General features: G+C 45.0%; 2 protein-coding genes across 4 annotated transcripts in view; one reads left to right on the forward strand and one right to left on the reverse strand.

Moving 5' to 3' along the window:
• Nucleotides 1-10,240: 10,240 nt before the first annotated feature.
• KIFBP (kinesin family binding protein) lies at nucleotides 10,241-45,406 on the reverse strand. Of its 3 annotated transcripts, none has more exons than XM_085877243.1 (7): nucleotides 44,827-45,406; nucleotides 40,446-40,544; nucleotides 40,124-40,203; nucleotides 39,809-39,995; nucleotides 26,633-26,705; nucleotides 20,657-20,763; nucleotides 10,241-16,313 (listed from the first exon to the last, which is right to left on the reverse strand). In XM_085877243.1, the coding sequence occupies exons 1-7, from the start codon at nucleotides 45,181-45,183 to the stop codon at nucleotides 15,441-15,443; spliced, it is 1,776 nt and encodes a 591-aa protein (XP_085733369.1). In that variant the 5' UTR covers nucleotides 45,184-45,406; the 3' UTR covers nucleotides 10,241-15,440. The 3 variants fall into 3 exon arrangements, with proteins under 3 accessions (XP_085733369.1, XP_085733378.1, XP_085733383.1); XM_085877252.1 differs by having other exon boundaries at nucleotides 26,633-26,702; nucleotides 44,827-45,396; XM_085877257.1 differs by having other exon boundaries at nucleotides 44,839-45,382.
• Nucleotides 45,407-55,486: 10,080 nt separating this feature from the next.
• Nucleotides 55,487-72,089, forward strand: part of SUPV3L1 (Suv3 like RNA helicase) — a 19,958-nt gene continuing 3,355 nt past the window's right edge. The window contains exons 1-10 of the mRNA XM_085877240.1: nucleotides 55,487-55,913; nucleotides 57,192-57,269; nucleotides 63,822-63,929; nucleotides 64,205-64,319; nucleotides 64,443-64,611; nucleotides 67,755-67,866; nucleotides 69,638-69,715; nucleotides 69,895-69,986; nucleotides 70,179-70,359; nucleotides 71,838-71,931. Of these exons, the coding sequence (XP_085733366.1) occupies nucleotides 55,697-55,913; nucleotides 57,192-57,269; nucleotides 63,822-63,929; nucleotides 64,205-64,319; nucleotides 64,443-64,611; nucleotides 67,755-67,866; nucleotides 69,638-69,715; nucleotides 69,895-69,986; nucleotides 70,179-70,359; nucleotides 71,838-71,931 (1,244 nt within the window). The 5' untranslated portion in view covers nucleotides 55,487-55,696. The remainder of the gene's footprint in view (nucleotides 55,914-57,191; nucleotides 57,270-63,821; nucleotides 63,930-64,204; nucleotides 64,320-64,442; nucleotides 64,612-67,754; nucleotides 67,867-69,637; nucleotides 69,716-69,894; nucleotides 69,987-70,178; nucleotides 70,360-71,837; nucleotides 71,932-72,089) is intronic.

Here is a 72,089-nt window from a genome sequence, read left to right on the forward strand (position 1 = left end):
CGCCCTAAGGTCACCGTGCGACATCAAATCAAAGACCTTACGGCACCCCCACGTTTTCGGTCTCCACAATTTATAAATACCCCGTGCGTCTCCCCGAAAAATAAAAGCATATGTGACTGCTACATTGTGTGACCGTGGAAATTCTGCGGCCGCTTTATAATTGCTCGTGCCCGTACATTTTGTAGACCCTGTGGCCGCCGAGCCAAATGTGACTTAGGCCTTACCTCGTGTTTTCACCTTCATTTGTGATGTTTGTTTTTTTAATCATCTTGTGTTTTAATTAATAACAAAAAAGCAATCCGATCATGTGGTGTGACGGACTGTCTGGCAAGGATGGAATTTCACAGCAAAACCAGTTGTAATTTGGAATATTCATGATTACGTCAGCCCGATGCGTTTGATGAAAGTGATTGTGGTTCTGCGGGCATCATGTTTGATGAGCTGCCCTGGGGGCAGCGCCCTCGCAGAGTGCGCGAGCGATCGGAACCCAGAACGGAGCACGAGCCTGTGTGGACCGGACCTTTAGATGTGGTGATTGTACCAGTTTACATACAATACACTGCCACCGAAGGTCATTTACTCATCTTATTTTACCCTAAACATGGGTAATTTCAGTTTAAAGTGTCTTGAAAGTGGGTTTTCTTTGGGTCCACGAACGGATCAATTCACTCCATTATTTCTTATTGGGAAAATATTTTTGGAATCCGAACTTTTTGCAATCCGAACAGCCTCCTGGAACGAATTAAATTGGGATTCTGGGGGCACCACTGTATAGGCAAACACCTATACTCCGATCTCTAGCGGTAGCGCACGGTGGACGCACGGTCGACGCAGACTGCCACGGAGGCCGTACGTAGGTGCACGGCGGGAGTAGGGGAACCGTGCGTCGACCCTGCGTTGCCGCAGGTAGTCACACAGACCGCAAGGCCACCGTACGGCGACCGTGGAAATAGTGCGGCCGCCGTAATTTTTTGGGGGTTGGGAAAATTCATTTTTCATTGAGAAGAGCTTACAGCAGCCGCATGAATAACGCAAGCCCACCGTATGCCCTACGTACGGTCGACGTGGAACACATCTACGTCATAGCCTGGCTTGTCGAATTGCTACGGCAAACGTAAAAATGAAAAAAAGTTATAACTCCGCCCTATAATTCCACGGCGACCCCTACGGCCTGTAAAATATAGCCAAACGGCGTAGGGCCTCCCTGAGGCCACCTCAGTTTCTCTGCGGCCGCCGCACGTTTCTGTCAATTCAGAGGGCGTACGGCTGCCGTATCCTCGCCGTAGAGCAAATGTGACCTCGGCCTTAATAGTACAGTGTATAAAAAAAGATTTTGCATGTCTTGTTCTGTGTTATTGCATCTTTTTCACAACTTTGCGGACAACCCCTCATTTGCCACCGCAGTTGGTAAAGTCAAGGAGTTTCCAGCATTGTATAATCACCAGAATTCACAATTAGATTGAAAAGTTGAGGATCGAGACAGAGTTAAAGGATGTTTGACTTTCCAGTTTGGATGTTTGTTTGTTTTTTTGGAGGTGGTTAACCAATAACTTATCCTTTACAAATTGGCAACCATATATTGCATATCACTATGCCTGGTGTTGGCGCAGTGGTTAGGGCAGCAGCTTGGGATCCAAGAGGTCCTGAGTTCAAGCCCCGTTGGGCCACTGAATTAATACACCAGGGGGTTGACTCAGCCTGTCATCCTTCCGAGGTCGGCGAAATGAGTACCAGTGTACTGGGCCGGTGTATACCCCGGTTAAAATAGGTGTACCATATCCCTGTGTCGTAAGAGGCGACCAGGGTTGCGTCAGGAAGGGCATCCGGCGTAAAACATGTGCCAAATCACGATGTGGATCATACGGATGATCCGCTGTGGCGACCCCTAACGGGAGCAGCCGAAAGAAGAAGAAGAGAAGAAGATATTGCATATCACTGGGGTGAAAGACTGTCTGCACACACTGCCCTGAGGAACACCAGCATCGAGAGGAGGGACAGGATAATGCACTGTTTGTGTGCACGGAGGAAATTTCCCAGCTAGTCCAAAGGACCCTGGATACTACTGGAAGAAAAACTTATAACATGAGGAGGGTTGGATGCCAGACAGTCAAACTTCTCTTTGACTCCTTTTGTCTCAGAGAGGCAAGTCAGGCACAGCAATTTATCCTATGTGACTCCAAATTATGTACACATGGAGAGAGACTATATCTTGATTTGGAAAAATAAAATCTGAGCAAGGGAAGGGAAAACCTTTTTCAAAGGTCATACTTGCTCTCTCTCATGCACAGATTTATCCCCTCTCGTCTTCAGTTGTCCTACCCTTCCTCCTGCCCGTGGTTCACTGAAGCTTGTGGCGAGGCAATTGTCCTGAAACAACTTGCATTTGCCTCATGGAAAGCAAACCCAACTGATGATAATCTCAGTATCTTCCCTCAGGAGAGCCAGAAAACAACATCTTTCTCATCTCAAGTTTGAACTCTCAAACCTCTTTCCCTCCTCCAAATCCTGGTGGCATCTAATCAAGTCCGTTTCTGGTGTATGTCCCCCCTCCATCCCCTCCCTTACCTTAAATGGCCGCACTGCTGATACCGCACGTGAAAAGGCTGAATGCCTAAACTCGGTATTTGCATCAAAGTCTTGAGTCCGAAACTCATCGCTTTCTGTACCCACCTTACCCAGTCGCACCCAACTGTCCCTGGACTCTGTGTCCTTTTCTTCTGCCAAAGTGGAGAGTTTGCTGTCAAACCTCGACTCAGATTTTGCAACCGGTCCAGACGGCATCAGCCCACGTGTCCTAAAAACCTGCTCCTCTGCTCTTGCTCACCCTCTCTCTGTTCTATTCACCCTCTCATTTGCTCAAGGTCATCTGCCATCTGCTTGGAAATCAGCAAACATTACTGCCCAGCACAAAAAGGTGCAAAAATTGATCCCTGCAACTGCAGACCAATCAGCCTTCTCCCAATCATCAGCAAGGTTATGGAATCCATCATTGCTTCAGACATTAAATCCTTCCTCTTCTCCAATGGCTTGATTTCCGATCATCAATTTGGTTTCAGACCAGGTCACTCTACCCTGGATATGCTGCTTCTGCTCTCCCAACAATGGATGGAGGTACTTAATGCCCGACATGAAATCGGAGCCATATCCCGAGACATATCGCATGCTTTTGACACTGTCTGGCACCCTGTCCTGCTCATCGACCCCATCCAAATATTCAATCTTTTCTACCCCCATTAATCCACCCCAAACCCACCTCCTTCAAATTCCCTGCTTTCCTTCTTGAAGGTCCCTGTAGTGTCCATCTTGTATACCCCATGTTCTCCACCCCATCCCTCTCCCTTCCACAAATCTCCTAATGTCTCTGTTCCTCACTGTTTTGTCCTTCCCACACCCCTCTTGCATCATGCCCCCCATGCTGTGCGTTGTGTGTTAGCTCACATGCGAACATTGACAAGGTATACAAAAACAAACAAACAAAAAAAAACGGCATGTGGAGAAAATTGAGAGGTCGGAGTATGGAGAAAAAGGAAAGCAAGTTTGGGAGTAGAGAAGAATAAGGGGACAAAGTGGTTAGGGAAAGGATTAAAAATAAATAAAAAACAACAGTAGTTGATCACTGCTTGGGTGATGCACAGTTCAAGCCAAATTATATGGCCTTGCAATTATAATATTGTTGAAGCCATTCGACTTGGGCCCGAACCAAGGTTCCAATTGTACTGAAACGGCGATTTTTAACACTACGTGACCTCGTCTTTCATGACCGAATTCAATGGAGCACTAAACCACGGCTAGAAATCCCAAGAAGGGCCCCGTCCAAAAATTCCACATGACATTCTCATGTGGTTTTTACGCCGCCTGGACGTCGTATATTATGGCTCAGGCCATATCTGATTTGAACCAAGCAGGACGTGCTTCTGGCTATGCATGCTCTCATTGCAGTTAGGCCTAAGTCACATTTGCTACGGCGACCGTGGGGTCTCCAAAATCTGCGGTCACTAGCAATTATACGGCGGCCACAGTATTTCCATGGTCACACAATGTAGCAGTCACATATGTTTTTATTTTTCTGGGAGCCGCACGGCGTATTTAGAAATTGTGGCGACTGAAAATGTGGGGTTGCCGTACGGTCTCTGATTTGATGTCGCACGGTGTCCTAAAGGGGGCCCTGCGGCAGCCATATAATTTTCAAGGCAGACGCAAGGGAGCCTCAAGGTGCCCACAGGGCGACCACAGGGGGGCCCTAAGGCGAATGTACGGCCAGACGGACGGTAACGAATGGGTTAATTTTTTTTTATTTTTTTTTTTAACCAGTTTTTTTGTTTCGGCTTGTTTAATTGCTATGGCGAACGTAGAAATCAAAAAAGTTAAAACTCCGCGTTATAATTCCACGGCGACCCCTACGGCCTGTAAAAGATAGCCAAATGGTGTAGGGCCACCCTGAGGCCACTGCAGAAATTCAGCGGCCGCCGCACGTTTCTGTCAATTCAGTGGGCGTACGGCCGCCGTATCCTCGCCGGAGAGCAAATGTGACTTAGGCCTTAGCAACGTCATGAGCAGAGTTCAGCTCATGTGTAACGGCTAGGGCTCAAGATGTCCAGGTATTCCGGGCGCCTTTTTATAGTGCGAGTTGGTTTTTCCCACCATCCTCATGTATGTGATGTCTGGTGCCTGCTTTAAAAGAACAGAGGACAGATACAGAGGAAAGGATAAAAAAACAAACTCACAGGGGTTGATAAGTTGTATCTATACTATAATTGGAGCCACCCATTGGTTGGACAGTTCGTCTGACTCCACCCACAATTTCCATACTACATCCACCAATTTAGGAACCCTTTGAGAACTTCTCTACAGCAGCATTTTTACTGCAGAGTGAGGAAGTTACACGGGTCCTTGCTATTATTTGACTTTTCTCTTATAATTGTGAGCTGAACAGGCGAAGGGTTTCTGTGAAGTGGTGACAGCATAATAGGGGAACAGAAAACGTTAAATATTCCGGTGTTTCAACATGAGAACACCTGTTTGCTTTTCAAAGTGGGAGGAGGGTGAGAGTAAGAATGGGACAGCTTTAGAAAGGAAAGGTTGAAGCCTTTGAGGGTGGGGTTGAAGGCCTGAGTATGGGGATGGGATTGATGCCCAAGGGTTGTGAGGGGAAGTGTGAGGACTCAAGGTTTGAAGGGGGGAGGCAAGATGGGACAGAGTTGGGAGGGAAAGGCTGAGACTTTTTTTTTTTGTTGAAGCGTTATCAGAATTGCAAGTATATTTTATATATATATATATATATATATATATATATATATATATATATATATATATATATATATATATATATATATATATATATATATATATATATATATATATATATATATATATATATATATATATATATATATATATATATATATATATATAGCCTAGGGTTGGTGCAGTGGTTCGGGCAGCGGCTTGGGATCCAAAAGGTCCTGAGTTCAAGCCCCGTTGGGCCACTGAATTAATACACCAGGGGGTTGACTCAGCCTGTCATCCCTCAGAGGTTGGCAAAATGAGTAACAGTGTACTGGGCCGGTGTATAACCCGGTTAAAATAGGTGTACCAGATCCCTGTGTCGTAAGAGGCGACCAGGGTTGCGTCAGGAAGGGCATCCGGCGTAAAACATGTGCCAAATCACTATGCGGATCATATGGATGATCCGCTGTGGCGACCCCGAACGGGAGCAGCCGAAAGAAGAAGATATATATATATATATATATATATATATATATATATATATATATATATATATATATATATATATATATATATATATATATATATATGGGGTTGACTCAGCCTGTCATCCTTCCGAGGTCGGCGAAATGAGTACCAGTATACTGGGCCGGTGTATACCCCGGTTAAAATAGGTGTACCATATCCCTGTGTCGTAAGAGGCGACCAGGGTTGCGTCAGGAAGGGCATCCGGCGTAAAACATGTGCCAAATCACTATGCGGATCACGCAGGTGATCCGCTGTGGCGACCCCTAACGGGAGCAGCCGAAAGAAGAAGAAGAAGATATATATATATATATATATATATATATATATATATATATATATATATATATATATATATATATATATATATATATATATATATATATATGTGTGTGTGCCACTGTAAAAGAGGGGGGTGATGATACAATCCACTCTACGAGTAATATGTTGTACAGACAATAGGATGGAGGACGAACCGTCTTTATTACATATGCAACACATCCAGTCATGGCCAAAAATATTGGCATCCTTGCACTTTTTTTCAAATAACACAATTTTCTCCAAAAATAGTTTGAAATTTATGAAAGTATTTTGTCTCCACAATTCTTTATTTAACTGTTAATAATATATCCTTTTAAATGAGAAAATAGAAAGAAATGGCATTGACAAAATTATTGATGCCCGAGACTGAATATTTGGTAGCACAGCCTTTGGACAAAATAATTGCAGCCAAGCACTTCCGATAGCCATGAATTAACTTCCTACACCTCTCCACTGGCAGTATGGCCAACTCTTCTTGTGCAAACTGCTCAGATTTGAAGGATACCCCTTCTCCAAACTGCTATTTTCAGATCTCCTCACAGGGGTTCAATGGGATTTAGATCTGAACTCATTGATGGCCACTTCAGAACAGCCCCGCGTTTTGTCATGAACCATTCCTGGGTGCTTTTTGAAGTATGTTTGGGGTCATTGTCCTGCTAAAAGCCCTATGACCTTCGACGGAGACCCAGCTTTCTGACACTGGGTTGAACATTGCGCTCCAAAATGCCTTGCTAATCTCCTAATTTCATGATGCCCATGCACACATTCATGGCACCCAGAACCAGAAGCAGCACAGCAACTCCAAAACATCACTGAACCTCCTCCATGTTTGACTGTAGGGAAGGTGTTCTTTTCTTTGAAGGCTGCATTTTGTTTTCTGTAAACAGAGATGATGTGCTTTACCAAAAAGCTATAATTTGGTCTCATCTGTCCACAAGACAGACTACCAGAAGGATTTTGGCTTGTTCAGGTGTGTTTTGGAAAACTCCATTCGGGCTTTCTTGTATGTCTCTCTTAGCAGTGGGGTCGTCCTGGGTCTCCCACCACAGAACCCCCTTTCATCAAGTTGGCGATGGATGGTGCGAGTTGAAACTGCCGTACCTTGTGTCTGAAGATCAGCTTGAATCTGTTTGGCAGTTGATCGAGGTGCTTTCGCCACCATTCGAACAATCCTTTGATCAAGTGTTCTCTTGCAGCCACGTCCACGGAGGTTGGCTACAGTGCCATGAGCCTTAAACTTCATGATAACATTGTGTACGGTGGACAAAGGAACATCAAGGTCTCTAGAGATGGACTTGTAGTCTTGAGATTGTCCATGCTTGGCTACAATCTTGTGTCTGACCTCCTCAGACAATTCTCTGGTTTTCTTTCTTTTCTCCATGCTCATTGTGGTCCACACAGTGACGCAAAACATCAGAATGACTCCTTTTCTCTATTCATCCTGGTTCAACGAGTGAATTTTATATTGCAGGCACCTGTAGCTCACCACAAGTGAGTTCAATTCCAAAGTAAAGGAGAATCACCTGCTTGAAATCTAAATATTTCAAGCAACTTCTAAAAGATGCCAATACTATTGCCCAGCCATTATAGAATTTGTGTGTGGAATAAGCAGTCATTTTTTTCAGGTTATTTTTGTTTCCTTCTACTGCAAACCAACGAAAAACATGTGGATATGAAGCATTTTTAATTTCAACAATTTTCTGGAGTAAATGGTGCATTATTTGAAAAAAAGAGCAAGGGTGCCAATATATTTTGACCACGACTGTATCGATTGCACAAATAAATAAACAATTTTTTTTAAAGTACATCACACTTACACAACAAATACCAAGAAGTAACTAACTTAATACTAAAAACAGTATAATCCCACAACACCTTATAGATGGGCACTATTTTGACAACATTTGGTTGAAGCCAATTTTGCATATTTTCTCGTGTCCAACAGGATGGTGCAGAAGTAGTGAGTGCACTCACCTTTGAGCCGTCTTGTCGAGGTTTGATTCTTGGCCCAGGTATAAATGGTCAGATTGATGCTTCGCAGGCAGGCTGTTGCATCACCAAATGCACCATCCTTACAATGGTTGCTAAACTGGGATGCTCCATCTACTGGCATTAACTGGTGGTCGTTAAACATCCCACGCTGTCTTTCATAAAGAGAAGGCTCATTGTGAAAGAAATGCTAAACCCTGATCTAACCAATAGGGGGCACTGCATTAGGGGCACAGTCATATGCTGCACACAAAAGAATGAATGGCATTTCTCCCAATGGCACCCAGGGAACCCGAACAAGGTAAATGTGTATTCATCTACCATCACTCACTACATTATTACCCCTACCAGAGGAGGAGGGGTTATTGCATTTGGGTCCATTTGTCTGTACAGAATGTGCTAACATCAGCCACAAAGTGCCACCTGGTGGTAGGCAGCAGTACATGTTATCTCTTTTCAACTGACTACCTCTATATTATAAAGTCTGTACAATTAGAACGCGAGTACGTGTGTTACAAACTATAAAAGCAACCAAAACAACTCTTGGCAAGGGTCTGCAATCGTCGATTGCTCTTTCTCGTTATGGTTCCCAGATGGAGGCATTAAGTGTTTTCAGTCATGGTGTCCCACTTTTTGGAAAAAAAAGAAGTTTTTTTCATTATGAGGCAAGATTTAAATGCCACCAATTGGGTAATATTACGAGTCGACTCTACCGGGAACCCTCAGCGATCTCCTATCACAGCCCTCGAGTTGAAGAATTATTTTTCAATTGTTGAATTTTCTTCCAATCCAATTTTCAAGAATTTTATTTAACAGTACAGTACTTCAATTTTTTTCAACTACTGCATTTTTTAAATTAAAATTTGTTTCCTGATGAGGCAGAATTTCAAGTGCTAACAGTTGACTAATATTATGAGTTGGCTTCACTGAGAACCATCAGCAATCTAAGATCACAGCCCTCGAGTTCCATAGTAGTTGGTGTTGTGAGGGGGGAGGGGGGGGGGGTGGCGCAAGGTTGGTGAGGAGACAGCAGAAGACAAAGACCACCGACCTGGCTCTGGTGAGAAACCCAAAGGACTCAGCTTTATCATGGGATTCCATTGATCCTAAAAGCCTTGGTTTCCACAGCGTGAAGTCGAGCTAGGTGTGAGGCAGGAGCACCACCCCCAGCAGGGTGGGGAGCAGTACTCCATCAAACTGCGGATTCAAGCTTTGTAAATGGAATTCAAAGGCACTGTTCAAACTTGATGTGAATTTTTTTTTTGTGGAACAAGTAAAAATGATGGTTCAAAGCTGAATTGTTGTACAAGGACATTGTCTACCTTTAACACAAGTGATACAAGATAGTAATATGAACTGGGCAATGCATCCTGGGTAAAACAGAGATGGTGGACAACAATAACATGAGCTGTGGAACACAAGGGTATCAATTGACAGATTGGTTGAACAATTTGTTGATGCACGTATTTCACATTAGTTGTTTTATGGCCCACAATTACCTCTGCCACCGAAGGTGAAGGAGGTTGTTTTCACCCATTTTTATCTGATTGTTTGTGTGCAGGATATCTCAAAGTTGTGGACGGATACGGATTAAATTTTGTGGACAGGTTGGGTATGTGACAAGGACGAACTGATGAGATTTTGGTGAAGATACGGATCTGTAAACGAGAATTATTTAATTTTTAAAGTGATTCTTCATCATTGAGAGATAGGGCCAAAAATGATACAGTAATGTATAGCATGATATTTCAAAAATGTATTGGGCCCAATATGTTCTTGTGAATCAGGTATGCACTCTCCCGAATGCCCTTCTAGTATCAGTGTGTGGAGATATTCTCCGTCTCAACCACAAACATTTTCAAGGTTTAGCTATCAGCCGAAATATTGATGGCAGGCCTGTTGATACCGAAATGATTGAATCGGTATGGAATTTCTTAAATGTGGGAAAACTACTAATTCCCAGCAGTAGGGGCTGATTACGCAATGAAGTGAGACACTCGAGATGTACAGGACAGCCAGGTATGCTGTCTCAGATCGTGACATTACTGCTCGTGTATAGATGGCGAAAATTTCCAAGTCATCCTCTGGACTGAATAGCATTACGTCTGGACCATTCAAAGAACATCTGGATAGCATTACGTTAACAAATGAAGACATCAAAGCATGTGTCCTGAAATAGTTGTGTACCCATCCCAAAGGTTTATACACAGATGGAATCAAGGCACTATCTCATCAATAGAATGAATATTGAGAAACGAGTGACATTTCAATTTCTCACTACTTTTGATTTTCTAAAATAAAAAGAAATTCCATGTCAATCTTGAACCATCCTCATACAATATGAAACAAGTTTACAGAAAGTAAATGAGGTAACAAAAGAAAGAAGAAGAAGAAAAAAAAAGGACCACCTTCCATAAACACAACTGCTGTTCGTCTCTGGCTGTATGCCACAAAGATCGAAGAAAATTATATTTACATGCAATAACTGTACAACGTCAAAACATATACTGAAGGAGTTAAAAATAAAAAATAAAAGAATAAAAAGTATAACATTAAAATTAAAAGTTAAAAAGTTAAGTGGGATTATAAAAATCGGAAGAACAAAATGATTCACAACATGCCTACCTGCTCGGGACGCTTCATGCTTCCATTTATTTACGAGCACCACTCAATAGTTTCGCCAACTGATACAATATCAAAGAGAAACAAAGTATCAAGATTGATCCCTCTAAACAAACATTTAACAGTCCAAATGATTGCTTATAGAACCGAGCACATTTTTTACAAGCCCCAAAGAAAACTCACGGTTCATGCTATTTTACGATGCACATGGTTCGGAGCATGCTCGGACTGACCTTTACAGATTATTTCAACCAGATATGTTAACAAAGTTATTGAGACATCAAGTAGGTATGTTCGTTTTTGAATTGCAGTGACAACAGAGCTTAACCCTTTGAACACAGCGGCCGTTTTACCAGCTGTTATTCAAACCTCCATTTACCAGAGCAACCGGTTTACTGGCCGCTATTCAAACCTTTTCCTTGTTTAACCATCCCTTGTTGTGCTGTTTTGGCCAATTTAAGTCCCTGTGAATGTCTGGCCTAGTTACAAATACCTCAGCTCATGGGCGTGCCAATTCTGCTTCTGCTCTGCCTTTGAACCCGAGCGGCTGTTTTACTAGCCGCTATTCAAACCTCCATATACTAAAGCGGCCAGTTTACCGGCTGCTATTCAAACCTTCATACACCCGAGTGGCCGGATTTTTCACCGGTGATCCCTGGCTGGGGGAGTCGAAAGTCCAAGGAGCTCAGGGTTCAAAAGGTTAATAATTGAAATAAAGCATCCTTAATCATTTGGTTCTGTATCCATATTATGCACCCCTGCATTCTCCCCTATTAGTGCTGTGGCATGGCTGGAAAAAAAAAAGGGTAACCCCTCCCCAGGGTAGAACAAAGCACAACCATATTTTTTTGGTTTATTAGGATGTATGAAGTTGGAAATGGATGGTTGTGAAAACATATATATTGGGGATAGCATGTATTTTTGGTGGAATTTGTAATTATAGTGCCTGAAAATTTTTTGCGTTTCGGCAAATCATAAAAATGACTGTTAAATCTTCAATTATCAACCAATTTTCGTAATTAAAATGTCATTTTGTACAGAATCAAGAGTATGTTGCTCTCAGATCATCTCAGTAGCTAAATCTGAATCATTAAGTTTTCAAAACTGAAAAAAATGTGATTTTACGAACTAATTTTATTCCAAAATGCTATCTTACATTTTGCTGTATACTAATATTTTTGCTTTAACACTGAAACTAGCAAATAACAAAACATTCTGAATGAAATGGTCCTCAATATGAAATTCACAAAGAGATTTAATAAAAATCATCACTGTCCAAGTCACTCCCATCTGCAGCAACAGGGGCTTCCCGTTTGTTGTCACATTCCATACCGAGACATGAACAGAAGTCAGTGCAAGGCAATCCTAATGCCAAACTGTGGCACTTCTGTGACGTCTTTCATTCAGCATATGTGAATTAGGTCTCGGACTTCAATGGGTGCAGCCTCTTTCACATAGTAAACAGGTTGCATGGAAGATGTGTCCTCATCCCATCTCCAGCCATTACCAATTGGGCTCAACTGTTGTGGTTTCGAAACTTCACATTGCATCCATATAGTTAACTGGTACTTGGCACGCAACACATGTTGAAGGAAAGCATCCTCAGTTGGAGGAAATGCTGATGCAGGTTTGTAACTCTTGCAAGCAAATTCATACCGTAACTCATCTAAGGTTGTACATAAGCTGCGATTGGATTTATTTTTGTTTCCATACAATGCTAATGTGTACCGACGAGCATCCTGCAGGTTTTCTGTCAAATCAGGAGTTGTGCCCAGGGTGCTCAGAGCAGGAAGATCCTCTGCATATTGAACGAGTTTCCTGAAGGCTGTAAACTTGCCAATCTTGTAGAGACTACTGGTGCTATCACACCCAGTAAGGGCGTGTGCAGATGGTAAGGCACGTGCTACATTTTGACAGATACGATGAACCGGTATAAATCTTTCCCCATTTGTTCTTTGTCCAGTGTGTCCAGAATGCATGTATGTTAACTTTGGCAGTTTGCCTTCATTTAGAGAGTAAACCAGCAAGACTAGGACATCTGTATCATCTGACTTCACTATCAGCCTTTCATGAGATGATGCTAGGTCAATGGGATGAAGAAGCATCTGAGTGTCTGCTTCTTCTTGTGTGCTGAAGAGCTGGAGAAGATTTCTTTTTCCATTTGAGTCAATGGTTACAACTCTCTCAGCTTCTGGAAATCCACCTACAAGAGTTATACTCTGGCCATTGATCAGTCCAGGTGGGTCATCTAGTTATGACTGTGATATGAATGCTGCAAGGTTTGCCTTGTGAGCAGAATTCTTTAGGAAATTCCTGTAATGTGGCACAACTCTGTCTGGAGCAATTACATGACTTGCAACTGCAGAAGTGCAACCTCTGCGTTGTCTTTCTTGATATTTGACAGAATGGGGGACATCATGACGATCAAACACAAGGACTACAGACTTGATGTTCCATGAATTATTGAGCAGGGCAACAATTTTGCGCAAGATAAGCTGTGCAATATCCCTGAAAGTGCGAAACTGTGTTTCATGTATCCCTTGGAGAAGCGCCATCCCATCATATATGTAAATCCCTTGACCATCAAATGGTGGAAGCTCAAGGATTTCCTCTGTTGTTGACTGCAGTTTACTGGCTAGATCTGCTTTAACACACTTCCTCATGTTGCCATCATCATAGAACAAGGCAGGTGGGATGACTGCAAGCTCATGCTGTAAGACTGTTTCCATGTTCACATTTCGCTGTTTTGACACAGCCAGAAACCTTCTAAATAACACTTCTGAATCAATAATCAACTTCTTGGTGTCCTTATCTATGTTAATGGACTTCTTCATGTCTGCAAAGATCACAATCTTCTTTCGTGTTTCTGGATCCCAGAATGAAACAGACTTAGATACTGGTGCCTCTGAGCAATGATATTTTGGCATAGAGCAATGATCTTCAGCTCCCAAGTTTGAGAGTCACCATTGGCAAAGCAAGATACAGAGTCTTGTTTGCTCACACACCATGATAGAAAAATCATACGGACAATCTGGCACAAATTTTCCACACTCCTCTAGCTCCAGATCAAAACCAGATATGTAGTTGTCACTGTCAGTTATATTACTCATATGGCTTCTCAGGATTGCTGCTGCCATATGCAAGATCTGATATTCATCAAGCTGATCTTTTGCTGAATGTAAATCAGAAAACTCAATGTCTTCATCAGTTTCCATGTGTGATGCTTGTTGGAATGCGTCACCAATTGTCATGTTGCCTGAACAGACCAAGTCTGATTGTCCACGGCGTTGCACGAAGATTAGTCTGTTTCCATAATAATTTTTTGTCTTTGTCTTTAACTTCTAGGACAAATATTGTTGTGCATCAGTCACCCCTATGTCAACCAATGCTTGGACATACTTTTCTTTCAGGAGAGAGAGGCTTGTCACAGTCAATTTTTGGGATAGCACTGATTTCTCAAGCTCATTCTGAACAACGTGGAATGCTTTCTCATGACAAGTCTATTCTTTGTCAGATGTGGCTGCCTTCGAACATGCTGCTTCAATGTTGCGATCACTGATATAATGTCCATAACAACTCTGATGATACTTTGCATCAAAGGCAAAGAGGTCTGAATGTGTAAGCATTCGAGTATGAATCTCTTCATCATTTCGTTTGGCAGCTGCTTCCAGAACTCTCTGTCTGGTGGATTTACCACTTCCAGTTGTAATTGGAGTCAATTTTTCTGATTTCTTGTCTCCTTTGCCACAAACAAAACATTGAGTACGGATATTGAAATTGGAGGAATGTGATCTACTGCTGTGCCGCAATGAGGGACTACTTGTAGATGGACCTGCGGCATCATCATACATGTAATTGATTGAGGAACTTGTATATTTTGCGTGGCAAAGTTTGTGGAAGCTCACATGAATCTTGCTGGAGAGAAGTTGGTCTTCTAAGGGTGAAAATAATTCAGACATCATCTTTGCGTTTCTTACATACGTTCATGATAGTCCTAAGGCCATCTTGGGTCGGATTCTTGACAACAGCACCTCCTTTTGAAAGGGATTTGAAGCACAATATACATTGTTTAGTGTTCAAACGAGGTTTCTTATCAAGAGGTTGACCATCCATTATGCTTTTCTTGTACTGTATTCAATGATGAAAGTTTCTCTGCCCTACAAAGACAAAGGACTGGTAAAATAACAGGGACTAAAAACATGTTCCTCAGAATTGGATTTGACACATACACACTCTGATATTTTTTTTAAGCCAAAACAATACTGTCACAACCGAATTATGTACTGCCCTTTCAGATTTCCTACAAAATGACACCTTATTTGTGCAAATCGGTTGAAAATTGCAGGTTTAACAGTCATTTTCGTGATTTCGCAACATTCGCCAAATTATTGGAGACTACTAACACAAATCATGACCAAAATACATGCTATCCCCAATATATTTTTTTCACAACCATCCATTTCCTACTTCAGACATCCCAATAAACCAAAAAATTATGGTTGTGGTTTGTTCTACCTTGGGGAGGGGTTACCCTGCTTTTTAGGGCCCTTATGGGGAATGGCCACAGCACTATATGAAATGGAATAAGTGGCTATTGAAATGATTCCACAGAGGAAATCCGCATCTCCAGTTATACATATTAATTTTAAAGTGCCCTTCTTCATGTGATCAAAATTAATTTTATCCACATTGTTGATTAGTGTTATGGTTGCATGAAAAAACCAAGGCCGTAAGCAGGCTTTTAAAACAAATGTTCATTACTCCTGCTGGCATGGACTGAGGCTGGAGGTCAGGCGTTGGATCTCAGCAGGCAAGAGGCCCACAATCTCCCGGCTCAACTCAAGTTCAGCGGGAACCTTTTCCCCAGCCTCAGGATGCCGCACACAGTACCCCTCTACAAAGCGGTAACATTCATATGCATGACGAGTATTTGCCAGCTTTTGTGCACCATCAGTTGTAAGCAATTTTCGGTGGAGACCTCCCATGCGAAAATTGGCAACAAGGGCTGCCCGCACAACCTCTGGTGGCAAGGTTTCTGGGAAGCGTCCCTCAAGGTCACACAATGAATCCAAGAAAAGTTGGTAATAACGAATGGCTTCTTGTGCCAACTGATTAATTTTTTTGGCTGCATGCTGGCTTGGCTGCTCAACATTGCTAGAAATGCTGACCTTCAGGTCCATCAAGTTGTAGCAGGCTTCAGCAAGCTCCATCTGCAACTCCCTGCATAAACGGAGATAAAAGCGTGGGTTGAGCTCCAGGTACACTTCAGCAAGCATGTCAATGCGCCGTTTCTGCATCTTGCAGCGCCGGTGGATGTCTGGCTCGAAGAATGAGAGGGCATTAAAAAGCTCTCCATAGTCCTGCACCACTTCCACATAGTCTGTAGTATGAGAATTCAAGGAGTAATATCTTTTGGCCGCTTGCAGGCAGGACTGGCCAAAAAGAAACACTGCACGTGCCTCCGGGTAACCAAGTGCGAGCTCACATGGCACCTGGCCTTCTTCAAGAGACACTGCATCCATGATGATAGCACCAGAGAACAGTGACGGAGCCTCAGGAACCTCATTAACCTCACCTTGCTGGGCTTGGAGCTCCTGTTGTCGTTTCAAATCAAGCTCACCAATGCCGTCCTGTGGCGACAATCAAAATACACCGATGCTTTTGGGGTTTTATAGCTAGTGGTAATACTTTTACGATATTGTATTTAAAATTAACCAATTTTTTTAATGACTCCAATTATTCCCACTTTCTTGTTGGATCTTCAGAGAGCGTTTGGTCAAAGTCTTTCATAAACGGCTGGCCAAACCTGATATTTGACTGAAGCTAGCAAGAATTTGGAGTTTGTACAGGGTGTGGGCGATAACTCTTCTCATCTTTGCGAAAGAGACAGTGGGATATTTAACATCAACCAACTAATGCTAGCAGCCAGGACGCCAAGCTTGATATTCATCCGAGGGATGGAGCAGCCCACTCTGATGCAACACCTTGCCTGTAAAGCTCCAATCCAGCAGTTTATATTCAGGTCGAGAATTAAACCCAGACACAACAACTCAAATGCAAGTGCACCACCTCGACACCATCCTGTTGGACTCTTTAATGTATCGAAAAAAAAGACAACAAAATAAAACCTTCATAAACTCTTATCAACAAAAAGCTAGGATGTATTCTGGCAAAAACAAATTTTTATAAAAATTCCCATTTTCCATGCAATGCTTTGGCAAATTAAAGAAATTTTTCATTCCCGTTATATGTGCGTAAAAGAAGAGTTCCCACGAAATATACAATCCATAACCTCACCAACTTCAATGTGGTCTATTAGCCGAGCTCTCTCATGCTGCAAAATGATCAAATGATCTAAGCTGGGCCTAATCTTCTTGTGCCTGAGAAGTTGATTTCCTCCGCTTGACAAGGTGTTATGTTCACGAGGTAGGGGGCAATAGTTAGAATTTCAAGCATTAGCAGCATGTGTCCATGTCATTTATATGACTTTGAACATGTATCAATGACATTGTGGTAGGAACAATTGTCTAGCCATTTTTCTCTCTCTCACCCATATGAGAGATGAGCCTTGGTTGTTTTAAGGCCCAGTCACACCTTGACGTTTTAGCCAGCAATGGCAACGTATTAAAATGTATGTAAAACGCTGGCTTACATTGAACTTTTGATGTGTTTTTTTTTTTAAAGATTCGGACGTATTCATAACGACTTGGTCTTATGCACAACATATTAGTAACGGACACAGAACGTTTCGTTGTGTTATAGATAACTTATACCAACGAATGCTGAACCTGTTGTCAGCCTTCACAACCTATGCCCAACGATAGTCTAACTTAGGCATAGCGCGCTGCACGCATCGCCGACGATGACGTGGTGTAGGTTATGAAAAGGCTGCCGCACAACGATTCAAATCATAACCGCCGCAGAAATGGAAGTGTCAACATCGCAGTCACATCTTGGCGATCTTGCCAGCGTATGCCGACCTCTGAATAATGCGTCTAAAACACTGGCGCACGTCGAATACGGTATGGGTAAGTTTGGTATGCGTGAATAGAACACTAAAGTACGCTATCATACGTCATAGTAAGTGGAGTACGTCTTGTAATTTTAAACATGTTGAAAATTTTACGACGTACTTACCATATGACACGCTCCGCATGCGATGGGAATAAGTTGTATGCACGATATGCAATCGGTGACACACGTCGACACACGTTACTTGTAAGGTGCTCATAAGTCGAAACGCGTCAAGGTAATGGTTAGCGTCAGTGTTCCAGACTCCCGGGTTTTTTTTGTTTTTTTTCTTCGGTATGATGGTGTTCAGTGTACAGTGCGGTTATGATTTAAATCGTTGAGCGGCAGCCTATTAATTATATTATATTATAACCGCACTAGAAATCGAAGTGTCAAAATCACCATCATACCGAAGGAAGGAAGAAAAAAAATAAAATAAAATAAAACCAGGGAGTCTGGAACACTGATGCTAACCATTACCTTGATGTGTTTCGACTTATGAGCACCTTACAAGTAGCGCGTGTCTGTGTGTCACCGATCGCGTAACGTGAGAACAACACGTTACTCATAGGTTAGAAATAAGTTTCGGGTACGCTAAACATTACCTCGACGCGTTTCGACTTATGAGTAACTTACAAGTAACGTGTGTCGACGATGGCGTGACGTGCCTACAACTTATGGCCAGCGTTATGTGGAACGTGTGAGTCATACGCTGGCATAAGTCTTAAAATTTCAAGCATGGAAAATTTGAGGACAACTGAAAATTCAACGTTTAAAGCCAGCGTACAACGACGTGTGGCAGTGTTTTTCAGCGTGCTCTCAATGTTATCAAAACTTACCCATAACGTATTCGACGTGTACCAGCGTTTTAGACAAATTTTGCATATGTCAGGCATACATTGGCTAAAATGTCAAGGTGTGACTGGGCCTTTAGATTGGAAAATTTAAGGATGTTCTGTCATGTGTCTCATGTTGAACGGGATGAGAGGTTGGAGATCCAGGCATACCCCATGTTCACACCACCACCCTGCAGCTCACTGCATGCGTGTCAGCACATCCCTCAAAGGACAGTGCCAGCCATTGAACTTCCTCCCAGTGAGGGGTGGGCCTTCCCACATGGCCACTATTTGTGGCGAGTGAGGTGGCACATCATTGGCCTGCATTGCTTGGCAGCCATGGCACTGAATGGTTCAAGAACTGCATGGTTGATTGGTCAAAACTGTCTCCCTGTGTGAACGTGGTATGCAATAGCTGGTGCCTGCTGGGGACAATGCCTTGGGAGAGGAGGGCAGGATGGGGGCTCTGTGTTTCTCTCTCCACACACACACACACACACACACACACACACACACACACACACACACACACACACACACACACACACACACACACACACACACACACACACACACACACTACTCCCAAGCCGGTATATTTGAACTTCACCACCTCCATCACACAAAGAGAACCCGCTGCGTTTACTCAAGGGATGAACTGCCAGACCTTAATTATCTTGCCCAATTGTGCAAATGTTTGAGCACTTACATGTGGGATGCTTGGCATCTTAGGGAATCAATTTATTGTTCAAGTCATTGTTTGTTTATGATTGTCTTTTTCTGTGTTCAAGATTTAATTGCAGTCTGTCTCATGCTTTATTATTAAATATATATTTCCTCCCCAAAGCTGTGTGCTTCTCCGTGACTGCCATCTTATCCCATGTTGACCGATTCAGTTATTTTGAGAACTCTTGGAGGGAAATAAATAAATTAGGATAATCCCTCGTGTTAGACATAACTACAGGCATGTCACAACAAACACCCAGGCTGCGCAATCTAAATTTGGCCTTTTAGTTTGGCCGTTTATAGGATTAATTCCTCACCTGTGCCATTCCCACTTTTAAATCGCTTGTGGTTGTGGGTGGAGTTATTATATTAATGTGACAAGTATTATTTCCATCGTTTTATCTCGTCATCTCTTTCTATGCACAGTAGCATTCAGTGAAGTGCAATCGAGCATAACAAACAAACAAAGAAAAAAGAAAACCACAAGTGCCCAATACTGGATGCTTGGGACATTGGCATCGAAACAAAGGATGTAGTTTTTTTTTAAACTACAAAGGTTAATTGAAAAGTTTGCACTTGTATCGGAGGCAGGAGGACATGAAATGCAATTATTGCACCTTTAAGATGAATTATGAAGACAACAGTAGAGGATGAGCTTCAAACCTGGAACCCTGCATCACAAGGCAAGTTCTCAGATTGGAGAATCATGCTGGCCATTCAAAAATGTAGGTGTCTTATTTGTGACAATGCTAGACGCTGGTTGAAGTTAATTTGACGATATGGAAAATTGAATGTTTGGCAGCTACCAAAACATGTAGACCTTCAGGAACTGTCATGCACCAGTGCATTTCTGAGAAGTTCAAACTCATTTTGAGATGCTAAAATAGTAGTTTGTGTCATGGTTAAAGCATCTGCTCCGTGTCTGGGAGGTCGGCGGTTCAAACCATGGCCGAGTCAAACAAAAGGCTTTATAAAATGGTACGTGCCGATTCCTTGCTTGACATTCAGCAATTAAAAGGATAAGGGCAGAGATAATCCCAATAGGGAGGAGGAAATTCCTCCTTAGGCAATGCCCCACTGAGTGTGGTGAGAAAGGCGGTGCCATTGTTATGGCATCACTTGTAGCCAGAGTGTCCCAGGTAGTGACAGCACATCCCCCAAGCTCAGTGGCTGTGTTTGTCTCATATAGCTATGTGTATGTCCATGTGTGGGAAATGTGTGTGTGGCAGCTCCACTCTGAGCCTTATATCCTGAAAAATAAATAAATAAATAAATAAATAAAAGTAGAATAAGAGGATTGAAATGAGATGAGGTCATCAAAAGTTACAATATAATAGCTTCAAATTTATGGTGCTTTGCCTTTGTGGAATAAGAGATAAGTGAGAAACAATAATAATGACCTCAAGCTGCAAGCGAGAGTCTTCCAAAAGGTTGACGCAGTATTTGATCCAACATCGCCTGATTTCTGCCTTGCAACGAGGGATGTGAGACAATTCCTCGTCAGCCCCTTTAAGCAAACACAGCATTCACATCACTGTCACAGTCCTTCCATGAAACAATCTCGTTTTTGACAAATATGAGACCGTTAATTACTTCAATGATCAATGAAAGCTTTACAAGCTTGATTACCAAAAACTATATTTGATACTTACATGTATGTATTTCAACATGTTGTGGTTGTTTTCCAGTGTAACATAAAAAAGTTAATTTTCATATGAAAAAAAGAGAAGTACACAGAAAACAAAATACGTTGCAAGAGCCAAATTTATTTTCGTGAAAAGGAAGATTTACCATTTCCGACATGATTAATTCAATTATTTATATACAGATAAATCCGTTATTCTTACTGACTTGAGAGGTTGCCTGTTAATGTAATATGCCAGGTTAATCACGAGTTATTCTTCCCTATATGCATTTTTTTTTGGTACAAGGCCGGGAGTAGAAAACCACGGGCGTACGCACACACAACTTCCAAGAAGAGTGTGCTCACCGGTTTACACTGTAGATGAAAGGAAGTTCATCTTGCACTTTCTTGGGGTTATTTAACGTGCTGGGTTTTATTTTATATATTTATTTTCCCGGCATTAGTATCATGTGCTGTCTTGGGGTCTTTTAACCGGGTTAATTTTTAACGTGCCCTGTTATAGTAGACTCCAGTGCTCCGTGCTGACTTCGTCCCTTGGCTATCATCATCTCGCAACCGTGTACAGATTGGCTCGCAGTGTGAACCAACTTGTGCTGTGACATGCCCACCATTGTCATGGTGTCAGCGCATGGTCACAGAAAGTCCTGGTCATGCTGTCATGCAAAGTCAAAACGACCCTCTTCTGTTTTTCAGTGGTTTGCAAAAGGTTTATTCGATGCCATGATGGGTGGATGCGGTGATATTTCACGATAAAAACAGTGATCACAGTGAACAATACAAATGGCAGACACAAACAAGAATGACTACAAGTAGCACCGTGCCGAGATCCTACTAACATCGGTTACTAAAGCGTGTCGATTGGTAAAATGCTGGGTAACCCAGCTTTACCTCTCAAAATATAACCTGTGACAATTGTTGTTGTTTTATGACCCTCCCATCTTATCAAATCCCATCCCATCACCTGTCCTTGACAAGAACATCTGCTAAGTAATAAAAAAACAATAATCTTACTCTCCAAACAAAATTCAAAACGGATAACTGAGATTGAACGTCATCAAAACGAAACAAAACCATTGGCAAATTTCAAAATTTTACTCTCATCATTCTGATTACATTGAATCAAGTGATACAGGTTTACACAAATGTTTAACACTTGGCCGCACCCGATGGGACAGATTAACCCGGTAGAGTTTTGTTTTCTTGCAAATTTTTTAAGATAAGAGAATTTTTTTTGGTATGATCTTTCACACGTGCATCAAATAAATAGTGCAGTCAAAATGTCGGATGACCTCCCACAAATTGCAACAAAAGCAAACTCAACCGATTTTGATTCCTGGATATGTCCTCAGTGACAGAAAAAAAGTCCAAAGGGATCCTCCGGGGCGGAAAGTCCTGAAATCATAGAAATCCAATATGGCCACCACCCGGCTTCGGGGAAAATGAGAAAATTGTAAAGATTGATATTTTAATATGTAAATATGTTTTTCTGCATTCTAATTGTTTCTAGTTATGGTCAGTATATTGATATACAAGAATAATTATAAAAAAGTGAAATGTATTGAGGGTAAAATAAAAAAAATTATAGCTTTTTTGTCCAAAAATGTCAATTTTTGTCCCCAAAAAATAAATATTTACCTGATACTGATTTTGGCTCCTTGAAAAAAAAAATGTTGAAGACACAACATGAAATCAAGTCTACGGCAATACAATATAATTATGTAAATCATTGAAACATGACAAAATTCACAATTCCACTCGGGGCAATCACATCTGCCTGACGAAGGTTTCAAAATGAAAATGAAAATTCGCATTAAACTCAGAAACTACATCCATTATAAACTTACTATACATGTTGAGGAAAATCAAGCGTATTAAAGTTAGAACTCGGCAATGTCGTCATCATCCTCATCATTGTCACATGGAGTGTTTGTGCAGCCAGAGCCCCTGCAGTTTCCACAAGCTGGAGTGCACTCAATGTTGTGCTTCTTGCATGTGCATCTCATGGTGCTACATTCAGCCTGGCAGTTGCACCTAATGACATGTAACATCTTTTCAGGAGCTGGAGCTATTGGTGTCTGAAGTGGCACAAAACCCTCGTCACATTTCTGCCAACCCCAGTCTGTCAGAAGAAGTTCATCTGCACATCCCTTCCATTCTTGGACTTGCAGATACACGTGCAGGCTGTGATACTTTGCTGCTTCTGATGTTGGTGGTAACGTCTGTGGTTACACGTGAGAGGAGCTCCAAGCCACCTTGTCCCAGTACCGCTGATACCGGAGGGTGTCCAGGGTGTCCAGGGTGTCAGTTGACTTTCCGTTGTAGATTATCACCAATGTTTTTTCTCCTGCATCTGCCACATCACATACGGAAGCTGGATATGTATCAAAAACCTTGGCCTGCTCACGGAATGTGTTGTTTGCTTTGAACTTTTTGAGGGAAGCTTCCTTTCCAATCCCATGAAGATGAGATGTCGTGTTGCACCCAAGAACTGCATGTATAAACAGTATGTGCTTGCATATGTCTGTACTAATCATTTTCTTTGTCGCCTTGATGTTCCAGATGCGAGGCTTCTTCGTGTTCTTCTTTGGCTCGGGACAAAAGAAGAGGTCACGGGATTCTAAACTTGCATGGTAGCATAGGAGGACGAGGAGGTCTGTGTCATCACCAACTAACACAGTGTTGGTGACAGTAGCAGACTGCATGGCCTTCAGTACAATCAGGAGATCAGCATCCCCTGAGGCATGGTGTGTCTCACAGTTCTTCTTCTGAAGCTCTTCACTCAACATAAAAATGAATCGCTGTTTATTCTGCCTATTGGCAAGAAACTGTTCCTTCATTGTGAGACGCAAGTCAGCTGTAAATGTCACAGTAGTGCCAGCATTCCCTTTAGACCGTCTCTGGCGTGTCATGTCCTTCGTGTTGGTACTCTCATAACCATCAAACACGACTATGGCATCTCCGTACTTCTTCGTTACATAATCAGTGTACTGGTGGCATATGTCTCTGTATGTAGATCCACGAGACCATGGAATGCGTTGAACAAGTGCCACGCCATCCAAAACATACTGTTGCCCATCATTGGGGATATCGGCTGGGACATCGGATCTAAGAAGATCCCAGATGGCATCAGCAAAGACTGGCTTGTGTGCTTCTCGGAGCTGAAGAGAGGAATCAAAGAGGGCTGGTGGACAGCTGCACAGTTCATATTAGAAGGCCGACTCCAGTTCTTCTGCTGTCTGTGCAACAGTGATCAGTCTCTGGAAGAGGAGTTGTGGGTCAACCTGGACTTACTCTCCATCACTCTTGACAGATGACTTCATGCCGAGGGTGACAACTTGGTCTTTCTTCTTAAATGTGTACTCAGCAGGTGTTTTCCCATCCATAGATTTCAATATTTTGGCTCCTACAGCATGTGCTGTATCGACGTTGACGGTGGGGTGTGCATGAACTCCAGTGGGAATGTTCCTCAGACGAGGATCACTACTGAACGGATTCCGTTCCTGTAAATACTGAAGAGCTGATAGTGTGTCCTTCCAGTCACGAGATTGTCTTGCCTTGGTCATGTCCTTCTTCTGCTCTCCAGTGTTGTAGTTCACACCTGTGAGCTCCTGCATTGCCTGGTTTATTTCTGCACAGGCAGGCATTGATAGTAGCCATACCAGCCGTTGTTGCTATGTCATTCCTCGCCCTCGTGTGAGCCCCCCGCTGGTCTTCAAACTTCTCATCAGAACTTGTTCGATGATCAGGTCAGATGAAAGACCTGCCCACAGGCGATCACTTTGTCAAACCACATGGGACCCCTCATCAAAACGTTGTTGGACATTGGGATGTTGAGTTTTGAGGTTGAACATCTGCTGCAGATACACCCTCGCAGATTTGGCATACAGGTTGTGGCCCGAGGCTGCCAGGTCAGGCAGCATTTCCTGGATGGCCTGTAGATGTAGTGCCCAGTTCCCAGCGCGCTCTGCCCGGATGTATTTGCGTAGAATGTCTAGCATGTCCATATACTGAACCCAGAGCGCTGAAGTTCTAGAAGATATCTTTGCAGACTCGGCATGCTTCTGAAGGTGGTCTTTGATTCGTTTCAAGACGTCAGACTTGCATACTTCTTCCACAGATTGGGGTTGGCAGAAGTGTGACAAGGGTTTTGTGCCACTTCAGACACCAATAGCTCCAGCTCCTGAAAAGATATTACGTGTCATTAGGTGCAACTGCCAGGCTGAATGTAGCACCATGAGATGCACATGCAAGAAGCACAACATTGAGTGCACTCCAGCTTGTGGAAACTGCAGGGGCTCTGGCTGCACAAACACTCCATGTGACAATGATGAGGATGATGACGACATTGTCGAGTTCTAACTTTAATACGCTTGATTTTTCTCAACATGTATAGTAAGTTTATAATCGATGTAGTTTCTGAGTTTAATGCGAATTTCCATTTTCATTTTGAAACCTTCGTCAGGCAGATGTGATTGCCCCGAGTGGAATTGTGAATTTTGTCATGTTTCAATGATTTACACAATTATATTGTATTGCCATAGACTTGATTTCATCTTGTGTCTTCAACATTTCTTATTTTTTTTGTCCAGGAGTCAAAATCAGTATCAGGTAATTTTTTTTTTGTTTTTCAGGACAAAAAATTGACATTTTTGAACAAAAAAAAGCTACAATTTTTTATTTTACCCTCAATACATTTCACTTTTTATAATTATTCTTGTATATCAATAAACTGACCATAACTAGAAACAATTAGAATGCAGAAAAACATATATTTACATGTTAAAATATCAATCTTTACAATTTTCTCATTTTCACTGAAGCCGGGTGGCGGCCATATTGGTCCATGATTTCAGGATCCCCAGGAGGATCCCTTAGGTCTTTTTTGTCCCAGATATGTCCTGGAGGACATATCCAGGAATCAAAATCTGTTGATTTTGCTTTTGTTGCAATTTGTGGGAGGTTGACCAAATATTTCTGCTAAAATGCTTGTACTAAAAGGGTTTTACACATTCCTGTGTGTTTGTTTAATTTATATATATATATATATATTTTTCGGGATTGTTTGAAAAATGTCATTACAAATTTCATGTGAAAAAAAGTTCACATTAATGCAATCATGGGTCAGATAGACCCAAGTATTCATTAACCTATATTTCGCTCCAACAAAACATTTTTACACATGACCTTTCACATGTGTTTAGAACACAGTGTAATGCATATTCCGCTGTGTGTATTGTTTTTGCTTTTTCGTTCAAGATCACGAGAAAATATATTTTAAAAATGCAATACCCCCGCGAATGCATTCATGGGTCAGATTGACCCGGCAGGGTTTTTGTTTCCCTATAAATTTTGTTATCAAAACGTTTTTGTCTGTGATCTTTCATACATGCTTCGAATAAGGGTACTTCATAATGCTGTGTGTTTTTTGGATTTTTGACCATCAGGATCATGGGAAATTCCACTCGAACAATGCAGAAGTGACCAATTTAGTCCCAGGCTATGCAAAAAAAATTGTTTTGCTACAATTTTATTTTGAATTTTTTTTTAATACATTATCTTTCATATCTGCTTAGAATAAACAGTAATACATATAACTGTATGTTTGTATTGTTTTTTTTTTCTTTCAGGGTCGTGGGAATTTTTTTTTTAAAAACACAATTAAAAGAAAAATGATCCACTGTACGCAAGTTACAATAACAGTAACATTATGTTAACATGAGAGGTAGCTCACCCTCAAACTCTGGGACCTTGTCTATCACAACCGAAGCAGCAGCCAAGCAATGTCGTCCCACAGCGTACTGCTGCTGCCAGGGCATGAATCAAATTTAGCAAAATGTACACACATATAACAAACTAAACAAGAAACATTTAACAATGGAGCACCTCATCAGGGCATATAGATTACACTCCTCATAGATGAGAGAATGAACAACCTCCATTGGAGCAGAAGTATATATATATATATATATATATATATATATATATATATATATATATATATATATATATATATATATATATAAAAAATGAATATAGAAGTTTGTTTGTAATGCATTCAGATCCTGCAGAAAACAGTGCAACCAAACTTTACAGAGCATCCTCCTTCATCCAGAGGAAAGTCAAGGGCTATGTTTGGATAAAATAATAATAATAATAATAATAATAATAATAATGATAATAAATAATAATCAGATAATTTGCCTTTAAGCCTTCATCAGGTGTTGTGTTTGTACACTGCATGCATTTTCTTTTTCCAGGGAGCGATCGAGCAACATGTTTTGTTGTGAATATCGGATGTTTAAGTTGTACTCTATATCGTGATTTGTTGTTAACACAAACCTAATTGTTGTAGTGTTTACACGTGCAGCTGTTATTAAAAAAAAATAAAATAAAGATTGCTTTACACAGGTTTATTATAACACCTCAGTGTTCAGGCTTCTGAGTGAATATGTCCTTGTACACTGCCTGGGATTTTCCCTGGAGCGAGAGTAATTATGTTTTGTGAAGATTGCATGTCGAGGTTGTAATGATTTGTTGTATTTTAAAAATAAAATTAATTAAAACAAGTTAGAAGGGGGGAAAGCGGCCCAAGCACTTGCAACACCCAAAATTGGTAATTCGTACAAAACCACAAGGCCAACATTACCCAATTTGTCATGCAGGAAATATTAAAATCTACATTTCATTGAATTTCCCGAAGCAACACCAAGTACTTCAACTAGTATGTATGTATGTATGTATGTATGTATGTATGTATGTATGTATGTATGTATATATATATATATGTATATATATATACATATATATATATATATATATATATATATATATATATATATATATATATATATATATATATATATATATATATATATATATATATATATATATATATATCTTCTTCTTTCGGCTGCTCCCGTTAGGGGTCGCCACAGCGGATCATCCGTATGATCCGCATAGTGATTTGGCACATGTTTTACGCCGGATGCCCTTCCTGACACAACCCTGGTCGCCTCTTACGACACAGGGATATATATATATATATCTATATATATATATATATATACATATATATATATATATACATATATATCTTAGATTAAGATCTAAGATAAGATCTAAGATTATATGTCTATATTGTTGCGGATTCGCGCCCGCCGGCGTGCTGACGGCCACGTAACTCGAATCGCGGCACGTCGCCCACCGGACGGACAATCCAGTCGTGACCCTCTCGGACTAACGCCGGGAACCAGTCACGGGTGGACCTTTCGGTCTCACCGCGATCGAGCCAATCAGCCCCCGCGTGGGATAGGGTTGCTCGCCAAATTCGACCTACCTAAGTACCCACACGGAGGGTAGACCGGGCGATCGCACCTCGCCGCAGGTCGACTTCGGACACGGGCCACTTAAGCGACCCGTTCCGTACTATCGGGATAACCGAGCGGTGTTATTCGTCGACCTCGACGGTTCGATTAATTATCGGGCGTATTCAGCCCACTACCAACCCTTTACGTGAAGCAAGATGAGGATTCAAAGAAAGAAATGACGAAGCGAAGCGGGAAACAGTTCAACACAAAGCACATTTATTCGCGATGAACGGAAAGCACACATATTCAATTCCACCAAAAGCACACAGAAAAGAAAAACACAATTCAATTTACACAAAAAGCAAATGCGACAATGCAGATCTAATACCGATTACGCGAGCACACGGCAACACTTATACAATTTTACTTCACAGACGGCGCCGACAACACATACCCAAAACCAAGGAAAGAATACCCTCAAGGATGAGGCGGGCCTGAGGCCGAGACCGGGTCGGGCCTACCCGCCTGGTGATGAGACGCGGAGCGGCGATGGTGCCTCAACTCCGCGGGCCTCGCGGGCAGTGTCTGGTAGGGGGTGAGAAAGGGGCCCCCTTGGTCGCACTATCTCAGCGCGGGGGGAAACAGGAGGGGGTTGCTGATGCTCGGGGTATAGAGGATTTTTATTGCCCCGCAACGAGCGTCTCCACCTCGGCCAGGTCGCGCTGTCGGCCTCCCTGGGGTGCAGCTCCCTGCACGACGCGAGCACCCCCTCGTCTGCCCTCGCCGCCTCTCCACAGCTCCGTCCCTCCGCTCCGACTCCAAAGCACACGACGACCAGCTCCTTCTTGCAAACTCCACCGCCCGCGAAGTCTTAACTCTCTGTTCCCTCTCGACTCTACTACTCACTGGACTGACGAACACGGTCGCTTATATCAGCCCCGTGGCTTCGCCCTCTCATCTTTGACCCCCTCCCTTCGACCTTTCACCTCGCTCCCCATTGGCCCGAGAAAAAGTGGGCGTGAATGCTTTTTGATCCATAAATTTGCATATATCGATCGCCCTCCAACGCCCTGGAGGCGGGGCCAAATCGCCCCTCGCTCACCGATTGGACGGCAAAAAGTGGGCGTGTGTCATTTTTGATCCGTTTTTGAAGTGGAAAATCCGTGGTTTTGTACACGCTGTTCGGCGCGCGCCCTGCACGAGTCCAACACCGGTACCCACAAGCGGCGCAAGAAAGGTGGCGATGCGACGGTTGCGAGGTGTGACGTGAAGCGGCACCGCGGTGGGTGGTTGATGTTGTGGTGGTAATCATGGCGGTTGGTCCAAAATAAAGATAGCAAAAGAAAAACGGCTATCCTGAAGAGTCGCAGCACGCATAAATGACATGTATTCCCACTAGACAACGGGTTTGGGCCTAACGACACATGTACTTACTGAGATACCTCACCTAAGGGACCTGAATGGTGGTTTGCGAATTTGGTAACCACAACACTACCCCCTCCCCTTTTTACAGACTCGTCCCGAGTCGTCAAATTTTCGTGTGCCATCATGTGTAGTTTTCCCCTAGTACATTTTACCTACGGATCCCTGAGTGCGACATTCATGGTATTCGTGTCCCCAAAATAAATAACCTGAGGGCTGCGTAACTACCTAAACAAACTCACTCACACGGACGACTTAAATAAAATTGCCGGCGCTAGACAGACATGCCGGGGGCGCACTCATATTTACAGTACATCTTAACCTTAACTTACAAATTTTACACTAAACCATGGCCCAGGATCAATGAACTCTGCAAAAGAAAGCAGTTAGCAGGGAGCCAGGCTGCCCACATGCAGTCTCTGGCTCAAACAATGCAGGTGACAGGGAACGTGGCTGGCTGCTCACACGCAGTCCAAGGCCTTCCCTTTTGAACTGAACGCAGTGAACCACAACGGTGCATGGGCTGCACAATGTAGTCTCCGTGCCAGCTCAAGTGGCACACGCAATGAGCACAACGAATGGATGGGTGAACACAAACACGGTGCACGGGCCGCCACTGCAGGCCCGTGTTGTAGCTGCCAACAGGGCAGTTCTCGCAGCTTGCAAACTGTTGCTTTCTGATCCTGGCGCACATGGCAATGAACAGGGGGGGCAAAGCAAAAATTGAACGGGGCTGGTGAGCATGGGCAGTGGGCATGGCATGGCAAAGGCAGCAGGCAAACACAGCCCCCAGAAGAAGGCCGCTGCAGGCAAACACAGCCGGCAGATGAACTGGCCGGCACAGGCCTTGCAGCACAGCAGCTGCAGACGATCCAGCCGGCACAGGCCTTGCAGCACAGCAGCTGCAGATGAAGTTGGCCAGCCTTTGCCGTTCCGTGGAGGTTGGTGGAGGGAGTGCGGTGGTGCTGGCCACTTGGAAGGCGGGCTCGGACCTACCTACCTGTCTCCCTCCCAACCTATCGCCTTTGCCTGTCACTGTACATACCCACTCCCTTAATTTGTCAAACCCCAATTTAGCCCCAACTTATTTTTTTGTTGTTTTTATTTTTACTTTCCCTCTATAAATCGTCCCCTAACCCCCTTTATCGTCTTTGTTCGGCTAACCTATCCTGTCACCTAGCCTACTCCCAACCCCTACGTTCCCTTCCCGGAGGGGAATAAGGGAGAGCTAACGTCCTGTGTCGAGGCCCAACGAAGCCTCAGAATGGCCTCCCCAGAGTTCGGCGATCTAACCCAAAGTGGGTCCAGCGGCCCACAACGAGAGCGAGGGGATGGATGGTGCGGAGGGATACATCTCCTAATCTACCCTAACCATTTAACTGTTAAACTACCCCGGGGCTTTCAACAAGCGCCTCTTGCTTAAACTATTGGTTCTAACAACCCAGATTCCCGTCGCCTGTGTTGGTGTCCTCACAATTTCGGGCCTCGCCCCCCAATTTTCTCTCCGTGCCCTCACACGGTCTCCTGGCTGGGACACGTGGCTCCCTTTGGCAGGCAAGACCCTCTGCCGAATCTCCCGCTATGGCACCCCCGGGCACTACACTGCCTCCGAGCCTACCAGCTCCCTAACACCGGGGAGTTCCCCCCATGGCACCTCCCCTGAAACGCACACGTGGCAGGCTGGCTTCCCGGGCCCCTTCCCGAGGGTCACCCGTGCCCACAACACTGCCCACGCGGCTAATGGCGCCCCGGGCCCCCGCACCAAGCAGGCGCACCCGTGCCCACTACGCTATCCCGGCCCCCCCATGGGCCCTTGGCCTACCACGACCGACTAGCCTGGTGCCCGGGGTACCCACTCAGCGATACTCACCTTTCGCAGCCACGCTCCCAAGCCCGTCAACAGGGCTCCTGCACCCCTCCAAACGGGTTTCGAGCCTACACTCCCACCAACAACAAAACAACCTCCATTTTTCAATTTGACTAACCCCCTAACTCAGTCTACACTGACCCCGGGGTCCCTTGGGCGGAAGTCACTCCTCCCCCCAATCACTCATCGCACCATGCATTCCCCATTCACTCCACACACACAGAAAAGCTGGCCTCACTCACTCAACAAGTACTCACCTCACAACTCACCAACTCTTCAACACACTCACCACTGAACTCTGCCATCCTTCTAACTGCATCCCCTAACTAACTCGTGCTCCCACGTCGTCCCTTAAACTACAGCACGTTCCTTTTAACACTACGTAGCTAAACTACGTCCCCTCTACACATTCACAAGTCTGTCCATGTCCTCAAATAATCCCATTAATTATTTACCCAACCTAAATCTGGCTACAATCCCTCTAACTAATCCATTCCACGGACTCCATGAGGACTTACCCCTGCCCCATGAAGTCGGTCTAACGAAGCTAACCCTTCCCCCTAACTAGTTTTCATCCTGTGCCCAGGCAAGGGGGTCTTCCACCCTTTGCCCAGGAATCCTGTGCACCCGAAAGTGAGGCTTGTTTTTTTTTTTTTTATGCGCAGCACCTGCGCGGCAACTCAGAGCTCGCGCACTTTACACCTGCCCGTGACGTCATGCAGCTGCACGTGTTCCTCGTCCCTCCTTGGACGGTACCATCCGGCAGAGATACCCCTCCTGCCGGATTCTAACCACACGTGCAGCCATGACGTCACCGGGCGCATAAAAAAAACACAAGCCCCACGTCTCGAGGGGTTCCCCACGCGAACACATGTGCTTTGCCCGTTGGAGCTTAACACACACGATCGCGTGGAGAACCCGTGCGGTCCAAATCCGTTTACCTGCCTAAACTTTGTCCGTCCGCGGGATCGGCAAATCCACCGCGTGCGTTTCCGGACCGGGACTTCACTCTCGCAAGCGAGCACGTGCTGGCCTCGTGCGTTGCACAGCACGGACCGCGTGCTCACTGCTGGGTGAACCCGGCACGGTCCCCGAAACAACTACAGCCGCTACTCGGCTTTCGTTTCTCCCATGTCGCCGTCGTCGCCATTCGACCCACGCACACCTGCGTGTTACGACGCACACAGTCCACTCCATCACATTCACACCGGGAGACGCGGCTGCGTGCTCCCGCATGCCAACCGACATCTCCCTCACATACCGCTCTCTCACACACACGGTCTCCCTTGCACACAGCGACCTTGCACACGGCCGTTCACTCACGCGTGCGGGGGCACTCACCCGCGGTTCCTCACTCGCACTCCGTGCCTCATCCACACACGCGGGGGCACTCAACCGCTGTCCCTCATCCACACTCCGTGCCTCACTCACACACGCGGGGGCACTCACCCGCGGTGTTTCACTCACACTGGCCGTTTCATCCACACACACGGCCTCACTCACACACGGTGCCTCACCCACACACGCGGGGGCACTCACCCGCGGTGCCCCATCCACACTCGGCGTGTTGGGAAGCACGTACTCCGGCACCATCGCCACCACACCACTCACACACGGGGTCGCTTCCACACACGGTGCCGCACTCACACCTTGCACCACACACACAGGGACAACCACACTGGGGATTCGTGTCCCCACAAGGGTCTCCGGGGCCTTTATACCCCCCAAGCTTTCCGTGCACCCGTTCACAGCACCCGTCCCCTCAACCTCGCAAAGCACGACCGAACTCACCTGGTCGTGACTCGCCTCAAGGGGGAATACTCCCTCCCCCTTCGTTCTTGGAGGAGGCCATCCAGGTGCTCGCACTGGGTCCCTACACGCTCCGCGAGCTCAACCTCACTATCCTCCACAACCTCCGTGTGTGTGTGCGCGTCACTTACCCCGTCTTCATCGTGTTGTCTCTCCTCTATTTTTTCTATCTCCCGTGTCTCTATACATTTATAAGTTTCTGTCGTCGTCACCTCGTGTCTCGTCTCGCACGTTTTGGTCTCCCCATTTAATTTTTCCCTCTTGGTCACCGTCGATTCCTCTGTCACGACCCTCGCCCAACACGCCCCCCGAATTATTTTTTTAACCCGCCTCCACCGCGGGCCTGCCAGCCGTTGCACCCCCTTCCAGCTCGTTTGCTTCCACACGTGGAGTCGCCATTCCCAGCTCCCTGGTCACGGCCTTCATGCCCGCCTGCAGGCATCGGCCCATGTTCTGCGTCTCACCCCGTAGCTCTTTCATTTCTTCCCTCATATTTGTTTCCATTCCGTTTATTTGCTTGTTCATTTCGTTTTTCATTTCATTTGTGTTTGAATCCATCTTTTCGATCATTTCCGCATTCATCTTTTCGTTCATGCCTTTCATTTCGTTTGTATTTGCATCCATCCTTGCTGTCATTGCCGCCAGCATGGCGCATAGCTGGGCCATGTCGGATGCACTCAGCTGAGCCGTTTCGGCAAGGGTTGGGGAAGGGTTTTGGTGGAGAGGGGGGGGGGAGGTGTCATACACTGCGGCCGCTGCCGCACCCATTTCGGGCTCTGGGTTCAGTTGGGCGAGTCCGTGTTCCTGCACGGGCATTCCATCCTGGGCCATGGATCCTACACATTCTACATCCATTCCTAATACCCCCGGCTCCCGCTCGCCTTGAGACGCCATCTTGCTTCTCGTGAAGGGTTAATTTCGTTCGCTCGTAATTTGGAGGGAATCGGGGGTCGCTTCTCTCACCCCTGGACCGATTCCCGTGAATTTAGCCGGAGACAGGAGAGCCCGTTTTCCTGTTCTCCGATACCAGTGCCGCGAGGAGGGCGATGGATTTGTATCGCACGACCTGACACCAGTGTTGCGGATTCGCGCCCGCCGGCGTGCTGACGGCCACGTAACTCGAATCGCGGCACGTCGCCCACCGGACGGACAATCCAGTCGTGACCCTCTCGGACTAACGCCGGGAACCAGTCACGGGTGGACCTTTCGGTCTCACCGCGATCGAGCCAATCAGCCCCCGCGTGGGATAGGGTTGCTCGCCAAATTCGACCCACCTCAGTACCCACACGGAGGGTAGACCGGGCGATCGCACCTCGCCGCAGGTCGACTTCGGACACGGGCCACTTAAGCGACCCGTTCCGTACTATCGGGATAACCGAGCGGTGTTATTCGTCGACCTCGACGGTTCGATTAATTATCGGGCGTATTCAGCCCACTACCAACCCTTTACGTGAAGCAAGATGAGGATTCAAAGAAAGAAATGACGAAGCGAAGCGGGAAACAGTTCAACACAAAGCACATTTATTCGCGATGAACGGAAAGCACACATATTCAATTCCACCAAAAGCACACAGAAAAGAAAAACACAATTCAATTTACACAAAAAGCAAATGCGACAATGCAGATCTAATACCGATTACGCGAGCACACGGCAACACTTATACAATTTTACTTCACAGACGGCGCCGACAACACATACCCAAAACCAAGGAAAGAATACCCTCAAGGATGAGGCGGGCCTGAGGCCGAGACCGGGTCGGGCCTACCCGCCTGGTGATGAGACGCGGAGCGGCGATGGTGCCTCAACTCCGCGGGCCTCGCGGGCAGTGTCTGGTAGGGGGTGGGAAAGGGGCCCCCTTGGTCGCACTATCTCAGCGCGGGGGGAAACAGGAGGGGGTTGCTGATGCTCGGGGTATAGAGGATTTTTATTGCCCCGCAACGAGCGTCTCCACCTCGGCCAGGTCGCGCTGTCGGCCTCCCTGGGGTGCAGCTCCCTGCACGACGCGAGCACCCCCTCGTCTGCCCTCGCCGCCTCTCCACAGCTCCGTCCCCTCCGCTCCGACTCCAACGCACACGACGACCAGCTCCTTCTTGCCAACTCCACCGCCCGCGAAGTCTTAACTCTCTGTTCCCTCTCGACTCTACTACTCACTGGACTGACGAACACGGTCGCTTATATCAGCCCCGTGGCTTCGCCCTCTCATCTTTGACCCCCTCCCTTCGACCTTTCACCTCGCTCCCCATTGGCCCGAGAAAAAGTGGGCGTGAATGCTTTTTGATCCATAAATTTGCATATATCGATCGCCCTTCAACGCCCTGGAGGCAGGGCCAAATCGCCCCTCGCTCACCGATTGGACGGCAAAAAGTGGGCGTGTGTCGTTTTTGATCCGTTTTTGAAGTGGAAAATCCGTGGTTTTGTACACGCTGTTCGGCGCGCGCCCTGCACGAGTCCAACACCGGTACCCACAAGCGGCGCAAGAACGGTGGCGATGCGACGGTTGCGAGGTGTGACGTGAAGCGGCGCCGCGGTGGGTGGTTGATGTTGTGGTTGTGGTGGTAATCATGGCGGTTGGTCCAAAATAAAGATAGCAAAAGAAAAACGGCTATCCTGAAGAGTCGCAGCACGCATAAATGACATGTATTCCCACTAGACAACGGGTTTGGGCCTAACTACACATGTACTTACCGAGATACCTCACCTAAGGGACCTGAATGGTGGTTTGCGAATTTGGTAACCACAACAATATTGTTACGGCTGTGGAAATTTGCAGAACACCATGTAGGTCCTTAGTTCGTTATGCCGATAAGTCCGTGTTCAGTTAGATTTCCCCACCGTTGTTTAATGGGTATTATCCGTGTGGACAGGGCTGTGATCTTTGAGTTAACCGTTATTCTTTGCTATCGTTATTTTGGACCAACCGCTTCACACAACCACCTTAACCACAACCCTCATAACCACACCACCGAGTTTCCACCTCGGCACATGGTTGCTAGAGGCCTGGCCTTCATCGAGGGAAAGCAGGCAGCCACCGTTCCCCCCTCCCCCGGAAGAATGGTGTCTCCACGGTGAATTCCACCCGGCGTGTGGAAGACAAATACAGCAGCGAGGGAGCGTCCCCGATTTGGCGGGAAAACGCTTCCTTCGAGAAGGTTCCCGCATGTTCTGGAAGTTTCCCGCATGTTCTGGAAGGAGGGCGGGGCGAGAGCGGAGGGGCGGAGCGTGGGTAATAAAAAGCGCACACGGTTCGTTCGTTCGTTCGTTCTCTCGTTCTCTCTCGTTCTCTCGTTTCTGCCACTCTCTCGCTGTCGTTGCTGAAGCTCTCTCGGTCGTTGCTGAATCTCTCTCTGTCGTAGCTGGAGTTGTCGCTGCCGCTGGACGGCGCGGAAGGACCTGGGCTGCTTCTGCCGGAGCTGCGTGGAGATCTGGGCTCGTGTCCGAGTCAGGAACTTGGAGCGGTCGGTCGGTGGAGGTCCGGGCGTCACGAGGGAGACGCGGGCTGGAGGCGCAGCCCTGCTGTGTCGCGCGAACCTGCGCGTGCGTGTGGGGAGAACCGGAGAGAGCTCGCCTGCCGCTTGGCAAGGCCTGGGCACAACCGCGGCTACGCTAGCTGCCGTGGGGACGGGATGTCGCGACTCGCCCCATCAAGGCACCACGAGGGTGCAGGTAACCTGCAACGGTCTTGTGGGACTCTTTCGGTCTGCCAAGTCCCACGCCATAAAGACCCAAGAGGTCCAGTCTGACTCCCTTGTCTGTGAGGGGGTCTTTTCCTTGTTTTTCTTTGAATGAATGTTGTGGCGCCGAGTCCCGATAAGTAAAAGCTGCTTAAGTGTACATTAATGATAAACAAAAATCGGTTGTAATGTTTTCGCCTTGCCCGTGTCTTTGTCCCCATCCCACAGTCTTCAACAAACAACTGCATGCGTGTTTTTCCATCATTGCTTACCTGCATGACTGCATGATTGTTTGTATATGTGCTGTATAAATGTGCTTGTGTGAATGTTAACCCGTTCATCGTGTCCTTTTTCCCCAAATTGAACTGCTATCTTGCTTTCGCAATACGAGTTGGGTTTTAAATACAGATAAATAGAATCGGGTCCGGCGATAATACCCGCTTGGTTATCCCAGAACGGAACGAACCGCTTAAGCGGTTCGTGTCCAAACAGGCCTTCGCCGAGGTACGGTCCCTCGGTAGGTTACCCGCGCGAATACTTAGGTATATCGATATTCGGCGATTGACCCTGTCGCGCACAGGTAGAATACGGACTGGGCCGTGGTGGGATTAAAAACCCACTCGTGACTGGTTTCTGGCGTTGTTCCAGAAAGTCACGACTGAATTGTCCGTTCGGTGGGCGAGCGGCCGTTATTAGTTAACGCGGTCACTCGCACGCCGGGCGGGCGTAGATTCGTATATATATATATATATATATATATATATATATATATATATATATATATATATATATATATATATATATATATATATATATTCTAAGATATAAAGCTCATTCTAACTATCGATTCATTGACTCACTGACTGATATTAAAGTTCAGTACCTTCCGGGTGACATAGAAAGCTGAAATTTTGCGTGCTGATGGAAATCGAAGCCGATACACTGGTAAAGAAATTACAGAACTATCGGAAAGCGTCCATAAATGAAAATATAAATAAATGAATGAAAAAAAATGCAGGTGAGCAACCTGAGGCAATGGGGAAGCATGGTTCGTTATTGTTTACAATGTGCAAGCATAATGTTTGTGGGGGAGATGGAGGAATTTCATAGCGAAGGTAGGATTGTAGAGGGTAGCATGGTCCGTGGACAAGCAGGAGATATATCGATGCAATTTAAGTAGGGAAACTGTCAGCTTAAGTTGTTACATGTCACCACACGGGGTGGGGGGGGAGGCAGGTGCTTTCTCCCAGTATGTGATTAACCCCTGTGACCTTTTCCTACGTTTTTACATGTATAAAACCGGCAATAAAAGAACCACGCTTTCAACAACAACAACAGACCCGAACATTTCCGAGCAAGCAAGACACCCCGCCTTCATGCCAACAAGCCATTGTTTGGGAAGTAGATGGGAAGGTTTGCCAGACATGTTGAACCAGCTCCTGATTATATGAAGGTCTGCAGAGAGGAAAGAGGCTGCTGCCTGCCTTCATGAGAAATGATTCGGCAGAGGATGGCATCATCAGCAAAGAGATGGGCAGGATTTTCCAGGTATTCAGAAAGATCATTGATGAAGATTAGGAACAAGCCAAAGACAATGCTTTGAGGTATTCCAGCATTGGCAGGAAGAGAAGACGAGAGGATCCTGATAAGAGCTATATGGTGGAGGAAGTGGCCTTGGATGCCATATGCATAGTTTGGAGATTAAGGCGGGGTGCAAGACTATCAAATTCTGGATACATGTCCAGAGAGACGGCCCTGATCTCATGTCTAAGATTGAGGGCTCATCCATTGTTGAGAGTAGAAGCAGCGCATTCAAGGTAGAATGACCGTGTCTGAAATCTAACTGATCAGTCCGTTAGAGAAAAGGAAGGATTTGATGTCAACTGTAATGATATATTCCATGAGATTGCTTACAATTGGAAGCAAGGTAATAGGCCTGTAATCAAGGATACATTTTGCACCATGCTTGTGTATTGCAGTGATACTTGCTAACTTCCAGGCAGATGGAAACAGACCGAAAGAGAACGATTGAGTGAGCAGAGCAGGAGAGTAAGGCTTTGGGTCAAATGCACTAATGGTGTCTGGGCTTGTTTCAGAATCAGAGTCAAGGTTGGCCAGAAACCTTTCCACCTTCTCAAATGGGAAAGACAGTATACAGGAGCAGTTGGGTATGAGATAAGGTAGGTGTAGGGAGTGAGGGGTCTGGTACACAAGATTTGGAAGCAAATAAAGAATTGAGGTATTCAGGCTTGTCACGAGCAGTCAGCTGTGGTTCCATTTGAAGTGAGAAAAGGGAGCGGGGAGTAGTATACACCAGAGACAGACTTAACAAAGCACAATCAGGTCTTTGAAGGAGAGTTCAGCCAGAAGTTGTTTTCTGGCTTTTCTGAGAGTGGACACACACTTGCTCCTGGGCTTTGTGGAATGATCTTCGGTTGGATTTGCTTTCTGGTTAGAGAGAGTCGTTTTTTGCCTTCCAAGTTGTTCGAAGGCAACTGCCTCATCACAGGATTCTGTGTACCAGGGGTGAGAGAACAGGTATGATAACTTCAGGGAATTTCCCAGTGATTATGTGGAGACAGCCACGTCTTGCCTTTTGGAGTGTCTGATTGGCTGTGAAACACCAGTGACCAACGAGGAATCAAAGGGGGGGGGGATAAATAATAATTGGACATCACGATACAATTTTTGATATTCGATTTTTATTTCACTTAAATACCAAATAAATTTGCCACCTTTGTCCTGGAATATAATTGGAAAAAAAACCCCCAAAAAACCCAACAGTATCTGTAGAGTGTTAAGTTGTACCACAAACTCCCCACCTCCTTACCTGTCCTAAAATGTAGTACTGGGAAAGCATTGTTGCATTTGTTGCCCAGTCCACAGGGTCATAGTCCTGACTTGTGAGTTGCCGCTGTAATGTGGCCAGGCAGTATGCAGCTGCACGCTCTGGCTGCTCCAGCTTCTTACACACAAGTGCTAAGTAGCACAGGGTGTGTGTGTGCGCCTTCTCAAATCTGCAGGATGTGCAGGTCCAGTTTAAAGTCTCGAGTCAATAATTTACAGACACCATCCAAACTAATCATTGTGAAAAAATAATCAATGCGCAAACCGATTTAAAGTTTCACACAATTAATGCTCCTACCTGCGCTTGCGCTCCTTTTCTGAATACATCTCATCCTGTGCCATGAAGAGTTCGTGTATATCCAGAGGGGCTGTTTCTACCTATAAAAAAGGGTAAATCATACCTAGGTTTCACCTGTTTCTTTCTGCTTGGAAACAACAGTGCCAATGAATATTAGACAAATGACAATGTCTTTGCACAGTCAGCTCAAACCATGTGGTTATAAATCACCAAAAGGTAACTTTAAATGCGTGCACAACAAAGATCTGACAGACAGTTGGATACAATGTTCAAATGATGACTGCAATGGTCTTCCTGCAAGTAGAATTGGCTTTATATGTACCTCTTTCTTGTATTGTTTATACATCTCCTCTGCAGCCTCCAAGTAAGGTAATGCCTTCTCCATGTCATCTCTGTTAACCCATATCATTCCAAGCTGAGTCTGAAGAAAGAAAAAAAATATATATAATCATTATTGGGGAGAACTGACAGACTATCCCAGAGGCAGTGCACTGGCCTTTTGTCTGTAGGCTGTCTAATTCATTCCTAACCAGACTACAGACTGCCAAGTTCATTTCACATGCAGGGTGTTGCAACAATTGGTATACTGTTATTCAGAAGTGGTATGTGCTAGCATTATTTATGAGGGAATATTAAAGATATTGTGGTGCTTGCTAAAAACTAAAACTAGAACTACGTTGTCGATGGCACACCATCGCATATTCCCGCACGCACTGCTTTGTCCCATTAACGCAAGGTGAAATTTTATCTTGCAAAATGTATTGACTATTATTTTCTATTTGATGTGCTTTATGACCAAAGACTTACTATGTTTACGAAATCAGAAGTCATTGCAAGCATGTCAACATTTCATGAAACATTAATTTAACACTGTCCAGCAATATAGAACTGTGCATCAATTTAATCATACGAATGAATTGTGTATAATATTCATTATTCATAATCAATTAGATAAATACAATAAAACCTGTGACTGTTTGTCACTCATGGGGGCCACATAAGTAAGTTCTTTATAAAATAATTTACCATGTACAATGGTAAATACACTTTAAAAAAAAGCTACAAGACAATTTTTTTTTAATCGACCCCCATGACCCCAACCCCTCTGGCCTGGCCCCTAGGAGTCATATCAAAAATCCGAAAGTGTTGTGCACTTCCCCATACATATATCTACTATGCCCCAAAGTTTCAAGTTCCTATTTCAAAGGTGTAGGAGGAGTTACAGGGTAAGACAGAAGGACGTACGGACGGACGGTGGAGACAATCACAATATTCCCGCTTTTCTTTGAAAGCGCAGGAATAAAAAGAAAAGAAAAGTAGATCACTGTGTGTTGGTACCATGACCAAATTCCAATTTCTGCCTTGATTACCAACAGCATGCACAGTCGTACCCCAGGAATGATTCAACCAGCCGAATTAATGAATGATCAAATAGGTGGTACCAAGAAGCAACAAAAAATGAAAAATGTACATACGAGCTGTTCCACAGTAATATGCTACATTTAAGGATCATATCTTCAGGAGCTATCACAGAATTCCTAAAGTATCCATAGAATACCACAAACATGTTTTGAGGTGTATATAAATGTAGATATATACTATTTATAGCAAAACCGCTATTGTCCTAAAATTAAAGCATGCAGATAAAATTTTATTCACTGTGATGGGAATAAATCTTTGTCTTAAGTGTTATATTAAAAACTAAATAGATTTACCAAGAGTTTTATATGAACACATATATTTTTGATTGAGACTGGTTTTGATTATATGTGTAAAAAGACTTTACTTATGATATCCCACAACCTGAATTTGCCAAAAATATACTTTAATGTGAATGCTGGGGGGTTGAAAACAGAGTAACAATCGTTATGCTATCGGTCAATTCGTCATGAAAGAAACAAAATGCTCAAGCTGCACAACTTTTAAAAATACGGTCTTGTTATTTTTGTGATAACATAACTTAACCTAAATGACTAATGTGTAACAAAGGATAACATTAGTGGTAAGTCCATATCGCCGTAAAAGCTGTACAAAAATCTGGCTTTCTGATTGCGGACCAAAGTCACGTTTGTTACAGAAGGCTTTGAGCCATTACTGTTAATGAAGACAGAACACCCCATCAATAAATTGTGCTGGGTTAGATTATCTTCTTACTGTTGGATTCCAGTAGTGGATGGGTCAGTCTTTTATTTCCCTTCTTTGCAAGATAAACTGGACACACTTAATGTGGACTATGTATGTAACACAATGGTTACCCATTACTGTGGAAAGGCTCATATATAATTTGGTCTGTACTGACGCGCTGCTCCGCACATGCTCCCATACCTGCACTGACCTATTAGAGTATTTAAAAGAACGGAAGTGTTGCTATCCAGGTGCAGAGTGTTGTGATGTAACTGGTGAGAACAATTTGTGGTAGTGTTCCCAAAATTAAAATATATATATTTTTTAGAACCAAACTAATCTCCAGTTTTCTCAATGTGTATGGTGTGCACAAATTGGTTCAACAACAACAACAATTGGTTCGAGAAATGCAGAGTTTGCATGCAGATTGTGTTTTTTGAACACCAAGTGGAGGCTCGTGTAAGAGCTAACACGCAAACATATAAGAAGGCAGGAGACAAGAGGGGTGGGAGAAAGAAGCACAAAATAGAGGGGAACAAAGACAACAGGATACCTGTGGAGGGGAGAGGGATGGAGCAGGGTACACAGGGTAAACAAGATGGTTTTACATCAGGGACTGACTTTCACTACAGTGACTTTTACTACAGGGACTGACTTTCAGGAAGGAAAAAAGGGAATTTGAAGGAGGTGGGTTTTGAGTGGATTAATGGGGGTAGAAAAGATCATAGTTTTGGATGGGGGAAGATAAGAGGTGGTGGTAAACAGCTATTTTGAAGACCTGGAAGGAAGAGTGGGATTGAAGAGAGTGTGGGAGTTTGTTTAAAAGGTGGGGCGGGGGGGGGGGGGAGAGGAAGGAAAGAGTGAAGGTGAGCAGTGATTCTTGATTTTGGCAATTTCACCAGAAGGGGTTTTTAGTGGACCTTAAGCACCCTGAGTAAATATAGGGAAGGGGGGGGGGTTCAGATCACAGACAGAGCCGGGGGGGGGGGCAAGGCCAGAGAGGAAATGGTTGAAGACAAAGACTACCAATACAATCTGCCTCCGGTGAAAGAGTGAGAGACCCAAAGACTTCAGCTTCATTGCAGGAGATACCAATGATCCTAAATGCCTTGGTTTTCACAGCGTGAAGCCGAGAAAGGTGAAAGGCGGGAGTGCCAGCCCAGAGAGGAGAGCAGTACTCCATCAGGCTGCAGATGAAAGCTTTGTATGTGGTCAGAAGCTCAGGTGTGCCAAGGAAGGACTTTGCACGACGGAGGATGCCCAATCGTCAAATATCAAAGGCGACTGGCTTTGGAGGTCAGCTTGGAGATGTGGCTTTCCCAGGAAAGATCATGGCAGATAGTGAGACACAGAAGCTTGAATGAAAGGACTTCTTCCAGAGGATTGTTAAGAAAGTAGAAGGGGTGGGAGGTTGGGGGGGAGGGGGAGGTTACAGATGGTACTTTCAGAGAAACATCGTGAGAGTGTAAGATTTGTCAGGATTGGAAGACAGATTTTAAGTGTTGGATCAGCTTGCAATTTATCCAGATCTGCAGAGAGTGAAGAGGCTGCTGCTTGCCGAACTGAGGGCTGATGGATGGTACGGTAGTGCGTGGAGCGAGTCATCAGCAAAGAGATAAAGAGGACTGTCCAGGGAATCTGAGAGATTATTGATGAAAACCAGAAAAAGAACAAGGCCAAGAACACTGCCTTGAGGAACTCCAGCCTGGACAGGAAGAGGAGATAAGAAAATTCCATCAAGAGCTACGCGTTGACTGCGACAGGAGAGGAAATCTGCGAGCCATGAGTGGAGATTGCCTTGGATACCATAAGAAGAGAGTTTGGTGAGCAGGGCAGGGTGCCAGACCGCATCAAAAGGACACAATATGCTTAAGGAGATGACTGATCTCATGTTTGCAATTGAGGACCTCCATCCATTGTTGGGAGAGCAGAAGCAGCAGATCCGGGGTAGAGCGACCTGGTCTGAAATCAAATTGATGATCGGAAATCAAGACATTGGAGAAGAGGAAGGATTTAATGTGTGAAGCGATGATGGATTCCATAACCTTGCTGATGATTGGGAGAAGGCTGTTGGGTCTGTAGTTGCAGGGTTCTGTTTTTGTACCTTTTTTATGCAGGGCAGTGATGCTTGCTGATTTCCAAGCAGATGGCAGATGATCTTGAGCAAATGAGAGGGTGAACAGAACAGAGAGAGGGTGAGCAAGAGCAGAAGAGCAGGTTTTTAGGACACGTGGGCTGATGCCGTCTGGACCGGTTGTAGAATCTGAGTCGAGGTTTGACAGCAAACTCTCCACCTTGTCAGGAGAAAAGGACACATAGTCCAGGGACATGTGGGTACGACTGGGTAAGGTGGGTAGAGAAACACAGAGATTAGGCATTCAGCCTTTTCACGTGCAGTGTTAGCTGTGGCCATTTGAGGTTCGGGAGGGGATGTAGAGGGGACGCCACCAGGATTTGGAGTGGGGGGACTTCACGATTCAATTGTTGAGTGTTTGCGTGCACACGTCGGTCAGCCTGCCAAACAATGCATAATTGACACGACCTGTTCAATAAGTAAACACAATGGCCACAATTCCCACCACCAAGCAAACCTGCACAGCCATAGCCAGTGAAACCGACTCGGGCCGCAGGGACTCGATGTTGAGGCGTTCAGTGATCTCCTCGAGGAGCTCCAGACTCGCCGCCGCCTCCTCCACATCCTGACACACCGTGGCCTGCAGGTTCCGAACGGCCGCCCGCCGGAGCACCGGCAACAGACCACCCGCTTGGTCGGCTTGTTCCAGCTCAGCGAGCAGCTTGTCCAGCACGTTCCGAGCCGCGTATTGAGAGCGGAACGGTTCATCGGGCGGATCTCGCTGAGCTTCGTCCTCCAACAACAGCCGAGCCCGTCGGTACTCATCCCTCCAAGAAGCTGGACACTCAGAATGCTCGGCCATGGTAACTGAATCACCAGTCTCTGACTCGCTCCGTCGATTGCACGTTTGAAACAGCACGTCAGATTTGTGTGAGACGGCACATCACCCCCACCCCCCCTTAATGTCTATAATTGCGGCGGGACACGCTTATACGTGTACATCACAACTTCACACGCAATGACCGATAAATTGACCGAGGAAGTAGCGCACTTTACCATACACCGCCCAACGTGTACCCTCCATTATTTTAATAGATAATCGAGTTTTCATGACTCTAAACTTCGTATAATCGTCAGTGCTAATAAAAGGCACGTAAACTACAAATAATTGAAAACATTTGATAAACGTCGAACGCTCTGTTTGCCATTCACGCCTCTCTGGCATTTGCAAACGTACTGTACGTACTGTACGTACACGAATTAAACGTCCATGAGGAGATTTATGGAGAAAAATGATGACGTTGTGAGAGGAAATCCGTCAACGAAGTCCGATCTGAAGTGATTGACGTCCACTGAATGAGGAATTAATGGGATTAAGGGCTAATTAATTCAGTTAATCAGAAAAAAAATAAAAAATTTGGGTTTGATTGATAATAATAGCGAACGCAGTGAGCTTCATACTAAACGCGTGCACATGAGAGAATAGGAAAAAAAAAATTAAAAAAACACAACAACAACAACAACAACAACAACAACAACAACAACAACAACAACAACAACAACAACACAATACCCCCTGACGATTTGGAATCACTGATCTCTACTGCTGGATTGGTCACCACGGCTCCGTGCGTGAAGCCACCGGAAGTGCACTTTCCGCCATCTTGTCTCCCCCAAAAGAGGCCTGTCGTCGTAACACGCAACGCTGAATCGGGCCCGGCCGATTTTGCAAAATATATTTCTTCAAATATATTTCAACTTCTGTCTAATATTTTAATGGATTTTGAAGTAAATTACTGTTCCTGTTACTCAATCGAATTCCGGACAATTCCCTTGGAGCTCCTTGGCAATTGCAAGGAGGCGATCAATGCATATTATGAGGCCCGACACAGGGTTGGATTGGGAAACAAACATAGGCCTAACATCCAAGTTACATTAGGCTCCAGGTCACTTCATCAACAACAAAACAAAACCAAAGTCATGTTTTTTTTTAATGTTATTTAAAATATGTTTTGTTATTTTAGGCATTTTTTTGTTATTCTACGTTTCTTAATGTTTTTGGGGCAAGGTTGTGAGCTCCGAGATGTTGGCTTGAAGGCCGTTTCGAGACCGAAGTTCGCAGGCAAAAGTTAACCATGACGAGGCCAATAACTCAATACATCGCCTTTATTATGTAGCTGTTTTTTAGGACACGTGGGCTGATGCCGTCTGGACCGGTTGTAGAATCTGAGTCGAGGTTTGACAGCAAACTCTCCAACTTGTCAGGAGAAAAGGACACAGAGTCCATGGACATCTGGTTGTGCTGTATCACGTGGGTGTGCACCTGGGTGTGCTCCATACAATAATATTATGTAGCTGTGTACTTTTCTCACAGGCAGCGTGGGGTACCCCCGCCCCCGGTACCCCTCCCCCTATCTCAACACTCCTTGTGTGTTATACAATGTAAAGTTCAAAACATATTCAGGAGTTACGTGTTAAAAACTGAAAAATTACATCAATAAATGAAGAAGATGATTCTGTTTTCATTTTGCACACAAGAATGTTTTAGAATGTACAAACTTCAGGTTAAATCAACATTCCCCTACCATTTGGAGGGGTGGGGGAAGGAATCCCCCTCCCCCATCAGACTTTCCCCCTCAGTCACTTCCCTCCCTTACACCATGGATCCCTTCCATCCCACCTCTCTTTCTTCTCTTAATGTTGTCAACTTTATATGTACTCAGGGATCAGGACTCGGACCATTACTATTAATTATTTACATCAATGATTTGGAGAGAGGGGTGAAGAGGTTTTCCAAATTTGCAGATGACACAAAGCTTGGAGAGAAGGTGGATAGCAGAGGGGGTAGTGATCAGATTCAGAAAAGTGTTGATACTCTCATAGATTGGGCAAAAGATTGGAAAATGTAATTTAACCTGAGCAAGTGTAAGGTGTTGGGGATGGGGAAGAACAATTTAAATAGAGATTACAGGATACAAGGGGAAATGTTGGAGTGTGTCACATGGGGGAAGGGAAGGTGGTAAGAGATATGGGAGGTAAGCAGGCAGCACTGTGCCAGGCAGCAAAATGTGAAGCAAATCTGGTTTTCAGTTGTATTTGGAGGGGGATCAATTATATATCAAAAGAGTTGTTAACATAGCCCAGGAATTTAGTGAGGGCCACGTCTAGAATAGTGTGTGCAGTTTTGGTCACCACAACTCAGGAAGGACATCGCTGCCATGTCGAAGGGTTCAACGCAGGGCGAACAGATTGATTCCGGGCCTCACTCGACTCAGCTGAGGAGCAGATGAAGGAGACAGGGCTTTATGCAATAGAAAGAAAGAGGTTACGAGGCCATATGATTGAGATGTTTAAGGTATTGAAGGGCATCGACAAAATAAGTGCAGAAGAATTACTCAACAGAGTAGACACAGTGATCGCACCAGGGGCATTGCTTGAGAGTAAAGAAGAGTCGAGTTCAGAAGGTAGTGAGGTAGGGGTTGTGGTGTAGCCTGCGGGCATGCAGGGCGGGGCATGATGATGGGAGGAGGGGTCGTCGTGATCATCGTGTCTGCAAGGAATATAAGGAGTGCGCGCCGCCTGAGGCGTTGTAGGAATGCAGTAGTCGCCCGGCTCGTGAGTGTGCTGAATACGTAATAAAGGAGAGCCGCGGGCAAAGTACGCCCGCGCTCGCGCTTGTGCAACACAGCCCGGCTCGACTGTTCCCCCACTCGTGTCTGCCTGCTAAGCATCTTCTATCCAGTACACCACAGTTGGCTGACGAGGATCTTCGGATCGGCGTGTGCAGGGCGGCAGCGAATAACCCGTGCGGTTCCAGGCTACGGAGCCAGGGGTCTCGCCAGCACAAGCATGGCAGAAGGTCGGTGCACGGCGCACGAACGCGTGCCCGCCTTCGTCGGAATCGACTTCGGCCACGTCGAGTGGGCAACGGCCGTGCTCAGTGTTCGTTTTATTGAGGCACGACAGATCGGGGGAATGATTTCTGCAAAGCCACGGCTAAAGAACGAGGACACGCGGTTCGGCTCGAACGCGGCGTGGGACGTCGCGCAAACTCTGAAGAATATCCAGGGTCTCGATGGTCGGTGCACAACAGATGGTCCGGAGGTCAGCGCGATGTGCCAGGCACGCACGGCCACGCGCACGGTCTGCGGCGCGGGTCGTGGGCGAGCGTTGCAATGCAATCACTCGGACGGCGGTCTGAGCACTCGAGGTCGTCTACGGTGTGTGGGCCGAGGGTCATCGCCCATCGTTACAGTCATAGATGGCGGTGTGCGAAGCGATCCTTCCGTCCCAGGTCAAGACCTACCGCCGGTATGGTGTTCAGTGCATGGCGTGCACGGTAACGCCCCGGGTCGAGTTTTGCAGCCTGAGCACGGAGATTCCAGCGACCCGGAGCGGGAGATGCTGCGCATGTTGAGCCTGGTTTCAGTTGGTCCTACGGTGACAGGACCGATGCCAGTGAATGTCGACGTGATCGGGGCACTGATCGGGCGTCGAGTTGAGTCCACTCGTGCTGCCCGCGCATCGCGCGCGTACACCGGCGAAGCGGTTGCGCCGCTTGCAGCGCCCGACGTCTCGGTGCTTTACCAGGGGGGAAGCGCCCTACTCTCGGTGTTCGTGGTGCGAGGGGAGGGGCCCGTCCTTTTGGGTCGGGACTGGCTGGCGCACCTCGTGCTGGATCTCCAGTTCATACCTCCAGGTGTGCCGGTGCTCTCTTCGATGCCTTCGTCGAGTACCGAGGGCGAGGTTCTGGCGGCGGGAGCCGTGTCGATGCAACGGGAGCGGCCGTTCGTTGCTGCCTGCAGCGGTGATGTACGGTTCGGGAGCGGCGAGAGCCGTATCAGCTCTCGCGATGAGTTCCCGCGCTTCAGCAGCGTTCGTGAGGCAATGCGCGCCGGTGTTGTTCGGGCAGCTTCAACGGGTTGCGGTGAGCCCGTGGCGTTAAAGTAAGTCGCGAGTCACAATATCGAGGCAACAACCAAGAGGCAGACTCGTGATGTGGGTTGTGGGTTGCTGTTCATTGCATATTTGTTTTTCATTGCTCGAGTGATGCGGTTTAACGTTGTTGAAATAAATGCCAGCAGTTCCCGTGTGAGAGTGGGTTTGGTGGAGATCAATCGATGGGTTTTGCAGTATGGCCAATGTGAGGTGGTGGCTTTGGGAGCGGTGGTGGCGAATAAAAAGGTTGGGTTGGCCTTCCATTGCCCCGGGCCGCGGGTAGTTGCTTTGTCATGTGCAGGGATTTGGTCGAAAGAACGCGCTGTACGGAAAAATGAGTTTGCAATGGTTCAAATGATGTTCGTAGTGATTTATAACGAGCCTATGGTTGAAGTGTGGTTTAAATGGAATTGCTACCGTCTAACTGCCGTGTGGGTCTTGGAGATCGACTCGGAGCCAGGACTGGTGCGCTGGTCGGCGTTACCCCCACCTCTGGTTGCGGGCGCAGCTCTCTGTGTTCGCTCAAGGCCGTTTAGACGGGCATTGGCATCTCAACTGATTGTGGTGCGTGGGTTGTTATGGAGCATTGGGTGCGTCCAGCCACAGGTGCTGTTCAGCGCCCCCATCCAAGGTCAATCGAGTCTGGCGCTGGCGCCACGGCTTCCAGACAGCGGGCTTCCGGCCTCGGAATGTTTTTCTGCTTCAGGTCTGCCTGGGGGAGGTGTGCCGCCTTGTGGGCCGGAGGCGTTTGATGGTGCCGGGGGAGGTTTGCTCGGGAGATCGCCGTGGCCTCGCCGAGGGCCATGTCAGCATGAGCCGCCTGGGGGCGTTTCCGCTGTGTAGGGCTGCTGTGCTTTTCGCCTTGCTGCTTCATATCGGTAACGCGGCCAGAGTTTGGGAGGTGCTGTGTGCACCTCCGTCTTCGGAACCTGGCCGTGGCAGCTCCATTAGCTCGCTTTCACGCATTATATGATGTGATGTGCTGTTATACTTCGCTGTTTTCATTTTTTGTGCCTTGTCTACTATTATACCGTAGTCCTTCGTGCTGTTTATGCTTATTATGATGGTGATCATTTAATAATCATAGTTTTAGGAGGGAAGAGTGTGGTGTAGCCTGCGGGCATGCAGGGCGGGGCATGATGATGGGAGGAGGGGTCGTCGTGATCATCGTGTCTGCAAGGAATATAAGGAGTGTGCGCCGCCTGAGGCGTTGTAGGAATGCAGTAGTCACCCGGCTCGTGAGTGTGCTGAATACGTAATAAAGGAGAGCCGCGGGCAAAGTACGCCCGCGCTCGCGCTTGTGCAACACAGCCCGGCTCGACTGTTCCCCCGCTCGTGTCTGCCTGCTAAGCATCTTCTACACTACGCTACAGGGGTCTTTCACTCAAAGAGTAGTTAATGCATGGAACGGTCTCCCTGGAGCGGAATTGGTGACAGAAACAGTAGATTAGTTTAAATTGGAATTAGATAGGAACCTGGAAGTTATGGAGATTGAGGGGTAGAGGAAAAAGCCTGGTGTTGGCTTAGTGGTTCGGTGGCGGCTTGGGATTCCAGGGTCCTGAGTTCAAATCCCGTTGGCCGCTGAATTAATATACACCAGGAGGTTGACTCAGCCTGTCATCCTTCCGAGGTCGGCAAAATGAGTACCAGTGTACTGGTAAGGGGGACACTGCATCAGTGGCATAGCCGCATCCCAACCAATGATGCAACCAGCAGCCACAGGCTGCACTCGATAGAGAGAGAGGGGGGGGTAGAGGGATGTTGGCAGGTCTTTTGGAAAGTTTGAGCATTGCTGGATGATTATGTGCATGTCTGCAGAGTGTTGTTGATGGGGTGGGTCTTGTCAAGGGGTGTTGTGTGGTTGATGTTTTTATTTTTTTTACCCAACATGCCCACTCCTCTGGAAGTTGGAAAAAAAAGTCCGGAATTTTCTTGTGTTGATGTGGTCCAGGTATGATGGGCCGAAAGGTCACCACCTGCGTTTAATCACAGTGTGCATGACATCACAAAATACACTTAACACATGAAAATGTGAAATGTCAACGTTCCCTGTCAGCGCACAGACGTAAAAGGTTATGAAACCACGCAAAGTGACATTCTCTCACGGTCACACGAGGTCTGTGATTTTCACAAGTTCATTACACCAACTAATAAAACGTTGCATGAGTTACATGCAAAGTTTATTGCTTGTATTTGGAGATTTCTTACTGCCAGTCTGCTGTTTTCGTATTCGCTGCAGTGATGTTTTGGGGGAAAACAAGATGGTGGAAAGTGAACTTCCGGTGACTTCACTCCTCCGTTTTCAATCTCTGTGGACGTGACCAATCCAAGGTGTAGAGATCAGTGGTTGGGCGACTGACTGAAAGCGTTGAAAAAAAAATCTATCATTTAACACCATGTCGGTGTAGTTCGCACTGTGTTTTTTGTATTATTATTATTATTTTATTTTATTTAACACAATGATCCTGTCACTCTGCAACATGGATAACACACGAGCATAATTTCGGTGTTGACTCTACTTAAAGCATATGGGATCTCGAAGCTGCGTTTATTTCAAATAGTCTGGCAGCCATTGGCAAAAGTGTGTTTTGGAGTACATACACAATTTTATTGCAGATTCTGGTAACATGGACTATACTAAACTCAAATCTGAGTGATGCCAGCCACTTTGTCACGCTTGAGCAATTTTTTTTAGGAGCAAAATTCAAAATGGCCGCCATCAAAACCGTTTTTGGCTGTAACTCGGCCAAAAATCGAGATATGAACCCGATTTCAGTGGCAAACCCTATGTTTTGGGGGTCAAGGAATACACTGATATGTTTAAATAAACCATACAACTCATAATACTAGTCTATATTGCCATTTTTCTATTTAGATATAATATTTTGACTGAAAAAATATCGACCGAACTATTTTCAGCTGTAACTATGCCCAAAATATATATGAACCTGATTTAAGTGGTAAACAGTATATTGTATTGTAACAGTATATTGTATTGTATTGTATATCTTTATTTCCAACAGTACAGTTGAGTAATACAATGATTAGGTAACTACAAACTAAAATTAATTATATTAACACATAACCAAATAAACGCAATAAGCAAGGTTTACACAAATTTTACACAAATTCAAATCCAAAAAGGGGTCTGTACATGCTATCTTATATATTATTTCCGAGTTTGTGGTTTCATGTCGCGCTATCTTCGACTTTGTTCTGCGCTTGAGTAACGTGATATTCGGCTTACATTATCTCAAAGACCATATGAGGTGCATGGTACAAAAAAAAGTAAATAAAATGGTTCTGAAACAGTGAAATCGTGTCAAAAACGGTTACTGCATTTGGCTTTGTGTCCTTTGGTCTTACGTAACCTATATATAAAAAGAGGGTTATGCAATGGTACACGACTGATTGTTAGGAATCTCCACACCCATGTTCTAGATGCCGAGATTCTAACTGGGGCAAACAAAGGTGACTATGTGTTGATACCACGAATCAAACTGGCCCCATCAGATGTGAACTTGCCATTCATTCTTGAAAGAACACAGTTTCCAGTAAGAGTCAGCTACTGCATGACTATAAACAAAGCACAAGGCCAAACCTTTGATGAAGTTGGGTTATATCTTCCACAACCGGTGTTCAGCCACGGTCAGCTATATGTTGCCTTCTCACGATCACATCGGTTCTCAGACATTACGGTGCAAATTATACCAACTACAAAACAAGGGTTCCACGATGACAATGCTATAACCCAAAACATTGTGTATCAAGAAGTACTTTGAACATTGTATTCCACTGACTGCATTAAAGTAAAATTACTACTGATACTCTGCATCAGTTCCTTTCTCAAACACACCCACCCCAACATGTCGCGCAGAGCGCGGGTTATGCTAGTCAACTATGAATACACTGATTGGTTGCTGATGAACTTCTTTCATTCTGCTTTCACTCAATCTTTCTTTCACTCAATCTCACATACAAGACAGCTGCATAAATCAAATAACTAGTGTTCACTCAAGTTCCACAGCTTCGCTTGCTGATACAGACTTTGTTTGGTCGTTCTGACATTCCTCCATACCATGGCAGCCACACAACAATGAACAGGAGAGCCTGGCGGCAGAGCAACTACATCTATTCGTTGCACAGGGTCGCACTGAGCTGCACCCACACCTGATCATCTTGAGAACATTATCAGGAGCTCTGATGACATCCGGAGGCAGAGACACAGGGAGCAACATGCTCGACACTTCTTCATGTGACCATCCATGACTCGTTGGATCGATCAGTGGTGGGTCTGGATCTAATGCAGCCCGACATATTGCTGCCTGCAAGTGCGCTCTGAGAATGCGTTGGATGAAAGCCACAGTGGTTGGTGGTAGAGTTTTTAACTCTGGTGCTGATGTCAGCTTCTTGTTAGCCATCATTGAAGACCAGACATCAAATCGAATAGCTGACATGTCTTCTGTTTCCTGGGATTCATAGCAAGCAGCAAAGAAGGCAGTTGCTTCAGATATGATATCTGGTAATTCTGCATCAAAATCACCAAGATAATTTAATTGATGACCATCTCTGAGGTGTTTCACAATTGTGCCTTTTCTGATACCCCACAGGTAGGCAACCGTGTCACATCCAGACACCACATGTGCTGCCAGAACTTGGGTGACAATATGTGCATGCTTCTGCACTGTCGCCTTAATGTCAACAGACGATCTGTCATGACTTGCACCAGCCATCACAAGGTTGCATGCCAGTTCCTTCAGTTGGTAAAGATGCAACAGCAATATGAATACATCTGTGTCGTCTGAAATTACCCGGATACTCGGAACTCCTGATGAGGCTAGAAGGACCATTTGTTGTACCATAATAACATCGGCTTCTTCGAGAGTGGGTCTTCGGTCAGGCCTCTCTACTACTTGGTATTCTGCAATTTCCATAGGTATTGGGTTAGGTCCAGTTAATATGAGCTTTGTGTTGGTAGAAAATGCTTCAGGATGGTCTTTGATGTAGCTGCAAATGATATTTATTAATTGGACTTTGTTGTCTGTCACTGTCAAAACGATCTTTTGTGCAGGGAGTGGCGTCATCAGATTCAGCTGGTGTCGTCGACTGGCATCTTTGCCTGCACGAGTGGTTCGCGTGACTTTCTTGATGCTGTTGTCATAATACCGGTCAAAGACCAAATACGTATCACATATCTTCAGCTTATCTCTCAAATAAGAAAGAAGATTCTGCACATAGTCCTCTACTGTTCCTTTTGATGGCCATTGAATCACCCACAGCATAGCACAACCATCTACAATGATTGCTCCATCAGCTGGAAACATTCTGTCAGACACCTCTACCTGCAATTTCTGCTTCAAGACTGCTTTCGATTTTGTGATTCGCATGTCACCGTGATCTTCAAACATAGAAGGCGGTACTGGGGCGAGCTCAAACTTCAGGATATCTTTCAGGTTGATGTCCCTCACTGCCTGAAGGCCCAACACTCTTGAATATATGAGCCCAGTGTCATATACAGGTGTTTGTCCAACCTTTATCTGCTTTCGGGACACTACCATCGTGACTACTTGTTTGCTGAGTGGCTTGTTGAAGCTGTCTGGCCATTGCTCCTCATACTCCTTCATCTGCTTGACTCCTATGCCAAACAGAAATGTCAGCGTTGACAATGTTTGGACTCATTCTTCCAGTTACAATGTTCACAAGCCCAACCGGGTGATTATCTGGTTGTAGAGGGTCAATACATGTGGCCAATCTTTCTCGTAGGTTCTGTCTGTCACTGAAATCGGGTTCATATCTCGATTTTTGGCCGAGTTAAGGCCAAAAAACGGTTTTGATGGCGGCCATTTTGAATTTTGCTCCCAAAAAAAAATTGCTCAGGCGTGACAAAGTGGCATCACTGGGATTTGAGTTTAGTATAGTCTATGTTACCAGAATCTGCAATAAAATTATGTATGTACTCCAAAACACACCTGGGGTAAAATTCCAGTTTTGCATCCAGACTAAAAAGGAAGAGAAAAATCCATCATTTAACACCATGTCGGAGTAGTTCGCACTGTGTTTTTTTTATTTTTATTTTTTAAATTCAAGACAATGATTCTGTCACTCTGCAACACGGTTAACACACGAGCATAATTTCGGTGTTGACTCTACTTAAAGCATATGGGATCTCGAAGCTGCGTTTATTTCAAAGGAAGAGAAAAAAAAAAAAAACTTACCCGGAAGTCTCCTTCAGGTGGAACCCTGGCCGTTGCTGTCTGGGTGCAGCCGTATTATTAAACAATTAAACGTCTCAGGCTAACCCTGAGTGGAAGTAAAATGGAAACTGTCATTGTGAGTTAGAACGGTTGGACAAGCTTCAAAGAAGGGGAAATTGTTCGTGCGATTCCCCCCCCCCCCTTCCATGTTCGCCATGGGCTCCACGTGGCTCTAACCTGGACATGCTAACACGCGTACCTCATCGCTGGCCCGTCGGCCGCTTCTGGCGTTCCGTGACTCGCCCCCGCCAGCAGGTCGTACCGGCGGGATGCACGAACTTTAGCCAGCGTGAGGGTCCCGGGACGGGTGCGGACACGTCCTTGTTCGTGCCCTTAACGGTGAAACCGGACAACGACCCCAGAGACATTGGCGCTGAACTCTCCGGATCTTTAAACAGAAGTACGTCCTCCACAAATAAAGCTTGCACAATCGCGATCACAATAAAGTCGGAGGCGACGTTAAGCCGGCTGTCCTGTCTGCTCGTACAACGTCGGTGGACGTTCAGTAACGATGCAGCTTCTCGTGAGGAGTGGGTTGAGTTATTGCGGCCACACCCTCAAACCTCAAAACAAGAGGTTCCTGATGAGGAATCACCTTCGATCTGACCAGTCGGTTCGTGAAAGACTTGGGCTAAAAAAAAAAAACTAGCTCGAATGAGCTAAGATCCTCGTCCTCTTCATGATGACGTCATAAAAACGAATATGACGTCATTGTGATGCATCAGGTTTGCGATAAATTATCCGTGCTAATGCCCGGCTTGATTCCCGCAAACAAAATTCAAACAGCTTTACCTAGTTTCGGAGATAATGGTATTTAGGCGATTTCCATTAGCGGTGATATTATGACGTCAACTTTTTTTTTTCTCGGAAGAATTTCCAAAATCGGAGATGGTTACTGCCTGCGCGTGGGCTTTCTGCATATACATGGCAAGTTTCACGAAGATCCGATGAAAACTGTGGGTTGTGAAACAAAAAAAAAATGTCAAAAAATAGGAATGACGTCATAAAAATTGATATGACGTCATAGTGATGTATCATATGTGCGGTAATCCATCTCTGCTAATGCCTTGTTCGATTCCCGCAAACAGAATTCAAAAAGCTTGCCTAGTTTCGGAGATAATTTTTTAGGCGATTTCCATTAGCGGAGATATTTTGACGTCATAACTTTTTTTTTCTCGGAGGAGTTTTCAAAATCGGAGATGGTTACTGTCTGCGCAGGGTATTTTTACATATATATACGCCAAGTTGCAGGAAGTTTCGATGAAAACTGTAGGCTGTGAAACAAAAAAAATCCACAAGAAGAAGATGAAGAACAACAACGTGAGTAACACTTAGAGATCCTCCACGAGGATCTAAAAACAAAAAAAAACAAACAAACAAACAAACAAAAAAACGTTTGCCTGGCTGACCCCAACAACAATGTGGGACTAATTGTGACCATCGAAGAAGTAGTTACAGTAGTGAGTAGTGAGTGATACCTATTGGTTTAATTTGAGCTCATCAGCTTGGTTTCGGCATTTTGGTTTGGTGGTGAAAGTTCAGCAAACTTTTTTTATTTTATCTTATTTATTCATTGTGATGCCTTACTTTTGAGGAATGGTTGTGTACATTAATGTGAGATCATCTATACGTTGTACCTCTCTTGGTGGATCCATAAAACGCATTTTTTCTTTTGCAGATAAAGTCCTCTCGGTGTTGAACATGTTTTACAAACAGAAGCAGATACAGAAGTTGGCAGCAACCAATGGGCTTGATGGTGGGTTTGAATTGATTGCACGTCCGCTTGTATTCAGTACCTGGGACAAGCGATGAAGAACGTTTTCATTAATTTTTCAAACTTGATTTCTTCTCAAAAACTCTTGTTCGACGGTTTCATTTCCTTAGAGTAGCTGAGCGGTCGGTTGCCGTGAAATTTAGTCTCGACTGAACTCGTCTGACGACGAGTTGCCTGCCTTCTGGTTGCTCAGGTCGTGAATTGCTGGCAGGATGTCCGAGAGGAACGCACACTCGCTCAAAGCCATATAGCCTGGGTTCGAATTTCGACCCAGTTGTGAACTGCCATACCGGTGTTTCACAGGCAGGGTGGTTCATCGAGGTGTGTGCCGTCCCTCGGACTGATGTTGAACTGGGCATCCCGTCTTCCGGCATTAGTCGGTGGATGATAAAGACCCCATTGGGTAGATTGGGCAAGCTCTCGTCGGCACCACAAACAAATTCCAAATTCCTGCCCTAACCTACAGGGGGCACTGCTTCAGTGGCACCGCTGCACCCTCAGCCGATGATGCTACCCTGTAGCTTTGTGCTGCATACGAAAGAATAAGAAGGTCGTGAGTTGCATCAAAGACGATACCATTCCTTCATAGAGAGCATTAGGTTAGCATTCTTATTCGGTAGTACTTGTGGATTTTTGAAGATTGCATGATGCCTTTCACAAAGAGTAGGCCATTGTGTGCTGCACTTTAGCCATCTTCCAAGTTGTTTCCTGTGTGTCGCGTAAGCCAATGGAAGATCGTCCGGCATTTATTTTGCTCGGGAAACCTTTTTGTTGGCATCCCCATCCCTGTTATTACATTGTGTGTCACAGTTCAGTGCAGAACAAGATCTAAATCACTGATGTCTCCACTTCCCTGGCAAATCCTCTGTACCATTTTGTTCAGTCCAACCTGTGCAGCACAGCACACTATGTTTCTGAGAAGCAGGCTGCCTCGGCATCTCTCCCTGCAGAGCTGGAAGAAAAACAAAAACAAACAAGTCGCTGCGCATTCATTCTCAGACTCTCACTACTCCTCCATGATGATCAGTTGTTGAAACATCCCCCCCCCTGACCCCACTCCACCTGTCCTCCAGTTTACTTCTGAGGTCAAGCCTGAGAAGAGGTGTGGTCTGGAGCTCCTGGGCCTCACAGGTCAGGTATGGGAGCATGCGCCAGAGCAGCGCGTCGCTGCGTCCACTTTCCGCCTCTGTCCACTCCAGGGGCCTCCGGCTGGCCATCCCCCAGGTAGATGCCTGGCCCATCCCAATCTCCTTGAGATGCCAATCAACCTGCTGCAGCCACGAGGCACGTGGTCGGCCCATTGGCCTCCTCCACTCACGAGACTCCCTCGCTGAGAGAATCTGGTGAGCAGGATCAGCGTCAGGAAAACGAGCCACGTTTCCGTGCAGCCGCAGCTGACGCTCACGGACCATGCAGGTAACAAATCTCATTTGAGTCTCTCTCAGCAACCGCTCGTTGGACACAAAATCCGACCAGCGATAGCCAAGGATTCTCTGAAGGGACCTGGTACCAAAGGAATTATGTCTCCGTCTCAGATCCTTGGTCAGAGTCCAAGTCTCACATCCATAGAACAAGACTGGAAGCACCAAGGACCTGAAGACTCGGACTTTCGTCCTCCCGCACAGGTACCGGCAGCGCCACACCCCATGATCCAGTGAATCCATGACTCCCCAGGCGCGACCCAGACGTCTATTGACCTCTGACTCGCAGCCAGCAGAGACATGAATATCACTGCCAAGGTAAGTGAATCTCTCCACGACCTCAACATCCTCACCACAAACAGGCACAGACAGGACAGCAGCATGGGCCTCACGATTATCCATAATCCGTCTCATCTCAAAACTGGCCTGTAGGGCTGTCCATGACCTTGGTATTCCCTGCAGAGCCAAGTCTACTCTGAGCCACGCGTGGCTCATTGCAGTGTACAATGCATTCATAAGAAGTAGCATTGAACGTTGCTCCCCACTCTGGGCTGGTGCAGCCAATTCACGTCTTGCTTTGCAAGTGGAAGTCAAATGGAAGGCTTTTCAGATATTCATTTATTATTATCATTATTTTGTATGCAGCCTGAGGCTGCTGGCTGCATCATTTTCTGGGGGCAGAGCTGTGCCGCTGATGCAATGCCTCCTGTTACCAGTAAGCCGGTACTCATTTTGCTGACCTCAGAAAGACGACAGGCTGTCAACCCACCTGGTGTGATTTAACAGCAAGACAGGAGCTCAACCTCAAGACTCTAAGATCTTCAGCCAACCTCCTCAACCTTCAAGCCAACATTAGGTTCAGACATGAATTAAAGGAAAAGAGAAACAACAAGAAGGGCACTCGGTGGAGCGCACACCTCCGCCCCATAATGCCTGATCCACAAGAACATATCTGGCCCAATACATTTTTGAGATATCGTGCCACATATCATTTTCAGCCCCATCTCTCAATGGTGAAGAATCACTTTAAAATTCCAGTAGTTGGATCCGGATCCGGATCTTCACCAAAATCTAATCAGTTCGTTTTCGTCGCACACCGAACCTGTCCACAACATTTCATCCGAATCCGTCCACACCTTTTTGAGATATCGTGCTATGTATGCTTTTACCATTGCCTAGGATACCATGAAACCCACTCCGTGGGAGTACCTCCTGTGCAGCTTCCCTTCGCAGGGCAGCTCACCGGATGACGGGATTGGGGCAAAGCCTTCGGGACCCCCAATCTTTGATGATAGGAGGAAACCACGGGGTAACATCCCTGGGTCAGATTGCGGGAGAGTGTGTCAGGGTGGTGCTGAGGTGTCGTCCACCAGACGGCAGACTCCTTGGGTTAACCTGAGGTGGTCCCTTCGGGTGGGTGGTTACACCTACTATTGGTCTGGTCGCTCTGATGGTTACCATACCCAAGGAATTGCTGTCGCTGTGTCCAATAAGCTGATTCCAATGATAATTGAGGTAACACCGGTTAACGAGCGTATTATGAGATTAAGGATTCGTCACTCATTAGGTGTCATTTCCCTGGTCTCTGTTTATGCTCCGACTGAAGCGAGTGATCTCACCGTGAAGGATGCATTCTACGCCACACTCGAGTCTGTGGTTGATCAGTGCCCCAGGCAAGAAACACTTCTAGCGTTGGGGGATTTCAATGCATCGACTGGAACTGATAGGGATGGTTATGAGGTGTGTGTTGGTCCTCATGGGTCAGGAACTATGAACCTGAATAGCACTAAGTTCCTTGACTTTGCAAGAAGTCATGGACTTAGGGTGGCCGGTTCATGGTTTCAGCGCCCACAAGCTCATCGCTGGATTTGGTATTCCAACGCTGGCGGTGTGGCAAAGGAGATTGACCATGTGCTTGTTGATGGTCAATGGAGGATGATCCAGGACTGCAGGGTCTACCGGAGTGCTCAGTTTCTCAATACTGACCACCGACGTGTTGTAGTAACTCTTAAGTTGCACCTTAATTCCAGGAGAATAGTACCATCCCAGCCTAGGCCGGATGTTGGCAAGCTTAAGGATGTGAGGGTAGCTGAGGAGTTTACGAACAGGCTGGGTGGAGATTTGGAGGGTCTCGGTGCTTTGGGGGATCTTGAAAGTTGTGAAGTGCCGACAAGACCACCGTCCTTGATGTTACCGGTGGATGCCTTGGAACTCACCGGAGGGCGAAGAAGAATTCTGTCTCTCAAGGGACACTGGATACCATTGTCCAGACTCGCAGGGCCAGGCTGAATGTCAGAGCTGATCTGTTCAGGGAGTGGAGGCGTAAAACTGTTCATGCACGAAGGGTAGACAAGGAGGCCTATGTGCGAGGAATCTGTGAGTGGGTAGAGCATCACCTGTGGTCAAGTGATTCTCATCCAGTTTACATGGGAATTTGCGCATTGCATTCGTTCAAGTCTTTCCCTCGGAGCACTGCAGTTGGAGCAGAGAGTGGTAGGCTCTTGACAGAGGAGTCCGAAGTGAAGGCCCGCTGGGATGGTTACTTTGAGCGGTTGTACCAGGCTGATCCACCAGCTGTTGAGTTGGACATCAGGGGTGTTACAATCCCTGTTGCTGACCCTCGAATAAACTGTGGTCCACCTTCGCTTGTGGAAACACAGGCTGCGGTGAACCAGTTGAAATAGGCTTAAGCTCTAGGGATCTGTGGCGTCCATGCTGAACTTCTCAAGGCTGGTGGAAATGCTGTATTCGTGTTGTTGCATGCAGTTCTGTGCTCTGCCTGGAGCACAGACATCATCCCAACTGACTGGAAGAGGGACCTTGTTGTCCCTCTCTGGAAAGGGAAGGGTGATCACCAGGAATACAACAACTACCGAGGGGTGACGCTGCTCTCAGTGCTGGGCAAGGTCTTTGCTCAGATAATTTTTGATAGGGGTTGCCACCATCTGCTTGGGCAACAGCGTCCAGAGCAGTCAGGCTTTACACTAAAGAGAGCAACGATTGAATGTGTCCTTGCTCTTCTTGGGTCCTCACTGAATGCAGACGAGAGTTTCAGCAGGGGCTGCTTGCAGCCAATGTTGATCTCTGTAAAGCGTTCCATTCAGTGAATCGGGATGTCCTCTGGAGGATTCTTGGTCTTCGTGGGGTGCCACCAAAGCTGATCGATCTATTATGTCTGAATTATACTCTGGTACTGAGAGTGCTGTGAGATGTGCTAATACCATTTCTGACTTTTTTCCAGTTGTTGGAGTTTGTCAGGGGTGTGTACTGGCCCCCACACTTTTCAGCACATGTATGGACTGGATTCTGTGGAGGATGTCTGAGAGATCAAGCTGCGGTGCATCGTTTGGGAATGTCAAGATCTCTGACCTTGATTTCGCAGATGATGCAGTCATCTTTGCGGAGACTCTAGATATCCTTTTGGAGGCCCTCAAGGTGCTGAATGAGGAGTCGGAGCCGATGGGATTCCGGGTTTCCTGGGTCAAAACTAAGATCCAGGCTTTCATTGACATCTTGGATGCTGCTGTCCTGTCTGTGTCTGTTTGTGGTGAGGATGTTAAGGTCGTGGAGAGATTCACTTACCTCGGCAGTGATATTCATGTCTCTGCTGGCTGTGAGCCAGAGGTCAACAGACGTCTGTGTAAGGCCTGGGGAGTCGTGGATTCACCGGATCATGGGGTGTGGTGCTGCCGGTACCTGTGTGGGAGGATGAAAGTCCAAGTCTTCAGGTCCTTGGTGTTTCCAGTCTTGCTCTATGGATGTGAGACTTGGACTCTGAGCAGGGATCTGATATGGAGACAATTCCTTCAGTACCAGGTCTCTTCGGAGAATCTTTGGCTATCGCTGGTTGGACTTTGTGTCCAACGAGCGGTTGCTGTGAGAGACTCAAATGAGATTTGTTACCTGCATAGTCCGTGAGCGTCAGCTGTGGCTGTATGGACATGTGGCTCGTTTTCTTGACGCTGATCCTGCTCACCAGATTCTCTCAGCGAGGGAGCCTCGTGAGTGGAGGAGGCCAATGGGCCGACCACGTGCCTCGTGGTTGCAGCAAGTTGCTCGGCATCTCAAGGAGATGCGGATGAGCCAGATATCTGCCTCGGGGATGGCCAGACTGAGGCCCCTGGAGTACCGGCAGAAAGTGGACGCAGCAACGTGCTGCTCTGGCACATGCTCCCATACCTCACTTGACCTATCCTTTTGGCCCAATCTCTCAATGGTAAAATATCGATGAAAAAAATTCTGGTAATCGGATCTGGATCTGGATCTTCACCAAAATCTAATCAGTTCGTCCTTGTCACACTCCGAACCTGTTCACAAAATTTAATTTGGACCCGTCTTCAACTTTTTGAGATATCCTGTACACAAACAGACAGACAGACAGAAAGAGGTAAAAACATAATCTCCTTCATCTTTGGTGGCGGAGGTAAAAAGTGAACACAAAAAAAGTTAATTTAAAAGGAAAGGAATCTGCTCATCAATTCCATTTGGTGCATGTTTGCAGAGTTTGAAAATGTTTTTTGCTTCAACGGTAACGTGGTAACCAATCGGTTTAACATCATGCGGGGAAGATTTTCTTTCCTTACTTTTCCACTGGTGTCGACCAGCTCTCGTTCTTATAAAAACTGTTTTTCCATTTCAACCAGTTGCTGCCCAAGCAGTTAATATGGCGAGAGTTACAATTCTGGACAGGTCACCACTTCGACACAGGAAGTCAGCGCAGGAATTTTTAATCTGGTCATGGTGCCGCCGATAACTCGCCTACTCTTTGCGAAGGACACCAATGGGGTCTTTAACATCCACCAACTAATGCCGGCATATGGGAGGCATACTCACTCTCGCCCTTCTGTTATCGCTGAGCCCCTAAACCCCTTTTCTGCCTGACAGTCCCCTTCTCGTACTCCAATGCGTTTGTTCATTTCTAATTGTGTGCCTGTTCTCTGTCCCTCCGTCCGTCAAACTGCCACATGAGCCTGGTTGACTTCTCGGCATTCTGATGTGCAATTGCAGATAAGAATGGAAGCGGAATACTCTGGTTGATGACGTGGATTATATTTGTGCAATAATTTTTGTTTGAGTGATGTGTACTAATCGTGTACTTGTTTGCACATTCCAGCACGGCTCTTTCATAAAGCTTTTATCAGCTTCAGGAAATGGGTTATGGAGTCGAAGACCCTATCAGCAGATTTCCACGTCGTACTGAATGACATATGCCTTCAGGCTGGTATGATGCTTTGCTGTCAATATATATATATATATATATATATATATATATATATATATATATATATATATATATATATATATATATATATATATATATATATATATATATATATTTTTTTTTATCATCCACCCTTCCCCCAACGTTAATTTAACCATGACATCATTTGATAGGTCACTTTGCAGACATCTTGCAGCTAGTTAACTGATGAAGCAAAGGGAATCGTTTAGACTTTAGAACCCCCTTGTATCCTTATCATGTAATCTCTCCGGTAGGGCACGTGGACGACATTTTCCCTTACTTCATGCAACATGCTAAGCAAATCTTCCCCATGCTTGATTGCATGGAAGACCTTCGCAAAGTCAGCGATCTTCGGCACCCTGCCAACTGGTACAACCTTCCCATCATTATCAGTCCCGATGATGTGTCTGGGAATGCGATGCTTTGCTGTGAACCTTTGGGATTGATTGATGGATTAAAAAAAAAAACAAAATAAATTGTTTTTATCTGCAGGTATCAGGAAGCGAGAAAAATCCATCGAAAGATTATTTTCCACTCGGGTCCAACCAACAGCGGTAAAACCTACCATGCCATTCAGCACTTCCTTAAGGCAAGATCTGCGGTGTACTGTGGACCACTCAAGCTGTTGGCACATGAGATCTTTGAACGAAGCAACAATAATGTGAGTGTACTGACATTATTTTCTTCTGCAGGTACCTTTACATTTGTGTGCCATGATTACCAACTCTACATATTGCACACAAAGATAAAGAGATGTGATGTCACAGTTCCATATGTGCATTGATAAAAAAATAATCGGTGGAATCATTACCTCCGCCACTGAAGGTGGACAGAGTTTATGTTTTCACCCTTGCTTTACTTGTCTGTCTAAGCAGGATCTCTCAAACAGTTATGTATGGATTTAGACAAAACTTGGTGGACAGGTTGGGTGTGTGACAAGGACGAATTGATTTGATTTTGGTGAAGATCCGGATCTGGATCCGACAAGTTTTTTTTTTTTTAATTAAAGTGATTCTTTACATTTGAAAGATGGAGCCAAAAACAATATCCAGTAAACCCTTAAATATCGCAGAGGTTATGTTCCTGGAAAATGCCGCGATATTCAAAACAGCAATAGTTAAAACCAATTTTCTGTGGGGAAAAGGGGGTTCGGTTCCTGGGCTTCGAGAAAATATCAAGGAAGGTTGGTGGCAGCCAAAAATAAACACATCACAATTTAAACTGGAAGGGCACTTGGGCAGGCGCATACCTCCGTCACGTAATGCCTGATCCACGAGAACTTATCGGGCCCAATACATTTTTGAAATATCATGCTATATCTCGTTTTTGGCCCTATCTCTCAATGGTGAAGAATCACATTAAAAGTGAAATAATCCTCGTATTTGGATCCGCATTCAGACCTTCACCAAAATTGAATTAATTCGTCATTGTGACACACCCAATCTGCTGTCCACCAAGTTTTGTTCAAATCCGTCCACAACTTTTTGAGATATCATGCTATACTGGATATCGTTTTCGGGCCCTATCTCTCAATGGTGAAGAGTCACTTACAAAATTATAGTAGCCAGATCCAGATTGTCCTCAAAATCTAATCAGTTCATCCTTGTCACACACCCAACCAACCTGCCCACCAAATTTCATCTGAATCCATCCACAACTTTTTGACAGACCCTGCAGACAAATTGACAGACAAACGACTAAACAAGAAAGATGTCATGCATAGCACGATACTTGCGAAATCCATAAAACAAATTTGACCTCAAAAATAATATTTCCAGCTCCTCTTCAAAAGTCAGGTCAATCGGATGAAAATTGACACCTTTAGAAATTCGGCCTATGTTGACCTCAAAAACAATTGGTTGTTGGCTTCAGTTACCTGATATGTAAATCCTCTTCAAATTTCAAGTCAATGGGATGAAAATTGAGGATTTTAGAAATTCCACCTTAGTTGTTGACCTTTGACCGATGTTGACCTCAAAAATAATTGGCTAGTTGAATTCAGTGACCTGAAATATAAATCCTCTTCAAATTTCAAATCAATCGGATTAAAATTGAGGATTTTAGAAATCTCGCCTAAGTTGTTGACCTTTGGCCGATGTTGACCTCAAAAATAATTGGTGGTTGAATTCAGTGACCGACTATGCAGATCTGTTCAAATTTCTCATCAATCAGATGAAAATTGAGGATTATAGAAATTTGACAGATTTGTTGCTCTTTGGCCAATGTTGACCTTTTGACCTCAAAAACAATCGGCTTCTTGCTTCTGACGAAGTCCACCATGTGGTGAAGTTTCGTGAAGATCTGTTTAAAATTGTGACCCGTCGGCGATTAAACATAAAAACAAACAGAATAATGCGCACAACCAACCAATATACATGAAAAAATCTTCGATTTTCACAAGTAACAGACAGGAGTGAAAACATAACCCACTTCCACCTTCAGTGGCAGAGGTAATAAACATGTAAAATAGATATTCTGAAAATCAGCTTTGCATTGAAGTCACTTGCTGTGTTGAAGCCGATTAATTGTTCAGAAGCATTGAGAGAGGAGAGGAGATTGGGACCACACTCTGTGCAGAGCGTTGGTGCTGCTTAAGCAGTCTCCTGGGCTATTGGGCACAATCCTGGACGGGTCGCCACTCCGACACAGGATACCAGCAAGCTGGCACTCATTTTGCCGACCTCGGAAGGATTACAGGTCGAGTTAACCCCACCTCATATTAATTCAACAGCTGAGCAGGATTTGAACTCGGGGACCCTAGGGTCCAAAGCCCGTCACCATAACCATTAAGCTAACACCAGGCATGGAAGCATTGAACTTGCCCCCCTATTAATCTCTTAAGTCGTTTTTCCTTTGTAATCTGTTGATGTGTTTATTTTCTAAATCGTTCTCAAGCTCCGCAAACCAGCGAATAAATAGAATTGAAAGAATCACTTTTGTCATTCGTTTTACAATTCGGTGCCATTGCCATTCTGTTATCAACGGTGCGCGAGAAACAAGAGGCTCAGGCTCGCTCGTGGTGCGGTGTGAGATAACCATCGGAGCTCAGCTCAAAAAAACTGAGATCGGTGGAAATTAAGCCCCAAGATAAAATTGGTCAAACCCGTGATATTTAAGTGTTTACTGTGTAGCATGATATTTCAAAAAGTTATGGACGGATTCAGACGATACTTGGTGGATGAGTTCATTTGGTGACACGAACAAGCATATTTGATTTTGTTTCAGGTCCGGATCCAGATCTGGCCTATCCGTGGGATAAATTTGATATTGTTGTCATTCCTGGTGGAACTTTTTGCCATCTTTCACCTTTGCAATAAAAAAAAGGATCATACGTCCTGAAGCTCACCTGGATCAGGAGCAACAGTCACTCAAAGCCCTCGCAGTTCCCCTTGGACCCTTTTGTTTTTTAATGCCGTGACCAAACTTTGGTACATCACGGGTGATGAAGGTTGTGCTCAAGTTTCATCGAAATCCTGTGTGTATAGTTTCGGAGAAGAGAGCAAATACCTGTTTTCGGGGGAAGGTCAAAACCCCCTGAAAACTCCCTTAATTAGCACAGATTTTGATGCGGTCTTGTAGTTTCTGGTGACGTCATTATAATTGTCTTCTTCCTCCCGCATTTTAATTCGGATAATGCATTCACTTTGTGGCATGCATTTCCTCGATGTTGTTTGACGAGTTATTAATTATTCTTGTGTGATCGAATAACGAATGATGAATCTTAACCTGGAAAATTCTGTACGTTTTCTTTCGATGTGTACGTTTCTCGTCATTTGTGTTGCTTTACATTTGTTGGCGTGGCAGGGTATTGTATGCGACTTGGTGACGGGGGAAGAGCGCTGCTTTGGACACCCAGAAGGCCACGTATCTCCTCACATTGCCTGCACCATTGAAATGTGCAACGTCAACCAGCCTTGTAATTTTGTTTTTGTTTATTCTGGTCTTTGTTTATGTATTATTTCAAAGCGTAGTTAGTTGGTTAATCCTCTTCATGCCATGGAGGTATTTCGGGCCTCCTCAGCAAAGTGGTTCCATTGTTCCCTATCCCAGCTTTTCGACGTTGTGACTTTAATCTCCAAGTATCACACTGTATGCACTTTGGTAGCATTCCCCTTTGTGAGCTATGTGCTTCACTTGTCTGCACTGTCTGTTTCTCTAATTTGGCATTTTTACCTCCGCCACCTAAGGTTAAGGAGGTTATGTTTTCAACCCTTTCTGCCTGATTGTCTTTGTTTGTTTGTCTGTTTGTTTGTGTGCAGGATATCTCAAAAAGTTGTGGATGGATCCAGATGATTTGGTGAAGATCTGGATCCGGATCCGACCACCAGAATTTTTAAAGTGATTTTTCACCATTGAGAGATCGGGCCAAAACCGATATACAGTAGTCCTGTATAGCACGATATTTTAAAAATGTATTGGACCAGATATGTTCTCGCAGATCAGGCATTACGTGGCAGAGGTATGCGCTCTACCGAGTGCTCTTCTAGTTTTCTTTTTCTATGGGAGTGGCTGATTAACCCCCAATCTTGCGGTCCATTGCCTTTAACCCATTGCTCTTCTTCATTCGTATGCAGCACAAGGCTGTGGGGTAGCATCATTGGCTGAGGGTGTGGCAGTGTTGTTGAGTTTAACCCATGAATAGGGAATATAAAGGCTGTGCTGGGTCCTCAGGATCTTAAACAACAAGTAAACAACTCAGGATCTTAGGGTCCTGAGTTTGAGCCCCCTTGGCCACTGAATTAACACCAGGAGGAGTTGACTCAGCCTGTAATCCTGAGGTCGGTGAAATGAGTACCAGTGTTCTGGTATCTGGGCACAGCATCAGCGGCATAGTCGCGCCCCAACAAAATGATAGCGACCCGGCAGCCAAGCTGCCATACGTAAGAAGAAGAAGAAGAAGAAGAAGAAGAAGAAGAAGAAGAAGAAGAAGAAGAAGAAGATTAAAAGTGCTCGTCTGTATTAATAAATGACTGTGAATCATGGCATTCCATGGGTGGTGTTTCTGGCACCATTCCGGAGAATGGTTTCATTGAACCAAAAACAGTACAGAGAGAAATTAATGAGATTATAATAATGGAAAAGTTGATTGTCCAGTTGAGCATCCAGATTGGCCTGAGAAACTTGAAGAACAAGCAAAAGTCACAGCGACTAATTTCCAACCGATACCTGCTGAGCAGGAAATGCTGCCGAACTACAGCAAGATAATAATGCTGCTTTTTGAAGAAGCTCCAGTGCTAGCTACCTGCAGATCCACCACACAGCTGCTTATTCATTAAGTTGCCATACTTATTCCCAACTAATGTCGATATCAAGAGACTGATCCACCATCAACCCAGCCCAGTTACAGTCAGCACTATTGTTTTCAAAGGTCAAGTGATATCTATATATATATATATATATATATATATATATATATATATATATATATATATATATATATATATATATATATATATATATATATATATATATATATATATATATATATATATATATATATATATATATATATATATATATATATATATATATATATATATATATATATATATATATATATATATATATATATATATATATATATTTTTTTTTAATGGGTAGAGATTATTTAACTTCTGTTTTTCTGGATCGAGCATGCCAGGTTGTCCATACATGAAATGTAGCACAATTTTGTTGACTTCCAACAGGTGAGGTGGCAGTCATCGACGAGATCCAGATGATTCGAGACTGGGCTCGTGGCTGGGCGTGGACCCGCGCTCTCCTTGGTACAGTTGGTTTTGTAATGAGTAATTGTGGCTACTCAAAAGTTCAATGTGGAGTCTGGGTCAATTCTACCATGTGTGAAGGTTATTTTTTGCCTTTTTATGTGAAGATTTGGCTTCGTTGAGAATGCCATGTCACGCACCGGTGGATTACTTGCTAACTCGTAGCATCTCACGTACAGGTGTTTGTGCAGAGGAAGTGCACGTGTGTGGAGAAGCTGCGGCCATCAACTTGGTCACAGAACTCATGATCACAACAGGCGAGGAAGTGGAGGTCAGGTTACTCCCATGACGCTTACTGTCTTTGCAAGTGCAATAAAAGTGGATATAATAACACTTTGGTTTGAATGTACAAGATATAAAAATGGGTTGGATTAACCTAAACGATGGTGGTCGTAGTCGTGTAAGCATTCAGAGCGATCTGATGAGCGTGCAATGCTACATTCATTTTTTTTCCCCACCACAGGTTCTTAAGTACGACCGTCTCTCACCAATCAAGGTGCTGAACGAGCCCGTGGAGACGCTGGACCGTCTGCGCCCTGGCGATTGCATTGTGTGCTTCAACAAGAATGACATTTATGCGATCAGTCGGCAGATTGAGTCCAAGGGAATGGAGTGTGCTGTCATTTATGGGAGCTTGCCTCCAGGTGTGTTTTCATACATTTATTTGAGTGCTCAATTAAGTGTCATTTAATTCTGAAATGTTCGTTTTACCATTATTAAGATTTCCTTTCGTGTTATCTTTTTAATGATGATGATATAAGATTTTATGCCAAGAAGCTCTGCATTGATTAATTAGCCCGCACACACGAAGCGAAAAGCGGGGTTAATCAATTGGTTCACCTTGTCTTTTTGTCTGTCTGTTGTCTACAAACGTTAGTTTATGATCGAGGAACAACTTCATTTCAATTGAATGTTTTATTTTGAACATGAGTCGGAAAACGAACCTGAAGGTGAGCTGTACTTTGGCTCTGAATTCATCCCGATTGCGCATGTGCAGAGAGGAGTGAGATCATTTTTTTTTACTCTGTCTACCTGTCTGGCAGTCAAAACAAAATTGAAAATCATTCCAAACAGGAAACTTATTGTTTTTAAGGTCGTCATAAAGAATACAAACAGGCACGAATTATGAATGCAATGTGTTAGGCAAAGTGGTGTAAAAGATGATGTGCAGCAACGGCAGTAAACTTCCGAAAAAAAGTTTTGTTTCTGCAACCTTTGAAATCTTTAGTTTGTTTCAATCTAGTTATCTATATATTATGAAAACTCTCATCATGTAAGTATGTATGTATGTTCCCGAAATACAGCCAAAACGGTACACGAGAGCGCAAACGTTTTAGGGCCACCTTACTCACCATTCGCCTGCAGTGTGCAGTATCAAGTTTCGTTAAAATCGGGCAACGAAAAAAATGATTAAAAAATCAATTCCTGATTCATTCAAGTACTCTTCGGGATTATTTGATCAATACAAACAACCTCCATGGTATAGTTCGCTGGAGCTATCTTGTTTTGATTTTATTTTTATTGAAATGATTTTTTTTATCGACCGCTGTCACAACGGGAACCCAACGGGTTCACGGGGTCGTCTAGTATACTTTAACACTGAAGAACATAAATCGCCTTTTTTCCATCCATCCATTGGGACCATACTCTGTACAGAGCATTGGTGCTGTCGAAGCAGTCTCCTGGGCTATTGGGCACAATCCTGGATGGGCTGCCACTCCGACACAGGATACTCCAATGGCTCAATCTTCCCAGCAAGCTGGTACTCATTTTGCCGACCTCGGAAGGACGACAGGCTGAGTCAACCCCACCTGGTATTAATTCAATGGACAAGCAGGATTTGAACTCAGGACCCGAGGATCCCAAGCCCACCACCCTAACCCTAATATAACCATACAGCCAACACCAGGCATAAATCGCCTTTTTGGCGCTTTCAAAAACCTTCCGTTTTGCAGTACTTAGACAAAATATTACGTCATTTTACATGATCTCAACCAATCAAATTTGCTGCTTGCAGACCCTGCCCATGTCCTTTTTTTGTCTCTTCTCAAGACTGCATAGGGAAAGGTGCTTTATGAACTGTCTATTTTTTTTGTTTTTTTAATTGTTCTGTTTGTTTCAGGTGCAAAGCTATCACAAGCTAAGAAGTTTAATGACCCTGAAGACCCCTGCAAGATTCTTGTGGCAACTGATGCCATTGGGATGGGACTGAACCTGTGAGTTTCCCCTTGATTTGGTCTTTTTGTTGGATTGGCAATGGCTTCTAAAGGCACAGAATTGTGTGTAAAACAATTTGCTGACTTTTTGTTTTAATTGGACAGTATAGTGGACAGTATTGTTTCACACCTCTCTTTACAGGAACATGTGAATCATA

This window comes from Eptatretus burgeri, chromosome 1 (assembly GCF_056783735.1).
Source record: "Eptatretus burgeri isolate ZD-2024b chromosome 1, Ebu_testis_v1, whole genome shotgun sequence".
Lineage (NCBI taxonomy): Eukaryota > Metazoa > Chordata > Myxini > Myxiniformes > Myxinidae > Eptatretus > Eptatretus burgeri.

Bases quoted from the DNA above. Each gene is read 5' to 3' on its own strand.
- KIFBP (XM_085877243.1), bottom strand. From the start codon at position 45,183: ATGGCCGAGCATTCTGAGTGTCCAGCTTCTTGGAGGGATGAGTACCGA. The intron at 40,204-40,445 runs GTACATATAAAG...CCTTTTTTATAG, and splicing joins ATAAACAATACAAGAAAGAG to GTAGAAACAGCCCCTCTGGA. The intron at 26,706-39,808 runs GTAAGGAGGTGG...ATGCCCTGGCAG, and splicing joins AGTACTACATTTTAGGACAG to CAGCAGTACGCTGTGGGACG.